Here is a 72,089-nt window from a genome sequence, read left to right on the forward strand (position 1 = left end):
CCTGCTCTGTGGGCACGGCACTTACACACATCCTGCAGTTTGCACTTGGGCCCTGCTCACCAACTAGGGCGCCACCTGTGGCCTCACTGTCCCCGTGAGTCAACGGCGAGGTCACCACTTACAGAGCGGCACACATGGGAGTCCAGAGACGCTGCTTCCCTGCAGCAAGCCAGCCATCCAGTCTCCCCTGCATAGCCTGCAGGACGCTGCTCCTCCATGCTGGGCTCCTGAGATCCCACAAATATGGTGGCTCCTTGCCATCCAAACACCTGCCTGTTCCCATCTTACTGCCTGTTTTACAATAATAATAGTAATCTTACAAAGCAGGATCCTTTGATATGTCAGCCTTCCTCATGGCACAGGGCCCTGGGCATCCCCGCACCTGCCCTGGACAGCGTACCCCCGAGCCCTGACATGTGCACACACCTTGTCCCACCCTGGGCCTCTCTCTCTCAGGGGAGGTGAACAGGAGAGGCTGCTGAGTGGCACGAGTCCTGGGGCTCCGTTCCGTTCTGCCCATGCTCAGCCCCAGCTTTCCAGCAGGCAGGTGAATGTGTGTGCACCCAGGAAATCAGCCACCTTCCCAATCCTCTGCCCCCGTGAAGCTGGCTGCACGCTGGCTCTGACCACACGACATGCCCCCGGGGGACAGGGGAGCCAGTTTAGCAGGATAACCATGACTGGCACCTATTACAAATCCTGAGACCTTGGGCAAAACACCCACTGTGAGGGATGTGGCCTGCCTGGGAGTCCTCGACTGTCCAGTGCTCTTCCCACCAGGCCCCTCCTAGCATCTCTAGAGACACCTCTTCCCTTACGGCACCTTCTATCCCTCCACACTGATGTGTCAGGACCCCAGGCTCTAACCTGGTCCTACACACAGTGAGGAAGGGCCTGCATAGGGGCAGAGAGGCCAGCAGTCTGAGTGCAGCGATAGAGGCCAGCAGACCTTTGGGGCACTGGTGGATCTGCCCCTGGAGGAAGAGGGGGAGGGAAGAGGAGGAGGGAGAAGAGGAGGGGGAGGAGGAGAGGGAGGACAAGTGAGACGTGGAGGGGAGGAGGAGGAGGGGGAAGGCAGAGGAGCCCGGGGGCTCCAGCACACAGCTGGGCGCACAGTCCTGGGGCTGCTTGGGAGGCAGTTGTCAGGGCCGCAGCCCCAGGGGTGTGGGATCCAGGCTGCTCCCTTCTGCTCCTCTCCACTGGCGCTGGCTCTACCTTCTGCAACACTGGGTCTCCAGCCTCCTGCCCCTACAGCCCTGCTGCTCTTGTTCACTCTCCCAGAGGCCCACCCACTGTTGGTTGCAGTCCCTGCGGTCTCTCTCCAGCTCCTGCCTTCTGGGTCTCTCCTGTCATTCCCAGGTGCCTGACTTCTTCCATATTCCCCAATTCAAATCCCCAAGAATCCTGATCTCTGGAATCTGAGCCACACAACCTCTCCTGGTGCTGAGCTCATCCCACTGGGCTGTGGGCAGCCGCTATTCTGTCTACGGCCCAGACTGTCCTTTAACTTCCTTTGGTGGAGGCCCGTGGAGGAAGGATGTGGAATCATTAACTCCTTGGGTACACTGTTACCAACTAAGTTCACAAAGCTGGTATGATCGTGTGTGAAAGAGACCAGAGTAAAATCACCCAGGTGGCCCCCTGAAAACCAGAAGAACAGGACAAAAAGGAGGACTCTGGCAGTGGCATCAGGAACAGGAACAGGCTTTCCTGTGTGTGGTGACCTGCCACGCTGCGCTGGATGACCCATCATCTGACCTGGAGCATGTCCCCTGCAGGGCCATGCACCCAGCCCACAGGAGCCCACGATCGATCCATTATCGTTCACCGACTACAGCACCTGCAGCCCATGCAGTGTCACGTAGCCATGGGGACCTCACTTTAAGGCTACTTAGTAATGTAGAAAAGGCTCAAGAAATAATGCCAAGTGAAGAGGAAAACAAAACCAGAGGAAAAATTCTTTGCACATGATTACTTCTTCTCCAGTGGGTATTTTTCCAAAGGGTATTTGTTACTTTTGGGGAAAAGCAAGTCTTTAGACACAATGTCTGTTGAATGAATGAGATGACAGAAAGTCAAGGGCAGCACAATTTTGCAAAAAGTTAAATGCACAAACAGAGTCAATAAAATGCCGAGGGTCGCCCCACCGCTCCTTGGCCTGGAGGGGACACTGCAGAGTCCTCCCTGCCCTCCTGCCAAGCTACGATGAGGAAGCGGGCTGCCCAGCAGGTCTGCCAACCCTTCTGGGTGGACGAGGCTGCACTGAACGAGCCGTGTGTGTCAGGGCAGCAGAGGTGGTCAGACTGCAGAGGAAGTTCAAGATGTAACAGGGACACCTGGGGACATTTTACATAAATGCATGACCACTTTAAACCTTCCAGGAGTAAATACAGTAACCCCTCAGTATCCATGGAAGGTTGGTTCCAGGACTCCTGAGGATACCAAAATCCACAGATGCTCAAGTCCCTTATATAAAATGGTGTCATATTTGCAAATAACTCACTGAACAGCCTCCCCTATTCTTTAAATCATCCTTAGATTACTTATAATACCTAATACAACGTAAATGCTACGTAAATAGCTGCCAGAGTACAATTAGTTCAAGTTTCACTCTTTGGAACTTTCTGGAATATTTCTTAGAACATAATTGATTGTGGTTGGTTACATGCGTGAATGCCAAACCTGAGGATACAGAGGGCCTACTGTACAGGCGATCGGAGACTTGGGCTCCCGAGACAGGGCTGCCTCGTTCCCAACGCACAGTAGGACAGTGTCCAGAGCAGGACGGTGGCACACACTTGCCCACCACTGAGCATACGATGGAAATGAATGAAGGGTGCAGGAACATGTCAGAGCATGACGGGTGCTCTCCTCCACTGAGTACAACAAATGATGGTCCCACCCTTTACGACCAGGAGAAGAAGGCTACTTGTGAAGGCCCCAGGTCACAGTGACATGGTAATGAGTGCTACACTCCAAGGAAGCAACAAAATGACCTCAGGCTCCCAAATCTGCTATGTGTTTGTGTGTGGGGGGAGGTACTGCAAGGCTTTATGGGGGCACTAACGGTGCAAGGGCTTGCAACACAGCTAAGTCCCTTCTTCTGGAAATCTAAAGAGCACTTCAAATGTCATGGCCATGAAAAGCACGGTCACCATGAGGAGGCGTCCCGTGGGTGAGATACACCAACACCCGAAGACTCGCAGCCCGCCTTTTGGGAGCTCCTGGGAGAGCACACACTCTGTGATGTAGGGCACAGTTCACAGGTGCCGTGAGTGAGGAAACCGTAAAAGGCATCATAGGAGAGGCAGGGGTTGGCACTGGAAGGGAGGGCTCTGCATCCAGGGAAGGGCAGGGGAGCCAGCAACCAAGATATGGCAAGAGAACCATGTGGTGTACCTGGGACAAGGGGGCGGGGGTGGGCCAGTCTGCTTGGGGGAAGTGTCTAACCCTGAACTTCAAGTAATGGTTCCCCAGCTCTAGGCAATACTCTAAAATGCTTTGTGATTTTTTTCTTAAGTTTTCTACAGTTAAAACCTCAGATAACATCCACATAACAGGCTCAAGAATACTCCAGCCATCAGTGTATGGTCTGCCTTCCTCCTTTCTCTGCGCTGACTCAGCACTGATTCCTGAGGTATCTTGTGCTCTTCTACACCCAATGCTTTGCATTTGATCACGTTGATATGATAAAAAGAAGCAAACAAAGAAGCTTTCAGAAAATGCAGCAGACTCAGTTGGGAAAGGCCTGCCAGTCCTTTGCCTCTGTACAGCCGACAGAGCCCGCTGATGGGGCCAACATTGCTCTAGCCACCACAGGGCACTGTCAGGAAACCACTCACCAGGCATTCCCAGGCCTCGGCACACAAATGTACTGGCCATTGCCCTGTCCTTTAGTGGCTCCACTCTCCAAGCTGGTCCCAACTTCAGAGTGAGCCACCCATTCAATAGGTGAACAGGATCTGTGTCTTGTGACCAGTCCTTCCTGACGCCCCACCCACTGCATCCCCGCCACATACAAGGCACTTCCACAGCCCTCACTGTAGGTTGCATGACAAACCACTGAAGGGCAAAGGCTCAGAGGGCACTCAGTTCAGACAGCCACCATCTCCAAAACCACCAACCCGAGGAGTTGACACGCAAGGTGACCCTGGACTCACAGCCCCCTGGAGACCTGACAGAAGCAAATACAATCTCACTGGCCAGATGCACACACCCTAATGCCAAGCAAAGACAAGGCTGCAATCAAGTGAGGAAACACAAGAAGAAGCGACTCCCCAAGAAAAGGGCCAGCAGACCCAGCAAACAGTAACATCAGACAAAAACCCCCAACTCACCACCACCGAGAAGTTCAGGTAACAAATTATGAATCAGAGACCATAACATACTGTTTTAAATGATGGATTCAAGCACTTCTTAAAGTGATCAAAACCCTAAGTAAACAATATGATACCTTTTAAAAAGACCAAGGATATGGGAAATTAAGAGAATTTATGGAAATGAGCAACATAATCACAGAAACCAAAATCCAAGTGGCTGGTCTTTACAGTGGGTTTGATGCGGGTTGGGCAGAGGGCAGATTAGCCAAGTGGAAGGCAGCACTGAGGGAAGCCCTTAGATGAAGGCATAATGCAAGAGAATCGCTGAAAAATCAGAACGATGGAACAAAAAGGACCAATAAATGACAAACTGAGAGAGGAAGGAAGAGAGGCAAGTGGTGATAGGCAATCTTTGGAGAGCTAAAAGCTAATGTCATGGAACTGATCCCAGCATGAATCATCCCTGGGGGAGGCCCAGAGGAGCAGGCAAGAGGATAGCTCATTCTCTCATCTTCCCAGATGTCCAAAGAAGCTTCAGGAAGACTACAAGGCTACGTTCCCCGAGGTCTCACACATTCTGGTTGTACAGGTGACCCCGGGATGTGGTCTCTCTCAAATACCAGGTACATTCTGTCCCTCCTCCACACTGGCGACAGCACAGTGATCATTTCACCTGATTCTTGAGTGCTGCTGACCTTCCGTCTACAGGGATGCAGAGCTTGGCCCTGCTGGCCTCTCTGAAGCCATGGTCCACCAGTTACTCATCCCCACGACCGACACCCCTGTGGACCCTACAAACCGGAAGGCAGGCAGAGAAAAAGAAAAATATTTAAAGACTCCAGTTTACTATCTTTTTAGTGCATGGTGGATTTCTCTCCCAGCAATTGAAGACGTGAGCAGGGGCATTCCTCTCCTTGTACACTGCTTGGCTGGCAGGCAGCCCAGAGGCAACAAGCTGGAGGGGCTCCGTGCGCATAGGACAGCCCAAAGTAGGTCTGGCTGGGGCAAAATCCTCACAAACTCTCATTCCTCAGGATTTAGGGCTTCCTACTTTTAAGTTGCCATGGCTTTTAAAAGACAGAAAAACACTGCAAAACTAAGGGCTATTAACATACAACTATTTAAAATTGAATATTTAAAACAAACATATCTTAGATTACTGCCAAGTAAGCTGTTCCAAACATAGTTGGAGCCAACAGATTTGCGCACACAAAGAGCCTGTAAAAGAATGCAAAAAGTTCATAAGCTTCAACTCAGCCCAACAAAGTAAGTGCACACCTCCTGGCTGTAAAGGAACAGGTCAACTGTGAAGGCAGCTTGTGCTTCATAAGACAGACAAATGGCATTCCAGGTGCCCCCAGACCGGCTCAGCGGGCAAGTGGGGACGAAAGGTGACACCCGTCTCACAGGATGTCTGTGAAATTTAAACCAGATAATGTCGGAAAAACACATGGCAATCACTGGAGGCTATTCTACTGTTTAGGGATTACAGCATTAATGTAATATTCATTAGTGATTAAAGCAGCAAGTGTTCATTCAAGGCTTTATTGATTAACGTCTAAAAAGCCACATAGATTTCTGAGATACAGGCAGTGGGTCCAAGGCTGCTGGGGTGTGGCAGGGGCAGGATCAGGCCTCAGAGGTAAGGGAGGCTTGGGTCAGATATCCAGTGTGGCACTTGTCTGCCTCCTTCCCCCAGGCTGCTAGCAGGGGAGGCCTGGGGGCCCTCGGAAAGGCCAGATCTTTGTACAATAGCTTGTCTAATCTAAACGAAGGGCTTTTATGGAAACATGTTCTGGAGTAAAACAAAAGCTCTTCTTAGAAAAGGAACCACAAAGTCACAAGTGCTAAACAATGCCCAGCCCCCAAGAGAAACGGTGACCCCATTTCTCTCTCTCAAAGCACAAAGAGCTCCCCAAAGATTATAAGCAAGATCCCTAGGCATCTACACCACCATCCACCAGACAGCAGTTTCCAGGGAATGGCTTACTCCTCCACACTTTCTTTGAAAGCCCCCAAAACAATGAAAACGGAGAGAGAGAACTAGAAAGAGAAATATATTCCACTTTCAACAAATCAGGAAAACAGACACTAGCAGAGAGCACAAATCCCTGGGTGGACCGGACCAATGGAACCAGGAACGCACAGAGCAAGCCAGAGCCCCCATCCTGACCCCTGGGGAGATACAGACCTTGAGATGGCTGCTTGCGAAGGATCACATAGACATGGGAGCAGAGCCACTGAGTAGACCGTGGCCTGTGGACTTGGCCTCATACACAGAGAGAAACAGGCAGCAAATATGGGATAGAAGCACAAAGACCTGCTAGGAGCAACGCCCAATTTATACATGAAGATCTGGGGAATGCAGCCCTCCGGCTGGGCAAAGGAAATGTATTCGGAGAGAGCGTATTCCAGACCACAAACTTGAAATGAAGTGCACCCCCATCCTATTCTTCAACAAAGAACTGACTAAAGTCACCAAGTAACCAGCTCTGGGATCAGGCACAGAAATAGGGTGGGGGAGGAGGGTAAGCACGTGCAGACCCAGAGGAAAGCCCCATCAGGAAATAGGAGAAGAGCTTTTTTAGTAACATACCCCTCACAGTCTCTGTAAGCTTCCTATTATTACTGCAACAAATCACAACAAACCTGGTGGCTTAAAACAAGAGAAATGTATCATCCTACAGTTCTAGAGGTTAGACCTCTGAAATGGGTCTCACTGGGCTAAAACCAAAGTATTGCAGGATGGTGTTCCTTCTGGAGGCTCCGGGGGGAATGTGCCCCTGCCTTTTACAGTTTCTAGGGGCTGCTCTGGTTCCTCGGCCGGTGGTCCCCTTCCAGGAACCGCATCCCCCGACCTCTGCTTCCAGCGTCAGGTCTGCTCTGACTTTGCCCCTCCTGCCTCCCTTGGGGTTACATCAGGCCCACAATGGATAATTCAGGCCAATCTCCCCATCTCAAGATTCTTAACTTAATTACATCTGCAAAGTCTCCTTTTCCATATAAAATAACATATTCCCAGGTTCTGGGGATTGGGACATGAACGTCTTTGGGAGTCATGATTCCAGCCACCGCAGGAAGCCCCTTTTTCCTTGCCATGTCCAGCCTGGAGGGCACACACATGCATTGGCTCATGGCTTCCTGCTGCCAACAACATCAGTACCAGTCTGATGCCTCTCTGGTCCTCCCTCTTCCACTTTCATGGACCCTCTGATTACACTGGGTCCACTCAGGATAACCCAGGATAATCCCTCTACTTTGAGGTCAGCTGGTTAGCAACCTTCACTCCATATTCAATTTTACTTTCTTCAATTCCAATTCTCCCAACATATTCACAGGTTCTGGACATCGGGATATTGATATCTTTGAGGGGCCTTTACTCTGCCTACCACACTCTCCTAAAAAGATTTTTAAAAATCAAAGAAGAGAACCAACAGAAGGAGAAGAAGAGCTTGGGAAAGAAATGGAGAAAAAGAAAATAAATGAGCTAGGGATGATGACCACATTATAAGCCATTAAAAAATAGAATAGGGCTTCCCTGGTGGCGCAGTGGTTGAGAGTCCGCCTGCCGATGCAGGGGACACGGGTTCGTGCCCCGGTCCGGGAAGATCCCACATGCCGCAGAGCAGCTGGGTCCGTGAGCCATGGCCGCTGAGCCTGCGCGTCCGGAGCCTGTGCTCCGCAACGGGAGAGGCCACAGCAGTGAGAGCCCCGCGTACCGCAAAAAAACAAAAAACTAGAATAAACACAATCAATCAAACAAAGACACAAGCAAATGAAATGGCAAAGGATGTGAAATATCAAGTTTATCAAAGAGATGACAGATATAAGACCCAGAGGAAATGCTACATAGATAAAGTGACTTGTCTTTGTCAGATGATAGGGTATATTGTGTTCGGTTTAAAAGAAAGTGATACAGAAGATGAGCATACAGACACAGCCTGGAGAAGTTACTGAATCAAAAGAATCATATGAACATCCAGGCAGAAGACAGGCTGAGCTCAAATATCTTCACAATAATGCTCAATGCTAAAAGACAGAAATATTTCTATAAAGTTTTAAAGGAAAGAGTGTGACTCAAGAGTTTTATACTCAGGCAAGAGATATTTTGAAGCTTGCAAAAATTCTCCACTGGGAGTCATGAGCCATTCGAGAGGAGAGCGGGGGATCATGACCAAGAAACTCTATCATGAACTCCAACAACTGAAAGAGGAATTGAAAGAAAGGCCTTGAGAATTCCTCTAAAATTACAGATAAAGGACCAGTACTGTGTGATCCATCTAAATGTAGCACGAAGACCATGTAACTGTGGAAAATGAGGTTTCCTACGAGGGGGCAAATAGTATGTGTCTAGAACATGTAAGCAATGGTGACATAAAAAGCAAGACAGGAGGAATGGAAGGGTGGGGGAAAGAAGGGTGGGCACGCACTTTAGTCATCTCTCAAAGCAGAACTGAACTGATATCAGTCAAGGCAGCTGGCAAACATTTTTCATAGTCTCTCCCTAACTTTACAGGGATTGAATGGAGACTATAGCTTCTCCCCAGTCAATTCTTCCCCCTGAGCACCTGCCTAACCCACATGGCAGGGAGTGGACAGAGGGACACTACTTCCTTCTCATGGGCCAGCCCTACTGCAGGAACTGCCACCTGGGAGGGGCCGGCCACTACATACTCTGGGACTATGGTTATCACTGGCTGGCCCACCCAGCCCAGGGAAGGAACATGCTGGGAACTCCAAGATAGAAGACACTAAGCTTAAATTCAGCAAATCCTTCGTTATTAAATTAAATTAAATTTAAACGAGTATATTTTATTTTTTTAACATCTTTATTGGAGTATAATTGCTTTAATTTTATTTTAAATAGCACATACGACAGTCTAAAAAATGTAATAATCTCCAACATGATTAAGTGAGAATAAAGGAAACTGGAGAACAATGGACACTGTATGCTCCTATGTGTTTAAACATGAAAAAAGGAAAGATACATTCTTGGGCATCCACAGAATATTTCTAGAAAGGTACAGAGGAGCAATTAACAGCAGGGCCTCTTGAGAGAGGGACTGGGCCTGGCATAAGAAAATGACTCACATTTTACTATATATTCTTGTTTTACTTGAATTCTGTTAGCCTGTGCACATACTGGCTGTCTCATTTTTTAAGAAAATTGAATAAGCAAAGGAGAAAGGGCAAAAACTCGTATGCCCCTATTTCTATGGAGTAATACCTGCCCTCCCGCCTTTCTGTAGGGTTGGGGACAGGATGTGGCAAATTCTGTATTAGCTTTGTCTTTCTAGATTTCAGTATTTCTTATGGATCGTGTTTTACAAAAAGTATCCCCAAAACAAATGGTTTATGCTCAAAACACCAAGAGCAAAGTGCAGACAAACAGGTTCTCCTACCTCCCCTCCCCCTCCCCCCCACATCAATTAAACTCATCAGTAGTCTATTAAAAAATGAACATCGATGACACACACTGGACAAAGGTTTGAAGGATCCTCCGGTTTGCTCCCTAAAAAGGAAAATGCACAGTGAATTCTGATGAATGTCCAAAGGGTCCAGACTGCCCTCTCCTGCTCCAGGCTGTTCTGTATCCCAGAACATCCCACAAACTCAGGAAGACTGTGCTGGTGTGACTCGCTCTGGAGCTCTCAGAGGGTCTCCTCTGTTTCCACGGTGACCTCTCTCTGATCTCAACACAAGCACCTGTCCACCAGCCTCTGTGGTCCTCACATCAACCCCGCGAATGGAATGAGGCTCCCCCTCATTCCAGACGTGGGAACGGAGGCTCAGGGCAGTGAGACACCTCCCCGAGGTCCCCAGTGTTGGGGCAGGTCTCTTCCCAACCCTGCTGAAAAGAAATGAACGCCCAGTTGGTTAGGGCTCCGTCCTGAGGCGAGAGGAGCCTGGAGAGAAGCTGTAGAGAGCCGACAGGTACCCCTGGACCTGCTGTCACCTGCAGGGACGCAGTGGCTGGGAGATGACCTGACCCAGCCAGGGACTCACAGCAGGAGGCAGCACCATGGAAACAGAACACAGTGTGTCTGACTCCAAAGCACAGCCTTTCCCACACCCATGCCCCCAGGGGGCCCAGGGATGGCAGTGTCCCACCCCCCACTGGCCTGGGCACTCAGGGGCTCCTCTGCAGGCACTTGGGTGCCTACAACCTCCCCTGTGGACTCTCTGGAAAGCAGAACATGTTGGGGATGCAGGACCCCATGGGAGTGGCTGGGCAGAGCAAGTGAAAGGCCAGCAGGTGGTCAGAGCAGGGGCCTGACCTGGACCCGCTCCACTCAGTGCCCTGAATGTGGGGGTCCATCCAGCAGACACTCATGGGCTAACCTGGGCCAAGTGCCTGGAAACACACTGGGGAGGATATGGCACAGCCCCAGGGAATGGGCACGCAGCCTCAGGCCTGCTGGGTCCCTCCGAAAAGTCCCACAGCCTGACCATGGCTGAGCCCTGCCTGCATACAGCCCATGAGTCTAGCTCTAGCCTCCTGGGCTAGCAGCAAACGTCTGGGGGCCATTCTCCTCTGTGAACCACTGGGAACCACCTAATAGCTTCATGCAAATTCTACATGTCTCCAAATGACTTAGGCTCTTTCTACATTTCCTCCAGGTTTTTATTCTTGCTTCTGAAAAGTAACCACAATAACAACAACAGAAACCTCAAAACAGTTTCTTACATTTGTATAGTCTTAATTTACAAAGTACAGCCTCATATCTAGATGAAGAAACCCCACCTGGACTTGTGAAGGGCTCTGCCTCCCTGGAGAATGTGCCTGGGCAGTAGAGGCCCCCACCCCACCTGTCCACCATGGAGGAAGCGTGGCTGTGCTCCGCCGATGTGATGCCTCACGTGCAGACTCCCCTCCAGCCTGGTAGCCGCCCAAAGATCATGCAGCGCCCCAGTTTTCCTTATGTCACTCATGCTCAGCCTGGGCCAGCACCCGGGACCCTCGGGGAAGGTCTGCTGCTGGGGCGACCAAACACCCATGCAAGAGGTGCTTTCTCATGCCTTTGCCCACTGGTCCACAAATACCAACAGGAATTCGGGGCAAAATGTCACTGCCCATCTCTTGGGCAACACAACGAACTGATGGGAAGAACATGAGGAACCTGGTCTTCTGTGCTGCAGGCTTGGCAGCTCTGTGAATTTAGACAGGTTGTTCCATCACGCTGGGGAGTAGATGGCCAACACACCCTCCTGCTTGGAAAATGTCTCTGCTTCTCTCTTCCTCCCTGTCAGGAAGAGTGTGACAGGAAGAATGCACACTTTGGGGTTGGGGAAGAGGGGTCTGGGTCTCCAGACTGCTCCAAACACACCCTCAAACACTAGACTCTCCCTCTCTCTGGTGCCCTGGGCATCGCCTCACCCAGAGGGTAAATACTGATTGCAAGCCTGTTCTCAGTAATGCCCACCCTCAGCTCCCTCTAGGGACCCACACCTGGTCTCATCCAGAGCTGGGGGGGGGGCGGGGAGGGGAAGGACCACAGACCTTCCACGCTCATAAAGGGCTGTTTTGCTGAGGCAGCAGTGTTGAATCATGAACCCCTACTTTTATCATCACGGGTACAGTGGTTCGGTTCCTTCTTGGGCAACTTTTGCAGCAGAGATAACACCGAGAGAGGACATTGACAGAGAAGGTTAATTAATTTCTTAAAAGAAAAAATATTTCCTAGCAGTACTTTATCCAGAAAGCATCGTTTTCCCACTCAATACCTGTCCATCACGGCGTCATGGTTCTGCTCTGTTAGGCGAAGTCTGGTAGATCTTATCCTCTTGCCAAACTGAAATAACAGGAAGGCAGGTGGGAAGGGATCTTGCTCAGGGGTGAGGTTGGAGGGGTCCAGCAGCCCCCTGAGGACTCTCCAGAGCAGGAGGACGAGCCCAGGAGAGAGGTGTGTCAGGCAGAAGGAGGGCAGTGCTGGTCAGGGGGTCAGAGTGGGCCGCACAGTCATCAGGGTGCGGAGGGAGGCCTAGAGGAAGCATTAGCCCCAGGGGTCCCACGTCCCGGCTGAGCGTCGATGATGAAGACTGCTTCTTTCTTCAAGGCCCCTCCACAACCCCAGACAGGGAAAGGGGAGGTGGGGGAGGAGGGTTTTTAAAAATCCGGAATAGGGGCTTCCCTGGTGGCGCAGCGGTTGAGGGTCCGCCTGCCGATGCAGGGGACGCGGGTTCGTGCCCCGGTCCGGGAGGATCCCACGTGCCGCGGAGCGGCTGGACCCGTGAGCCGTGGCCGCTGGGCCTGTGCGTCCGGAGCCTGTGCTCCGTGGCGGGAGAAGCCGCAGCGGTGAGAGGCCCGCGTACCACACACACACACACACAAAATCCGGAGTACAGTCATTTGCCTCATCCAGTAGATGTAGCTAATATTGCCTAAGACTGCATACAGTGTCTGCGACACATATACGGAGAAGGTGAAACTACCCCTCCCCAGAGAACGGACACTCTGTGGTGTGTCACATCACGGTGAATCGGTAAATAATCCAGGCTTTTTTTATTTTGCACGGTGCCAAACTGGGGGCTCAAGTTTGAAAATATGTCAGATCTGACATGAGCCACATTCTCAACTATAACACTTTTGAACTCATGGGAGCTAAACAATTCTAGAAAGAATAATTAAATTTCTAATTTTAATTCCCACAGGACTAGTAACTGCATTTCACAAACACGCGTGGAGAGCCTGTTCTGAACACAGGGCCACAGCACAGCCTTCTCCTCGCAGCCTCATGGTCAGAAGGAGGGATGCTGACCACACAATCCATTTCTAATTATAAATCCTTCTTAAAATGCTCTGTATTCTCCTCAGCTTGAGAAATGGATACACATATTTTTAAGAGACGCCTGATTTTCCCTAGCTGCTCTCCCCCAGCAATGAATGGGGCTTTCTTTCCCCTGATTAGTCAGCACTTGGAGAGAAGGAGGGAATTACTGGGCACAGAATCATGGACTTGAATGAGACATCAGAGGTCAGGCAGCTATCTGTCTCCACCTCATCTGTGAAACAGAGGACTAGAAAGGTGCCAAAGATGGGGACCTGGGCCAGAGGCTGGGAGTCTCCTCCAGCAGGCCCAGCCCGGCCTTCAGCCCACAGGGGCCACACACAGATGCTCCTCCATGGCCACGGCCACGTTTCCTGCCTGGACCTCCGGTCACCCCATGGACCAGTACAGACAGACCTCATTTCATTGCACTTTGCTTCACTGCGTTTCGCAGATGCTGCATTTTTTATAACCTGAAGGTTTGTGGCAACCCTGCATTGTCAGACGATGGTTAGCATTTTTTAGCCACAAAGTATTTTTAAATTAAGGTATATGTATTTTTTAGACATAATGCTATTGCACACTTAATAGACTACAGGATGGTGTAAACATAACTTTTATATGCACTGGGGAACCAAAAAAATTCATGTGACTCGCTTTATTGTGGTGTCTGCAACCTCCACAGTAGCTCCTAATTTAAATGCAGCAACACAGCATCTTCTAACAAACCCCTAACATGAAGCAGTGGAATTTCTTGCCTGTATCACCCCTCCCGAGCCCCAGAAGCCTTACACGATAATGTGATAATGCATTTCTGAACACAGTGCCATCCAGACTGTTCATGGGGTAAGTGAACTTGGGTGGAAGAAACCTTAGGAAACGCTGTCAGCCTCGGCCAGTTAGGGCAGATGACCCTGGGGAGATGGAGGCTGACCGCACATGGCAGGCCTGACAACCGGAGTCCGCCAGCCACTTCGAACTAGGGGGCCCTTAGGGCCCAGTTCACAGCACCTCAGACCAGACAGACTGTACAAACAGAATAATCAAGAGACATGGATACGAAGTGCAACCCATCCCTGCAAGTCCAGGCCACAGGCTTCCAAGAGATCCAGTGCGACCTTTCAATTTGCCTACCAGAAACTGCGTAGCCACGGTACCATATGAAACAGTCAGCCACAGAGCTTTCACATGACCTAATAAGTGATGGGGCTTGCAAAAGAGCCACTTCCTCCCGTGGGGCCTGCGACGTCCCTCAGGAGGCACAGAGACTTCTCTGCCCTGCACCACATTTAACACTGATGACAAGGGATGCCCCTTGGTCTCACCTGCTCCAAGAACAGCAGCAGGCCCTGCCAGGGGGCTCGTTCAGGGTAGGGAGAGTGGTGCGGACACCAGGCCGGCCAACACCTCCCCCAAGGGTAAATGCCAAGACTGCCCATGCTGGCGGGGCCTCAAGCCACAGTCACTGACCTTCACTGACATGGGACTGGCAAGACCCCACCTCTGGAATCCTTTTCTCTTTCCTCTCCTTCACTCCCCTAGTTTTCCATGTAAAAGACTAATCTTTCATCAACTCCAAGAGTAAGAAAGTGTGTTCTGTAAGGATCCATCCAATGAGCCCTGGGTGGCCTGCTATTCACATGCCCAGCAGTACCCAAGAGGTAGGAGATGCAGCCCAATTCTCAGGGGGTCTGGCGTCTACTCTGACTTGGAGGAACTTCCTTTAGCCTGTTTTAACAGAACTGGCTGACAATTCCAGATAAACAACAAGAATCACTAGGCCAAAGAAGGCCCTCCATCCTTCTTACCTCCTTCTTCCTCAACAAAAAAAGTTAAAGCAAGTTCACTGAAGCTAGGACTTGAATCAAATGCAAACTGTAAATCCATCAACTGAGAAAACTAAGGGAGAGAAACGGGCTCGTGGTAAGTGAGGTGGGCACACTCTGCCTCCAGTTCCTTTTATTGGAACGACTGATCTCTTTAGAATTGAAGGACTCACTGCACACTCTCTCACCTGCTCCTCCCCCCAAACCTACGCGAAGCCAGAGCAGAGATTCTCCTCTTGGGAGGCCACCTGGGACTGCGCCCAGGGTCACACAGCTGTTCACCCCGTCCAAGTTGGCTGGCAACTTGTCCATTTTTTTTTTTTTTTTTCTGTTCAGGGATGATTCTTTCAAGAGACAGCATGATATTATTTAAAAGACTGGTAAAACATACTCCAATGAATACATTTTAAAAAGAAAAAGTGTGCCACTAGTGATTATCATACTAAGTGAAGTAAGTCAGAAAGAGAAAGACAAATACCATATGATTACCCCTTATACATGGAATCTAAGATATGACACAAATGAACCTATCTATGAAACAGAAATGGAATCACGTACATAGAGAACAGGCTGGTGGTTGCCAAGGGGGAGGGTTGGGGGAGGGATGGAGTGGAAGGTTGGGTTAGCAGATGCAAACTATTATATATAGAATGGATAAACAACAAGGTTCTACTGTATAGCACAGGGAACTATATTCAATATCCTATGATAAACCATAATGGAAAAGAATATTAAAAAAGAATGTATATATATACATATATATATAATTGAATCACTTTGCTGTACAGCAGTAATTAACACAACATTATAAATCAATTATACTTCAATTAAAAAAATAAAAAGTGAACGATACATACCTTGGATGTTCAACAATTTTTTTTAAAGGCAGGAAAAACTACACATGCAAATGTGTTGCCCCATATTTCAATAATACACATATTCTCCAAGCTTCAAATAATCATTACAGGAACTGTGGGGAAATGGAACGGAACGTGATCTTTGGACACCCAATATGAATAGGTACTGACTCAGTCTTGGGATGTGGGGTGGCCTTCGGGGCAGGAGGCACATCACATCCCAGGACACAGTCCATCATGTGGTCTCTTCCACAGTCCAGACATGCCAGGCCGGCTCCAAGCTTCCTATAATATCCAGGGGAGGGGACTTCCTTGGTGGTCCAGTGGGTAAAACACTGTGCTCCCAATGCAGGGGGCCCGGGTTCGATCCCCGGTCGGGGATCCTGCAGGCATGCCGCAACTGAGTCCATATGCCACAACTAAGAAGACCGCGTGCCACTACTAAAAAAGAGCCTGCATGCCACAACAAAGATCCTGCGTGCCGCAACTAAGACCCAGCATACAATAAATAAATAAATAAATATTTTAAAAAATATCCAGGGGAGCCCCATGTCATAGACAATTTTAAAATGGAACCACAGAGATAATCTGGGTAAATCACGGGTGTGTCAGCCCCAGTGGCAGCAAAGCTGGAGTCTTCACAGCGGTAGCAAGGCTCAAGGTGGCAGGGGCAGCACCAGGACATCCACTCCTAAACTCACCTCAGTAACTGAGAAACTGAATCTCACAGAGGGATGGGTTGGTGGTCTGTTCACACCCAACCCTAGCATCATGTGAAACTCTGCTGATCTAATAAAACAATTGAATGAAACACTGAGCAGAAAAGAAAATGAATTTCAGCGTTCTCCTTTTAAATTTCCTTAAAGTTAATACTGCATCTTATGCATGCATATTCACTCAGATATCAAATATCCATCACACTTATAAGAAAACTATGGAAGAATAAACTAAGCTCAAACAGAAAATAGCTCCTTGCAAGGAGAAACTCAAGATCCTTCCAACCCAGAAAATGAGTTTACTTTAGACTTATCTACTTAAAGCAAGAGAGATGTACTTAGAACTTGCATTAGCATGAATGTACATTTGACTTCTCAGAATGTGAGATGGTGGATAGCAGAAATCTAATAGCAAGCACTAGGGGTTTGTGGGATCCTGCAATTTTACTAGATAAGGCCTTGGAGACATGGGAGGTTAACTTTCTCCTTTTCTCACGAGTGGCCTAGAGCATGACGGTGCCATGCCTCGTCCAGGGTGGCTGGCTGTGGCCGATGCAGGAGGAAATGCAGGGTCTACTCCCTCTTAAACCCAGTCTTTACCAGAGCCCTCCCTCCCACCATGAGATACTGTGTGTAAACCAGCCAGCTAAACACACCTCGACAACATGGGCAGGTAATACAGCAGCATCAGCCTGTGTCTCATTTTCAGAATTTGAAAGACTTGTTTTCAACCCATATACCCATTCTGTTACTATGAATGGTAAGGAACTCCATCCCCAAAGAGTAGAGAAGGCAGTTCCTTCCTGGCCTGCTCTGTCACACCTGTCACATCTGTGTTAATGTCATCTTTTTCTTGGTCTGACACACAGACTGCTTGGGGGATGCAGCAGTCTGCCAAGGGCAAATGAAACTCTGCTTCCAAGTTTCAAGGGTAAAATATTTTCAAATTAGATATACCATAAAAAGGAACCAGCATGTTTTGTTTCCTTTCAAATGCCTATGGATCTCAGGATTCCCTCTGAGTAGGATATTCTGTGCTCCTCCTCAGGAATGGACAGCTTCCAAAAGGATCAGGTACCACCTGTCTTTTAATTGAGTGGCACTTCCCCTGTAGCCATTTAAAGTGCTCCAAGAGAGGCACAAAGCTGGAAAACAATTTCCATTTGCCCCTTTGAAATCAATAGTCTGATTTACATGCATTTTCAACAGAACAAGAAATACAAAGAAATATCCAGTCATAGCATTTGGACAGTTGTCTAGTAGAAGACTTATTCCCTTCAAGGTGTGATCTCTCCCTTCAGCATCTGGGCTCCACAAGGAACCTGGGGAGGACACCATAACTAGACCCCTTGATGGTCATCCAAGTCCTGGGACACACACACCTCCCCCTCACCTTGGCAAGACAACCCTCCCCACATGAGCTCGCCTCTCTAGACTCACTAGGAACTTTCTGATGAATAACATGGCACACACTTAAAATCAGATTAAGCACATTTAAGTGAAAAGCACAGTTGCCTCTTTTCTCTCGTTTTCATTTTCTTCAGGTAAAGACACAAAGAGGGATTAAACATTTGCATTTCTCCATCAGAGAAACCCTGAGGCCAATAACCCTTGCAAGGCAGGCAAATAAATCCCCTGGGAGGTGCCACTGACAGAGTCCTGGGGTTTAAGTCAGTAGCCGTCAAACCCCAAAGAAAGCATTATTGGGGGATGGTGGGCATTTCCACTGGCTATCCTGGCCGGCACTATCACGCCCTCACCAGGACCAAGATGTAGGCAGGAGTTCCATGAGGCCAAGTCGCTCCTCCCCAAGCCAACACTCCCTTCTGTGGTCTGAGAAGGCATTGAATCTTCCGACTAGGACCAACCATCACTCTCCAAAGATGTGGAGCCATTAAAGCAATCTCTCTGCCCCACGGAGGGAGACCCATTCTGGAAGCCATAACCTCTGGCTATTCAAAGCATGTGCTTCCTTCAGTGGCCATTCCTTGGGCGATGGGCACATGGAGACGCGGGGCACACACGCACAGACCCCCAGTTTAGGGATCCTCCATCCTTTCCCAAGGTGGCTCAGGTAGAGGACCGCCAAGATGCATTTAGCACGCCCCCTGCTGGCCCCTCGGGAGCTGACTCAGCCTTTATTCTCTGGGCCTAAAACAGGAATTAAATGACCTTAACACCCAAAGGGAACAAAAAGAAAAGCCAAGGCAATTACGGCTTTCCAGAATCAGAAAATGTGATGTTCTAACCATAAAAAGGGGATGAAGAGGCTTTAAAGTAAGGGTTTTTGAAATGTTTTAGGAAATCAGTGATTACTATCTCAAGATTTAGTGAGAACACTTGAATTTGCATTTTCACGAGTACTACAGTGAGTTAAATCAGAAACAATATAATGAATATTTTCATAGGTCTACAAGTGAAAAGGATATGTGGCCACAGTTCATAGCTCAGAGCCTTAATAACCAATTTTCGTAGGATTGACGCTACTTCAATTACAGAAAAAATCTCGGCAATGACTTAAGAGGTCAAGTAGCAACTGTTATGCAGCAGGGGCAAAGTCGTGGAAAAGACGAAAAGATGCACATTTGGAGACAATTCCGCTACAGGGCTTCCTGTCTCATGCAGCCTTGCCACTGTGAGTAAATCTGGCACCTTCAGGAGGTGACAGGCCATGCACACATGGCTGCTTCAGAGGGACATGCCCCTCCCCTTCTCCACAAGGGGAGAACAGACAGTTCAGCTTTTTGGTGACTTTTGCGCTGTCCTCCACCAGGGCTGAGGGCCTCCACACAGGACTCAGGCTGAGACCCACACAAGGCAAGACTCCATAATGCAATGGTTTCCATCTACTGCCAGCCTGAATGCCAAGGCCTAAGGTGAAGCTCTGCTTCCCCGTTTTCTTCCCACCAATCCAGGGTTTTTGAAAGCTTATCTTCCTGACCAGACTCAAACTTTTTCATGGCCTGTGGTATTTAATTCCTTACAGACCCAATATGACCACACTAATAATTTAAGGCATGCTTCTTTGAACCAATGAGGAAGAGTTATTAATTATTAAATACACGAATGTCAATATTTTTGTCCCTTACTGAATATCCTTTTAACATGATAGGCTTAAGTAGATATACAGACTGTCTTGGGAACTTGCTTACTTCTGTTCTCATTACAGTCAGTACTAATGGAATACTCACACACACAATAAGGCTGACACGCTGCTCGAATTTAGGAGAAATTTCCCCAGAACTTTGTGTGCCATACAGGTAGGTCCCAGCCTCTGCACTCTCAACCCTCTTCAGATGTTAAGCTGGCCTTCAACCTGGTGGGCCGCACAGCTGCTACGGTAAGGAAAGGAAAGGCCGGCAGGGCCCCAGAGAAGCTGTCACCCCTTTCTCCAGAGCAAGCTGCTCCCAGGCCCATCCTAGTTGGGGGGAGGGGGACAGGGAGAGGAGGTGATGGAGAGGAAGAAGACCCGCAGATTTTCCTGAAGCAATCAAGGCCCTTCAAGATCTAGGCCACACTGTCTACCTTTTCCTGAACACATCATCTGTCACCTGGAATATAATGTCTTTTAAAATTTTTCATCTCACGGCTCACTTTCAATCATAAAGATAAAGCCAGTCAATAACCACTTAAGTGTCATGCATGACTTTCCCCTGGATCCTTGTGATGTGAAGTGATTCCCAGATCCGTGGGGATCTAACAAGTTTCCCTCTAGGCACTCTCGAATCTATTCATTCTCAAGTCAAGAAATAAAAATAAAAACCGTTTTCACCTGTGTAAGGCTGGCGAGTTCACAGAGCAGAGGGAAATCTATTTTGTGGCAGAGTCTCAAAAGGCTGCAAGAGCTGCACGGGAGGAGGGTGCACTTGGGTGGTTGTGTCCAATGAAGGAAAGTTTTTGTTAATGATGACATCACTGACATCTCCCGAATTTAAAGGAGCACTTAGAGCACAGCAGATGCGATCTCCCCCCCTCCAGTGAGAAGATACCAGGGAAGGGCTCCGGGTTCACAGCCAAATTGCATTAACGGTTCGCCCGCTGTCCAGACAGACCCAGTGGAACGAGCGAGCAGCGTACCGGGCCGCGGTGGCCCACGCAGCCGGGGCAACCGGCCGGCGGCCTCACGCGCTGCTGCCGGGCCGTGCCCGGGCGTCCGCTGGCGCCCCGGGACTCCAGCGCGCCCACACGGACAGAGGGGCCGGTGTCCCCGCGCCCGTCATCACGTTCCAGTGCATATGGCTCAGGATGAGCGCGCGTGCTCGCGGCAACCACTCGAGCAGAGACCCGGACTCCGGGGAGAGTGCGGGGCACCCCTCGCCCGCGTCCCCTCGCCCGCGCTAGCTCTTCCAGGTGCCCCTGCTTAACCTTCCTTTGCCCGTCTGCCTGCCTCGCACTGTCTGCGCCCACCTTCATTTCTTGCTTTCTGCTCACGCTTTCTTCCTCAGCCTCCCAAACTTTCTCCCACCCATCCTGTCTCGGCTCCATTGCCGAGACCTGCTTCGGGGCCAGTGCATCACATCTCATCTGAAGCTGCTCCCTTTGCCTCTTAAACCGGTTCTCTGACCTTTCCCCATTTCTTGCCTTCCTCTTAAAAGTATTTTCACACCACAACTTCGGACGGCTCCTCTCTTTGATGCCAAGGCCGGCCCACTGCCTTCTGCCCACTCTCACATCACCCTCTCGGTGTAACCACGCCCCCCCTTCCAAATGATGTTATATTACAAGTTACTAATGCCATCCTCATGCATTTCTTGACAATCGTTTCACTCTTAGTTTAGGACTTCTTACTTGGTTTTTAACATTATGCACACATATCTGTAAATTACTAAATATATATCATTTTTAGTAATTTATTTGACTTCTTAAATTAATATACAGTAAAATTGACTTATTTTTTTGGATATACAGCCCTGTGAGTTTTCAAACACCAGTTTGGATGCGTGTAACCACTAGCACAATTAGGATACATCATCCCAAGAACTCTCCCTTTTTGCCCTTCTATAGCCACACCCTCCCCAAACCCTAATATGTTCTGACATATGGCAACCACTGATATATTCTCCATTGCTGTAGTTTTGTCTTTTCGAGAATGTTATACACATAGAATTATGCAATATGCAGCATTTTGAAACTGACTTTATTCATTCACCATTATGCCTTTGAGATTCACCCATGTTTATTGATGGTTCTTTTTATTATTGGATGCTATCCCATTATTTGTACCGCGTTTTGTTTATTCATCCATTGAAGGTTTCTTGTTAGGGTAGTTGTGAATAGGTATTCTACAAACAGTTGCATGCAGAGCTTTGTATGGACAAGTTTTCACATCAGGTGAGTAAATACCTTGGAGTACCAATGCTAGGTCTTTTGGTAAACTTGTTTATCGTTATAGGAACCCTAAAAACAGTTTTCCAGAGTGTTTACACATTTTCATAGCCACCAGCAATGTATGAGAGTCCCACTTTCCTGAATCCTTGTCAGCACTTGGTATTTGCTCTATATTAGGCGTTCTCATAGGTGTGGAGAGATTTAATTGTTGCTTTAATTTTCAGTTCCCTAATGGAAAATAATGTGGGGCATTGTTTCACTTGCTTATTTGCTACCTGTTTATCTTCTTTGGTGACATGTTTGTTCACATCTTTTGCCCATTTTTTTTTTTTTTTTGGCCGTACGCGGGCCTCTCACTGTTGTGGTCTCTCCCGTTGCGGAGCACAGGCTCCGGACGCGCAGGCTCAGCGGCCATGGCTCATCGGCCCAGCCGCTCCGCGGCATGTGGGATCTTCCCGGACCGGGGCACGAAACCGTGTCCCCTGCATCGGCAGACGGACTCTCAACCACTGCGCCACCAGGGAAGCCCTTTTGCCCATTTTTAAATTGATTCTTTTCTTATTGTTGAGTTTTAAGAGTTCTTTGTATATTTTGGACAGAAGTACTTTATATATGTTTTGCAAATATTTACTGTCAGTGTGAGGCTTGTCTTTTCATTCTCATGTCAGTGTCTTTTGCAGAGAAGAATTTTTTAACTTTAATGAAGTCTAACTTGGCATTTGTTTTTCTTTTAGAGATCATACATTTGGTATTATATCTAAATGCATCACCAAACTGTAGGTCACATAGATTGAAGTCTATGTTTTCTTCTTGAAGTTTTATAGTTTTACATTTTATATTTAGGTCCATGATCCATCTTTATTTAATGTTGGTGTACAGTCTGTGTGTGTCAATTTTTTTTTTTGGATGTGAATGTTCAGTTGTTCCAGTATCATTTGTTGAAAAAAAATCATTTTCCTGTTGAATTGCCTTTGCTCCTTTGTCAAAGATCAGTTGACTATATTTGTGTTGGTCTGTTGTATTGCACTGATCCATGTATCCTTTCTTTGACCAATAATGTCACACTGTGTTGATTACTATAGCTTTGTAGTAAGTCTTGAAGTTCAGTAGTGTCATTCTTCTGACTTTTTTTTTTAGTATCATGTTTGCTATTCTGATTCTTCTGCCTTTTCATATAAACTTTAGAATCAATTTGTAGGTAGCTACAAAATAGCTTGTTTGGATTTTGATTGGGATTCCACTGAATCTGTAGATCAAGTTTGGAAAAATTGACATGTTAACAATATTGAGTCATCCAGTCCATGAATATGAAATAACTATTTATTTAGATCTTCTTTGAATTTTTCAGCAATGTTTTATAGTTTTCTATATAAAAGTCCCATACATATTTTGTTAGAGTTACTTTTAAGTATTTTATTTTATGGAGCTATTGTAAATGATATTGTTTTTTAATTTCTAATTTCAGTAGTTCATTGCTGGAATATAGGAAAGCAGTTGGCTTTTGTATATTAACCTTATATCTTGCAACCTTGCTGTACTTGCTTCAGGAATATTTTTGAGCATTCTTTGGAATTTTCTGCTAGAATATTGTCACTCACTAATAGAGACAGTTTTATTTCTTCCTTTCCTATCTGTATACGTTTTCTTATCTTACTGAACTAGCTAGGACTTCCAGTATTATGTGGACTAGGAGTGATAAAAGAGGACATGCTTACCTTGTTCCTGATTTTAGGAGGAAGCATCCATTTTCTCACCATTAAGTATGATGTTAGCTGTAGGATTTGCTGCATATTCTTTTCTAAAAAAATTAATTAATTGATTGATTGATTGATTTTTGGCTGCATTGGGTCTTCGTTGCTGCACCCAGGCTTTCTCTAGTTGCGGCAAGCAGGGGCTACTCATCGTTGTGTTGCATGGGCTTCTCATTGCAGTGGCTTCTCTTGTTGCAGAACACAGGCTCTAGGAGCTCGGGCTTCAGTAGTTGTGGCGTGTGGGCTCTCGAGCACAGGCTCAGTAGTTATGGCACACGGGCTTAGTTGCTCTGTGGCATGTGGGATCTTCCCAGACCAGGGCTTGAACCTATGTCCCTTGCATGGGCAGGTGGATTCTTAACCACTGCGCCACCAGGGAAGCCCCACATTCTTTATTAAATTGAGAAAGTTTCTCTCTATTCCTAGTTTACTGACGGTTTTTTAAAATGAATGGGTGAGAATTTTGTCAGATGCTTTTTCTGCATCTAATGATAGGGTTGTGTGATTTTTTATCTTCAGCCTGTTGATGTGATGGATTACTTGTCTGACTTTAGAATGTTGAGCATTCTTGCATACCTGGGATAAATCCCACTTGGTCATGGTTTATATTTGCTTTTATACATGGTTGGATTCAGTCTTCTTGTTTTGATATTGGGGTAATACTGGCTTCATAGAATAAGTTTATTTTTATTGATATAGGCCTATTTACCTATTTGTTACCTGTTTGATACCTGTTTGTTCTTGCATACATTTTGATAGTTGTGTCTTTCAAAGAATTGATCCATTTCTTCTAAATATTCAAATTTGTAAGTATAGGGTTGTTTATTGTAATTCTTTATTTTTTTTCATGTTCATGAAATGGAGAGGAATTAACCTTCCTTCATTTCTGATATTGATAAACTGTGTCCAATATCTTTCTTTCTTAGTTAGCTTGGTACAGTTTTATAAATTTTAATGATCTTTTCAAAGAATCAGCTTTAAGTTTTGTTAATTTTCTCTATTGTTTTTCTGTTTTTAATTTCATTTATTTCTTCTCTCATTTTTATTATTTCTTTTATTTTCCTGCTTGCTTTAGGCTTAAATTGTTCTTCTCTCTCTAGTATACTAAGGTATACTAGAGCTTGTTGATTTTTTCTTTCTTCTTTTCCATTTAATGCCATAAATTTTGCTCTAAGCACTGCTTTTCACTGCATACAACAAATTTTGATAAGCTGTGTTTCCATTTTTGTTTCATTCAATATATTTTAATTACACTTGAGAGTTCCTCTTTGACCCAAATATTTTTAGAAATATATCGTTTAGTTTCCAAATAATTGGAGATTTTCAGCTACCTTTCTGTTTTTGATTTCTAGGTTAATTCATTTGTGGTCTAAGAACATACTGTGTATGATTTCTACTTTTCTGTAATTTGTTAATGTATGTTTTATGGCCCAGAATGTGGTCTTTGTGGATGAATATTCCATGCGAGCTTGGGGAGAATGCATATTATGCTGTCTTGGATAGAGTATTTGTAAATGTCAGTTAGATAAAGGTGATTGGTTGTGCTGTTCAGGCCAACTGCGTCCTTATTGATTTGCTGCCTATTTGAGCTATCAATTTTGGAAAGAGGACCTGTTTTTTTTTGGTTTTTTAAAATAAATTTATTTATTTTATTTATTTATTTTTGGCTGTGTGGGGTCCCCGTTGCTGCACGCGGGCCCTCTCCAGCCGCAGTGAGCAGGGGCTACCCCCCGCTGCGGTGCGCGGGCCTCTTATTGCAGTGGCCCCTCCTGCCGCGGAGCACGGGCTCTAGGCGCACGGACTTTAGCAGTTGTGGCACGTGGGCTCAGCAGTTGTGGCCCGTGGGCTCCAGAGAGTAGGCCCATCAGCTGAGGCACATGGGCTCAGCCGCTCCGCGGCATGTGGGATCCTCCCAGACCAGAGCCCGAACCCCTGTTCCCTGCATTGGCAGGCAGACTCCCAACCACTGAGCCACCAGGGAAGCCTGGAAAGAGGACCTTTGAAGTCTCTAATTATAACAGTAGATGGGTCCATTTCCTTTTTCAGGTTTAACAGTTTTTGCCTCACATATTTTGATGCTCTGTTGTTAGGTGCAAACACATATAGGATTATTTTATCTTCCTGGAGAATTGGCCTTTTTGTGATTATGTAGTTTCCTCCTCCTTTATTCCTAATAATGTCCCTTGTCCTCAAGTCTGTTCTGTCTGAAATTAATTTAGCTACTCCAGTTTTCTTTTGATTAGGGCTAGCATGGTATATCTTTCTTCACACTTTTACTTTATTTTAAATATTTATTTATTTGGCTGCGTAGGGTCTTAGTTGCGGCAGGCGGGCTTCTTAGTTGCAGCTCACCAGCTCCTTAGTTGTGGCATGCAAACCCTTAGTTGTGGCATGCATGTAGGATCTAGTTCCCCAACCAGGGATCGAACCCGGGTTGCCTGCATTGGGAGTGCAGAGTCCTATCCAATGCTTCATCAGGGAAGTCCCACCTTTACTTTTAACCAAACAGACTTTGGTTTAATGTGGCCTTCTTGTAGACACAATGTAGTTGGGTCTTGTTTTGTTACCATTTTGGCAACATCTGTCTTCTAATTGATGTGCTTAAACCATTCATATTTACATGATTATTGATACATTTGGATTAATATCAACCATGTTTGTAACGATTTTCTACTGGTTGCCTGTGGCTTATTTTTCTGCCCTCTCCAGTTTTAATTGAGCATTTTATATGATTCCACTTTATCTGTTCTCTTAGAGTATCAATTATACCTCTTTTAAGAATTTTTAGTTGTCGTTCTAGAATTTACAATATACCCTTTCACTAATTTATGTACACCTTCCAATAACAGTATTCTCTTCACATGTAGTACTGACATCTTATAACAATGTGTTTCCAATCCCCACTCTCATTCCTTGTGATGTTGCTGTCATTCACTCACTTATCCATATGTGTAATTTCCTAATACTTTGTTACTAGTATTGCTTTAAACGGTTATCTTTTAGATCAATCAAGAATAAGACAAATTAAAGATTTTATTATACTTTCATTAATTCCTTCAACAATACTCTTCCGTTCTTTTTGTAGATCCATGTTTCTGACCTATGTAATCTTCCTTCAGTCTGAAAAAAATCTTTTAACCTTTCCTGAAGGATAGGTCTGATGGTGAATTGCCTCAGCTTTTGTTTACCTGAGAAAGTCTTTAATTTCTTCTTCCCTTTTTTATTGAAGTATAGTTGACTTACAATATTATATTAGGTTCAGGTGTAAAACATAGAGATTCAATATTTTTATAGGTTACATAACATACAAAGTTATTACAAAATGTTGACTATATTCCCTGTTCTGTACATTACATCTTTGTAACTTATTTGTTTTATAACTGGTAGTTTGTACCTCTTAATCCCCTTCATTTATTTTGCCCCCTCCCCACTCATCTCTTTTCTGGTAGCTACTAGTTGTTCTCTGTATCTGTGAGTCTGTTTCTGGTTATATTTGCTCATTTATTTTGTTTTTTAGATTCCATATATGAGTAAAAACATACAGTATTTGTCTTTCTCTGTCTGACTTATTTCACTAAGTATAATACATTCTAGGTCCATACATGTTGTTGTAAGTGGCAAGATTCCTTTCTTTTTTATGGCAGAGTAATATTCCATTGTGTGTGTGTGTGTGTGTGTGTGTGTGTGTGTGTGTGTGTGTGTATCACATCTTCTTTATCCATTCACCTGTTGATGGGCACTTAGGTTCCTTCCATATCTTGGTTATTATAAATAATGCTGCTATGAACATTGAGATGCATGTATCTTTTTGAATTAGTGTTTTTGTTTTCTTCAGATAAACACCCAGGAGTGGGATTGCTGGATAGTATTGTAGCTCTATTCTTAATTTTTTAAGGAGCCTCCATATTGTTCTCCACAGTGGCTGCACCAATTTACATTCTCACCAACAGTGTACTGGGATTCCCTTTTCTCCACATCCTTGTCAACACTTGTTATTTCTTGTCTTTTCAATGATAGCCATTCTGAGGTGTGAGAGCCATTCTGAAGTGTGAGGTGATCTCCTTTACTCTTGAATGATAATTTTTCTGGGTACAGAATTCTAGATTGGTTGTTTTTGTCTTTCAATCCAAAAAGCATTTCACTCCACTCTCTTCTTGCCTGCATGATTTATGAGAAGTCTGCTGTAATTCTTATCCTTTATCCTTTTTCCTCTAAGGGTAACCATTACCCTTCAACCCCCCTGGTATGGCTTCTTTCAAGATTTTCTCTTTTTTTGTATTTCAAATTTTGACTATGATATGTTTAGGTATAGGTTTTGTGTTGTGTTGTGTTGTTTTATCCTGTTTGTTTTTCTTTGAGCTACTTGGATCTATGGTTTGGTGTCTGTCATTAATTTTGTAAAGTGGTCAGGTGTTATTACTTCAACTATTTATTTTGCCCTTTCCTCTCTTTTTTCTACTGCTGGTATTCCAGTTACACATATGTTATGATTTTACAGTTATCTCACAGTTCTTAGATGTTCTGTACTTATTTTTTCATTTATTTATCTTTTTGCTTTTAGTTTGGGAAGTTTCTGTTGATTTATACTCAAGCTCACTGATTTTTTTTCTCAGCCATGTCAAATCTACTGATGAACCCATCAAAGATATTCTTCATTTCTGTTATAGTGTATTTTTAATTTCTGGCAGGTCCTTTTGTTTTTTTCTTAGAATGTCCATCTCATTGCTTACAGTATCCATGTATTCTTGCAGATTATCTATGTTTATTACAGCCTGTATCAGTCAGGATTCTTAAAAGAAATATATACAGCTGGGAGAGAGAGAGAGAAAGATATCAACAAATTGGCTAATGCAATTGTGGGGGCTGGCAAGTATGAAATCTGTAGTGCAGTAGTGTAGACTGGTAGGCTGGAACACTTGATTAGGAGCTGATGCTGCAGTCTTGAGACATAATTTCTTCTTCCTAAGGGAAACCTCAGTTTTGCTCTTAAGTCTTTTTAATAGATTGGAGGAGGCCCATCCACATTTTCAAGGAAAATGTCCTTGACTTAAAGTCAATTGATTATAAAAGCTGCATCTACAAAATACTTTCACAGCAACACCTATATTAGTGTTTAATTGAATAACTGACTGCTATAGCCTAGCCAAATTGATGTATAAAACTAACCATACAGAGCTCTTAAAATATTAATCATAATTATTTAAAATTATTTGATACTTCCAAAATCTTTGCTATATTTGAGTCTGGTTCTACTGCTTGATTTACCTCTTCAGACTGTATTTTTCTCATCTTTTATCATGCCTTGTAAATTTGTATGTGTGTGTGTAATCTTTTTTTTTAACATCTTTATTGCAGTATAATTGCTTTACAATGGTGTGTTAGTTTCTGCTTTATAACAAAGTGAATCAGCTATACATATACATATATCCCCATATCTCCTCCCTCTTGTGTCTCCCTCCCACCCTCCCTATCCCACCCCTCTAGGTGGTCACAAAGCACTGAGCTGATCTCCCTGTGCTATGCGGCTGCTTCCCACTAGCTATCTATTTTACATTTGGTAGTGTATATATGTCAATGCCAATCTCTCACTTCGTCTCACCTTACCCTTCGCCTTCCCCGTGATCTCAAATCCATTCTCTACATCTGCGTCTTTATCCCTGTCCAGCCCCTAGGTTCTTCAAAACCGTTTGGTTTTTTTAGAGTCCATATATGTGTGTTAGAATACGGTATTTGTTTTTCTCTTTCTGACTTACTTCACTCTGTGTGACAGACTCTAGGTCCATTTACCTCACAACAAAAACTCAGTTTTGTTTCTTTTTATGGCTGAGTAATACTCCATTGTATATATGTGCCACACATTCTTTATCCATTCACCTGTTGATGGACACTTAGGTTGCTTCCATGTCCTAGCTATTGTAAATAGAGCTGCAATGAACATTGTGGTATGTGACTCTTTTTGAATTATTATGCCTTGTAAATTTTTGCTGAAATCTAGACATATTGTATTGGGTAATGGGAACTGGGGTAAACAGCCCTCTAGAGTGAGGACTGATGTTAATGTGGCTAGGATTGGGGCATTGTTTTATGTTTGTTGTAGGTACCAGAGGCTTCAACTTCCTCTATTAGCTTTATTTTATCTCCTGTCTTAACTTTGGGCCCCCCTAAGTATCCCTCCTCAGAGAGAGTCTGTGTTGTACAGCTCTTTTGTCTGTAATCCACTGTTGGTATCCTGAAATCCTGTCAGTGTGGTGGTAAGGTGTGGGTGAGGGTCAGTGTTCTACAGTCTTCAAATTATATCAATTCTTTTAGTAGACCCACGTCTCTTCCCTGTGACCTTGAGAAGCGTTGCTTCTTGTATAGGTTCCCCTCCCCCCCACCCCTTCCCTTGAGTGAAACAGGCAGGCTAGAGGGGGCTGCATTGAGAGGACTATCATTTTCCATGGTTTGGGATAAGGCTGTGATAAAATATTTCCCCCTTGAAAAGTAGGTCTTTTTTATGGAGAAAGTTCTGTGTATGTTTCACAAAGATTATTCTTTTTCTCCAAAAGTGAATCTTCCTTGGATCTTTACTGTGAGAACCTGGCGAGTTTTCTTGAGGTAATGTCCATTATGTGTGGATGTCCACCTAAGATTCAGCCCCCAGGAGTTCCTCACTTTCTAGCTGGTCCCCACTCATCCTCTAGCAATTTGTCAAAATTACCACCTAAGTGTTCCTACCAGTGTATGGCTCCAGCAGCTTCTCCAGATGAACACATCTCAGGTGTGACTCTCTAGCTTCACCTGTCTTCCTATTTCTAGGTGACAGCTTGTCCTGCAACATGAGTTTTCTGATGAGTCCAATAAAAGTCAGTGCTTTTCCGTTTGTCCAATTCTTCTTGTTGTGAAGACAACAATACTTGCCATCTTTTTGCATGTCAGAGCTCAAACCAGAAGTCTCCCTCTCATTGTGCTTGTAACACGCATTTCCCTAATGGTTAATGATGTTGAGCCACTTTTCATGGGCTTACTTCACATCCATACATTCTTTTGGTGAATTTTCTGTTCAAGTCTTAAACTCATTTTTATGCGATTATTTATTTTCTTACTGTTGAGTTGTGGGGGTTCTTTATAGATTCTGGATGCAAGTCCTTTATCAGATATATGATTTGAAAATATTTTCTCCCATTCTGCACCTTGTCTATTCATTGTATTAAGTTTTTTTTTTCATAAAGCAAACACTCAATTTTGATGAAGTCCAATTTAGAATTTTAAATTTAATTTTATGGCTCATGCTCTTGGTGACATATCTAAGTACTCTTTTCCTAACTCCACATCACAAATATCTTCTTCTATGTTTTCTTCAAAAAGTGTTAGAGATTTACGTTTTACATTTAGAGCTCTAATCCATTTTGAGTTAATTTTTTTGTAACAGGTGTGAGGATTAGGTGCTTTTTTTTTTTTGTCACGTAGGTACCTAATTTTTTTTTTTTATCACATCACCATTTGTTGAAAAGTCTATCCTTTCTCCATTGAATTACCTTTGCACCTTTGTCAAACATCAATCTTGTGGGTTTATTTATGGATTTTTACTTTCTGTTACATTGATCTATGTATCTATCCCTTAACCGTGTTTACTGTATTTATGTATTAATTTAAAAAATCAGATAGTGTGAGTCCAACTTTGTCCTTCTTTTTCAAAACATTATTGGCTATACTCATTCTTCTGCCTTTCTATATAACTTTTAGAATCAAGCTTAGCTGTATTTTAAAAAGCTCTTGCCAGGCTTTTGACGGGAATGGAGTTAAATCTGTAGATCAGTTTGGGGAGAATTGATACCTTAAATTCATAGTTTCCCAATCAGTGTACAGAATAAGTCTCTCAGTCTCTCAGGTTTTTTGGCTGCAACATGCGGCATGCGGGATCTTAGTTCCCCGACCAGGGATTGAACCCGTTCCCCCTGCAGTGGAAGTGTGGAGTCTTAACCACTGGACCACCAAGGAAGTCATGTCTCTCAATTTATTTATATCTTCTTTGATTGCTTTCACCAGTGTTTTGTAATTTTCAGTATTCAATCCTGCATATGGTTTGGTAGACTTCTTTGTAAGTATTTCATCTTTTAAAGGTATTGTGAATTTTTAGAACTTTCCATTTTCATTGTTTATTGCTAGTATATATAGAAATATGATTGACAGTATAATTAAAAATGAAAAAGGAGAAGTTACAACAGACACCGCAGAAATACAAAGCATCCTAAGAGACTACTACAAGCAACTCTATGCAAATAAAATGGACAACCTGGAAGAAATGGACAAATTCTTGGAAAGGTATAACCTTCCAAGACTGAACCAGGAAGAACTAGAAAATATGAACAGATGAGTCACAAGTAATGAAATTGAAACTGTGATTAAAATTCTTCCAACAAACAAAAGTCCAGGACCAGATGGCTTCACCGGTGAATTCTTTCAAACACTTTGAGAAGAGCTAACACCCATCCTTCTCAAACTCTTCCAAAAAATTGCAGAGGAAGGAACATTCCCAAATTCATTCTACGAGGCCACCATCACCCTCATACCAAAACCAAGGATACTACAAAAAAAGAAAATGACAGACCAATATCACTCATGAACATAGATGCAAAAATCCTCAAGAAAATATTAGCAAACAGAATCCAACAACACATTAAAAGGATCCTACACCATGATCAAGTGGGATTTACCCCAGGGATGCAAGGATTCTTCAGTACACACAAATCAATGTGATACATCATATTAACAATTTGAACAATAAAAACCATATGATCGGGCTTCCCTGGTGGCGCAGTGGTTGAGAGTTCGCCTGCCGATGCAGGGGACACGGCTTTGTGCCCCCGTCTGGGAAGATCCCACATGCTGTGGAGTGGCTGGGCCCGTGAGCAATGGCCGCTGAGCCTGCGCGTCCAGAGGCTGTGCTCCGCAATGGGAGAGGCCACAACAGTGAGAGGCCCGCGTACCACAAGAAAACCCACAAAAAAACAAAAAAACAAAAACCAAAAACCATATGATCATCTCAATAGATGTAGAAAAAGGTTTTGACATAATTTCAACACCTGTATACAAAAACTCTCAAGAAAGTGGGCATAGAGGGAACCTACCTCAATATAATAAAGCCCATGTATGAAAAACCCACAGCAAACATCATTCTCAATGGTGCAAAACTGAAAGAATTTCAGCTAAGATCAGCAATAAGACGAGGATATCCACTCTCACCACTCTTATTCAACATAATTTTGAAAGTCTTAGCCATGGCAATCAGAGAAGAAAAATTAATAAAAGGAATACATATTGGAAACGAAGAAGTAAAACTGTCATTGTTTTCAGATGACATGATACATAGATATACATAGATAATCCTAAAGATGCCACCAGAAAACTACTAGAGCTAATCAATGAATTTGGTAAAGTTGCAGGATACAAAATTAATGCACAGAAATCTCTTGTGTTCCTATACACTAACAATGAAAGATCAGAAAGAGAAACTAAGGAAACAATCAGAGTCACCATTGCCACAAAAAGAATAAAATACCTAGGAATAAACCTATCTACAGAGGGAAAAGACCTGTACTCAGAAAACTATCAGACACTGATGAAAGAAATCAAAGGTGACCCAGACAGATGGAGAGGTATACCATGTTCTTGGATTGGAAGAATCAATATTGTGAAAATGACTACACTACCCAAAGCAATCTACAAATTCAGTGCAATCGCTATCAAATTACCAATGGCATTTTTAACAGAATTGTAACAAAAAAATCTTAAAATTTGTATGGAGACACAAAAGACCCTGCAGAAACAAAGCAGTCTTGAGGGAAAAAAATCGGAGCTGGAGGAATCAGACTCCTTGACTTTAGACTTTACTACAAAGCTACAGTAATCAAGACAATATGGTACTAGCACAAAAAGAAAAATATAGATCAATGGAACAGGATAGAAAGCCCAGAGATAAACCTATGCACCTATGGTCAACTAATCTATGACAAAGGAGGCAAGGATATACAATGGAGAAAAGACAGTCTCTTCAATAAGTGGTGCTGCGAAAACTGGATAGATACATGTTACAGAATGAAATTAGAACACTCCCTAAAACCATACACAAAAATAAATTCAAAATGGATTAGAGACCTAAATGTAAGACTGGACACTGTAAAATTCTTAGAGGAAAACATAGGTAGAACACTCTTTGACATAAATCACAACAAGGTCTTTTTTACCCACCTCCTAGAGTAATGGAAATAAAAAGAAAAGTAAACAAATGGGACCTAATTAAACTTAAAAGCTTTTGCACAGCAAAGGAAACTATAAACAAGAAGAAAAGACAACCCTCAGAATGGGAGAAGATATTTGCAAATGGATCAACAAAGGATTAATCTCCAAAATATATAAACAGCCCATGCAGCTCAATATTAAAAAAACAAACAATGCAATCAAAGAATAAGCAGAAGACCTAAACAGACATTTCTCCAAAGAAGATATGCAGGTGGCTAAGAGGCACAACATCACTAATTATTAGAGAAATGCAAATCAAAACTACAATGAATTATCACCTCACACTGGTCAGAATGGCCATTATCAGAAAATCTACAAACAATAAATGCTGGAGAGGGTGTGGAGAAAAGGAAACCCTCTTGCACTGTTGGTGGGAATGTAAATTGATACGACGATTATGGAGAACAGTATGGAGGTTCCTTAAAAAACTAAAAATAGAATTACCATATGACCCAGCAATCCCACTACTGGGCATATACCCTGAGAAAACCATAACTCAGAAAGAGTCATGCTCCCCAATGTTCTTTGCAGCACTGTTTACAATTGCCAGGTCATGGAAACAACCTAAATGTCCATCGACAGATGAATTGATAAAGAAGATGTGGTACATATATACAATGGAATATTACTCAGCCATAAAAAAGAATGAAACTGGGTCATTTGTAGAGACGTGGATGGACCTAGAGACTGTCATACAGAGTGAAGTATGTCAGAAAGAGAAAAACAAGTACCGCATGCTAATGCATATATGTGGAATCTAGAAAAATGGTACAGATGAATTGGTTTGCAAGGCAGAAATAGAGACACAGATGTAGAGAACAAACGTATGGACACCAAAGGGGGAAAGTGGGGGGGGGAGGGGTGGTGGTGGTGGGATGAATTGGGAGATTCATTTTAGACTCATCTGTCTAGAATGAAGTCACAACAAAGTTAAAATGAATGATAACAAAAGCACAATATATCCAAATGTGGGGATTGCAGCTAAGGATGTGCTTAGAAGAATTCTTCCCACATGTCACAGAACAACTAAGCCCGTGCACCACAACCACTGAGCCTGTGCTGTAGAACCTACGAGCCATGACTACTGAGCCCATGTGCCACAACTACAGAAGCCTGCATGCCTGGAGTCCATGCTCTGCAACAAGAGAAGCCACTGCAATGAGAAGGCCATGCACTGCACTGAAGAGGAGCCCCCACTCGCCACAACTAGAGAAAGCCCATACACAGCAACAAAGACCCAACACAGCCATAAATAAATAAATAAATAATTTTATTTTGAATAAATAAATAAAATTTTAGGAAAATGTCAAATTGTTTTCCAAAGGGGTTACATCATTTTATATTCCCACAGTATGACATGAGTGTTCCAATATATTCGTATTCTCATAACACTTGGTAAGGTCAGTGTTTTGTTTTGTCTTTAATTTTAATTTTAGTGATTCTAGTGGTCATGGAGTGGTATCTCATTGTGGGGTTTTTTTGTGGTCCGTGGGCCTCTCACCACTGTGGCCTCTCCCGTTGTGGAGCACAGGCTCCGGATGTGCAGGCTCAGTGGCCATGGCCCACAGGCCCAGCTACTCCACGGTATGTGGAATCCTCCCAGACCGGGGCACGAACCCGCGTCCCCTGCATCAGCAGGCGGACTCTCAACCACTGCGCCACCAGGGAAGCCCCTCATTGTGGTTTTAATTTGCATCTCCCTGAAGACTAATACTGTTAGGCATATTTTCATGTGCTTATTGGCTATTTGTATTTCTTTATTTGTGAAGTGTCTGTTCAAATATTTTCCTTTATTAATAGTTTGTCTTTTGTTATTGTTTTGTAAGAACTCTTTCAATCTTCTGAATACAAGTCCTTTTTCTGATACGTTCATGGCAAAGATTTTCTCTTAGGATGTGGCTTGCCTTTTTGTTTTCTTAATTGTTACCTGTGAAGAGCAAAATTTTTAAATTTTGGTGAAATTCAATTTATTTATTTATATTTTATAATTTGGCATTTTGTGTTCCTACCTCAAGGTCACAACCATTTTCTGTTTTCTTCTAGAAGTTTTATAGCTTTAGGTTTTCAGTTTAGGTGTCTAATCCATGTGTTGTTAATTTTGTTTATGGTGGGGGTAATGGTTAATGCTCATTTTATTGCTACTGGCTCTCCAATTGTTCCGGCATGCTTTATTGAAAGATTTTTTTTCCCACATTGAATTGCTTTGCACCCATAGTCAAAAGTCAAATCTAGACTCTGTTTTGTCATATTTATCTATTTGTTTCTCTTAATGCCAATACCAATATCTTGATTAATGTTGTATCACATGAAGTCTCAAAATCAGGAAGAATAAGTCTTCCAAATTTGTTTTATTTTCTTTTTTTGATTATTTTTATAAAAGCCTCTGCATTTTTATACAAATTTTAACATTAACCTGTAAATTTCTTTTTAAAAGTTTTCTAGAATTTTACTTGGAATTGTGTTGAATCTATAGAACAATTTGGGCACATTTAACATCTTTTTTTTTTTTTTTTTTTTTGGGAGGGAAGCCCTTTAACATCTTTTTAAAATAACTTTTATTTATTCAAGTATAGTTGATTTGCAATATTATATTAGTTTCAGGTGTACAGAATAGTGATTCAGTATTTTTGCAGATTATACTCCATTTTAGGTTATTACAAGATAATGGCTATAATCCCCTGTGCTACACGGTATATCCTTGTTGCTTATCTATTTTATATGTAGTAGTTTGTATCTATTAATCCCATACCCATAATTTGTTCCTCCCCCTTTCCCTATCCCCTTTGGTAACCACAAGTTTGCTTTCTATATCTGTGAGTCTGTTTCTGTTTTGCATATACATTCATTTGTATTCTTTTTTTAGAATCCATATATAAGCGATATCATACAGTATTTGGAGGATATTTAACATCTTAATATTAAGTCTGAACAATATTGCATCTCCTTTCTCATGAGAGGGGCTTGTTAATATCTAGATTCTAGATCATTTAGGTTTCTTTGCATTCTTAGCTCTCTGATGGGTTTTAGAAACTAGAATTTTGCGGGTTATTTGGTTTCCTCTCTTGTGCCATATCCTTAGTGACTTTCTGTATCCTAAGTGGAAGTAGAAGCCACTTTTTTCTATGAGTAGCTTTTAAACTTCTGATTGAAATACTTCATTTCTCCTTTTTAAAGTTATTATTTTCTTTATAAAATAGCTTCATTCAAGGTATAATAGACATTTAATAATGTGGACACAAAGTTTACAATTAGATATGTATACCAGATGAATACACCTTTTAATCAAGATAAATATATCTGACATCCCCTGAAATCCTTCATGTCCCTTTGTAATCACTCCTCACACACCTCCCCAATCTGCCCCCATCCAGACAACCACTGGTCTGCTGTCACTATATATTAGTTTGTATATTGTAGAATTTAAATAAAACTCTCCTTTCCCTTGGCATAATTATTTTGAGATTCATTCATGTTATTGCATGTATCATGAATTCATCCCTTTTTGCTGCTGAGTAGTATTCCATTGTATCAATATACTCCAGTCTCTCTATTCAATTATTGGTGAAGATGTGGGATGTTTACAAGGTTTTGGCTATTTTAAATATAGTTCCTATAAACATTCCTGTACAGGTTTTTATATGGATTTATGCTTCGATTACTCTTGGGTAAATAAATGCCCAGCTGTGGAATGACTGGAATCAATGGTATATTAACTAATTGGTCATCCATCTGATCTCTTTTATACACTGCTAAGTTCAGTTTGCTTGTATGTCAAAGGTTTGTATTCATGTTCAAAAGACATTAATCTGTAGTTTTCTTGTAATGTCTTCACCTACTTTTGGTATCAGAGTAATTCTGGTGTCATAGAATGAATTGGGAAGTATTCCTTCCTCTTCAAATTTATGTAAGAGTTCGTTTGTAGTTTGTGAAGAATTGGTATTCTTTCTTGCTTAAACTCCTCAATGAAGATATTTGGGTCTAGAAGGTATTTTTTATTTTCTAAGGATTTCAAATATATTTTAATTTATTTGATAGAGGACAATTCATGTTATCTATTTCTTCTCAAGTGATCTTTCTAGTTTGTGTATTTCAAAAAAAAAATTATCCATTTCATCTAACTTGTCAAATTTATTTATATAAAATTGCTCATAATAATCCATAATTTAAAAAATATATATAGAATCTGTAGTATTGTCACATGTCTCATTCTTGATACTGGTAGTTTGTATCTTCTTTTTTCCTGCTCAGTCTGGCTAGAAGGTTATCAGTTTTATTGACCTTCTAAAAGAATGACTTTTGATTTCATTGATTTATTTTATGTTAGTTTGGGTCTAAGCTCTTAAATTTTATTCTCTGTATGTATACATTTCATTTTGTTCCCTCTTTTTTTTTTTCTGGTTTCCTAAGGTGGGCTGAAGTCATTGATTTGACATCTTTTCCTTTTGTAACAGAGTTGAAATAGAAGCCCACAAATTTGACAAGTTGCATTTTCATTTTCATTCAGTTCCTAATACTTTCTAATTTCCCTTTCCACTTTTTCTTTGACCCATATGTTATTTAGAAATGTATGAATTCATTTCCAAATGTTGAGAGATTTTTTTCCCTTGAGATATTTCTGTTATTGATTTTTAGTTTAATTGCTTTATGATTGGCGAACATAGTTTGTTTGACTTAAATCTTTTAAAATTTATTGAGGCTTGTTTGGGGGCCCAGAATATGATCTATCTTGGTTAATGTTCTGTTGCACATGAAAAAAATATATATTCTGAAATTGGTTGTTGGAGCGTTGTATATGTCAGTTAGGAAAAGTTACTTGACAGTATTGCTAAAGTCTTCTGTACCCTTATCAACTTCCTGTTTGCTTGTTCTATTGGTTTTTAAGAGAGGCTTATTGAAACCTCTGACTATAATTGTGGATCTCTCTATTTCTCCCTCCAGTTCTATTGGTGTTTACTTCAAGTATTTTGAAGCTGCATTAGTGGTTGCATAGATTTTTAGGATTGTTAAGTCCTCTTAATGAATTGACCTCTTTATCATTGTGAATTAACCTTATTTTTGGTAGTAACATTCTGTTGTCTAAAATTTACTAATTCTGATATTAATCTAGCAAATATAGCATTATTTAGATTAATTTTAGTATGGTATATCATCTTCTATTCTTTTTCTTTTAAATGAAGTGTGTCTTTATATTTAAAATGCTCTTTTTTTGTAGACAGCATATAGCTGGGTCTTGAATTTTTATCTAATCTGACAATCCCTGACTTTTAATTAGAATGTTTAGACTCTTTAAATTACTATGATAATTGAAATGGTTAGTTTTAAATCCTGCTATTTTTTTCTGTTTGTTGCTTTTTCACTTTGTTCCTTTTTTCATTCCCATTTTTCTCATGGGTAAAATGAGTATTATTTATGATTCCACTTTAACACCTCTTTGCTTATTAGTTGTAACTCTGTTTTGTTGTTTTGATAGTCACTTAAGATTTATAGAATATATCTTTAACCTACCATTGTCTGTTATCAAATGAAGTTACACCACTTCAAGTACAACATAAGAACCTTACAACAGGTAAGGTATTTTTAGGTATCCTGACCTTTGTGCTATTATTGTAACCTGTATGATTTTATATATTTTATAAGCCCCACAATACATTGCTATTACTATTGTTTAAACAATTTTCTTTAAAAAGATTTAAATACTTAGAAATAATCTTGTATATTTACCCAATGTAGTTACCACTTCTGACCCCTTCATTCGTTTGTGCAGATCCTTATTTCTATCTTTCTTCTGCCTGTTGGGCTTCCATGAGCATTTCTTGTTGTGTGGTAATGAATTATTTTGCCTTTGTGTGTCCAAAAATGTCTTAATTTATCTTCATTTTTGAAATGTATTTCCTCTGGGTATAGAATTCTAGGTTAACAATTTTTTCAGTCAGTGCTTTGAAGATGTTATTCCACTCTCTTTCCTGTCTTCTTCTTTTTTTTTTAAATGAGAAATTTGCTGTCATTCTTATTCTTGCTCTTGTGTGTATGAGTGTTTTTCTTGGCTATTTAAAAGATTTTCTCTTCATCAGGGGTTTTGAGCAATCTGATTGTAGTATACCTTGGTGTAATTTTTTCATGTGTCTTGTGCTCAGAGTTTTCTGAATCACTTTGGTCTTTGGGTTTATAATTTTCAGCAAATTTGGAATGTTCTAGGTTATTATTTCTTCAGATACATTTTCTGCCTTGCCTCTTTTATGAATACCAATTACACGTGTATTAGATCACTTCAAGTTTCTTCCGCCCCTCATGGATGATCTTTTCATTCATTTATTGCATCTTTTTTCCTCTCTATGTGTTTGTTCTTGGATAGTTTCTTTTGCTATGTCTTCAAATTCGCAAATCTGTTTCTTCTGCAATGTCTAGCATGCCCTTACTTCCATCCAGTGTATTGCATTTTTCATGTCAGACTTGTAATTTTTATTTCTAAAAGTTTTATTTAGGTCATATTTCTATTTAACTTTTTTTAAGATCTGTAATAGAGTTGAAACCACAACTGTAATATTCTTTTCTGCTAATTCTAACACCTCTATCAGTTCTGGGTTGTTTTTTTTTTCCTAATTCCAGATTGTATTTTCCTGCTTCTTTGCATGTCTGTTAGTTTTTGATTGGTTGTCTGGTACTGTGAATTTATCTTGTTGAATGATGGACTTTTTGTATTATTAAAAATATTCTTGAGCTCTCTTTGTAACTGAGAGGACCCTATGGGGCCTTCCCAGAACAGATCCCCCCCAACCATGTTCTCCGCCTACCTCTTATAAAATTGTAGCCTCCTAGGCCTTCTCTGATTTCCAAAGAGTAAATTTAATCAGGGAAGTGAGAAAATGCAGAAAGGAAAACGGGCAAGCAAGATAAAGTAATAATAGTTTAGCCATCAAACAAAGTCAAGGACCTTTAGTTCCTCCTCAAGGGCTATAGATAATATTCTGAGCCATGTCCTTTGAGCTGTTTGGCAGATCTTGAAACCCCCGCTAGGTGGGAGATGTTAACTGTATGCTGCCCACAAGCATGTAGACCCCAGACCAGTTGGAACAAGAAGGTTGATGAGGTTGACTCCCAATTACCTCACCACCAACCAATCAGAAGAATGTCTACAAGCTGGTGACACATTCCACAACCCCCCTCCCTCACCCTGTCTTTAAAAACCTTTCCCTGAAAGCCTTTGGGGAGTTTAGGTCTTTAAGCACTAGATGCCTAGACTCCTTGTTTGGTGCCTGCGATAAATGCTGCACTTTCCTTCACCAAAACCTGGTGTCAGTATATTGGTTTGGTAACATGTTTGCTATAGGTTATGTGGAAACAGTTTGCTCCTTAAGGTCCTGCTTTTACAATTTGCTAGATAGGACCTAATATTTAGTATGGAGTTAATTATTACCCACCAGACAAGCAATGCCCCATAAATTATGCACCAACCTGGTGATGGGAATGGTTCTGATTTTTGCCCCATGTGAGTGCCAAGCACTGTTCCCTCTGATCCTTTCAGGAAGCTCTTACCTCAGCATCCAGTAATGTCTTCACATGCATGCTTCAGTCATCACCTGCTGACCACTCTGTGCTCCCTCATTGGTAAAATGCTCTTTCTGCCTTGTTCTCCTGGGATCTCAGTTCTGTCTCCTCCATTCAAAGACTCTTCTGGGCTCTGCCTTTAGTTCCACCTCATCTTGTTGTAGTCTGGAAACTCAAAACAATTGTAGGCCTTGCTTCTTTTGTTTCCAGCCCTCAGGGTTCACTGTCCTTTGCTGCCTAACGTCCAGTGGCATAAAACCATTGTTTCATTTATTTTGTCTTTTAAAGAAATTAGTTCTTTCCAGCATGAGAGTAAATTTAAATCCTGTTACTCCATTTTTGTCAGGAAACTAACTGTCTTTATTTTCAGAGATAGTTCTCCCTGCCCCACTGTGTGGCCTTCCTTGACATTGTGATCAGTCACCCCAGCCTCCCCATTGCTGCTTGACCCCTCCTTCCCCAGCCCTTTCTTTGACTCCAGATCCTGGTAGAGCATCTTCCCAATGATAAGAATTTCAGAGTAGCTCCATAAAATCCACTTTCTAGTTTGCAACTTGAGTAAGTCCCTCATATCACCCTGTTCATTATCATGGAAGATATCTATCTAATTATCACCTATTATCTATCTATCCATCTATCTATTCATCTATTTTTAATTGAAATTTTTTTCAGGTTGTAAGGTACAGAAATATCTTATTCTGGAGACTTCAAATGAAGAAGTCTATGTAAGAATATGGACAGATGTAGTGAAGCACAGGGTGTGCTCTCAACACCAGATCCAGTCCTCAAGGGAAGTCAGATGTTCATTCAGGATCCCACAAAAAAGTTCCCATAATGTTCCCCCAGGACAGGTAGCATGTGTCAGGCCCTGTGTGAGTCTGGCCCGTGGCCCAGGTGTCAAGCCTGGTGTCATATCCAGGGTTGACTGGTCTCATAGCATAATGTGCAGCAACTTTTCAGATAAATGCTTCTCAGAGTGGGCCAAGGGCTTCACTGGACCTTGGGACCCCATGGAGTGTCCAGAATGATGCCAGTGGTTCACAGGGATAGCCACCCTTTATTAAGTACTCATCTTGCAAACATTATTTCCAACACGCCTATCCATACAGCATATATGTCACTTTTCCTGTTTTCCAAGAAGAAATAGAGACTAAGAGAGGTGAAATATTTTTCACTGCACTGTCTAACCCATTCCATTCATACCCTTGATTATTTTGGAGCCAGCAGATAGTATAATACTTTCTTGTTCCATGCTATGCAGAAGCAGAATGCGTTGTTGTTATGAACTGCATTGTGTCCCCTAGATTCCTGTGTTGAAGCCTTAACCCCAATCTGGTTATATTTGGATATAGGGCCCTTATAGGTGTAACTAAAGTTAAATGAGGTCATGGGGTGGGACCATAATCCAATGTGACTGGTGTCCTTATAAGAAGAGGAAGAAACAGCAGTGATGGACACACAGAGAACATGAGGACACAGCGAGGAGGCCAAAGAGAGTCCAGCCAAGGAGAGAGGCCTCAGGAGAAGCCAGATCTGCTGACATCTTGACTTTGAACTCTCTACCTCCAGACAGTGAGGTAATAAATGTCTGTCGTTTAAGCCACTAGTCTGTGGTACTTTGTTATGAATTCCTGAGCTGATGGATACAGTCCTCAACACAAAGAAAGAGTCAGAATCACAGATTTCTGTAGTCCTTCCCAAATCTAGCATTCTGTGGATTGATCCCTTGACTACACATAACTAATGCCAACATCTTGTTAAAACCTAGCAATTCAACCATCCCTCCAGACTCCAAGCACATTTTGGGAACTGTGTCTGAAGACCTTTTTTATTACCTTCCTCCAGGGTCCTTACTGAACAGTGATGGCCTGGGGTTCTCCAGGATAGGTGGGTACAGAGTAGGGCTTCTGAGAGTAGTGTTTCCTGCCATAGGAACCAGTGTGGATACCGTCCCTAAGGGTGTCCTTGAGCCCAAGTCAAGAGCCCTGGATCCACACAACCTGGGGAAACCCTGTAGGACAGACATGGCAGCTTGGTGCTTTGTGAGAACCAGATCAATGGGTGGCATAGATCGCCAAGCATAGTGCCCCAGTGAAGGGAGGATGCTCTGTCCCTGAAAACTCACATTTCATGAACCAGGTTTTTGTTTGTTTGTCTTCAATTTCTAAATGCTTGTAATATATTCCAAATTCCATAACTTCACCCCCACTTCTCTTTTTCCTATACACACCTTCCAAACATCAGACTCTGAACGCAGATAACTTTCAGCCCAGCTCATCAGCACCCACTTTCCGTATTTCTGCCTTCCTCCCGTAGAGAGAACATGGTGATTCTGGCTGTTCAGGACCAGCCCGAAAGAGCACAGAGTAGCTGTGGTATGTGATCTGAGGATAGAGCCCGGTACATGCCCACTCTCAGCTTCAGTAGAAATTCATCCCTTAGTTGAAGTGAGGGAAGTCCACACCCTCCACGATAGAGGTGCAACACCAGCCTGGAGCAGAAGCAGTTAAACTAGACATGCTTCTGCTTGACTGATGTATCAGCCTAGCTTTGAAGGAATAAGGAGAGAGAGAGAGAGAGATTCCATCTTGACGCCCTCGTTTGAAGGGAGTTAGAGGGCTGGGGGCTGTGTACACGGGCCAAGTGAGGAGGTTGAGAAGACCTGGGTCCAGGTACACCAGCCTTTGTCCCCACTGCTGTCCACACCAGTCTCTGGGAGCCCTGTGTGGAGAGTGTCTATGGAAAGGGAGCCCTGGGAAATGCCCTTCACCCTCCTCTGTGCCTGTTTGCTTCCTCCTCTGTGTTGTGGCGGGTTAAGGAGGGAGACCATATGAGGAGTACACTCATGCTGTGTGAATAAGCCCCCAAACCAAATTTTCCCAGTCCCCTCCATTTCCCTCCATGCAGACTCCCACACCCCCTGCTCCCAGGGGAGCTCTCACGTCACAGCACTGAGCCATGGGGACGGACCATGTCATCACCCAGAGGGCACATCACAGGCTGCTCCGATGGCCTCTGATGAAGCCCAATCTCCCAAAGTACCCCAACCTCTGATTTTCAACAATTCAAAGTTCAGTCATCATTAGTGCCCCCAAAGAATCTGATGGATGCAAAAGGCCCTTTCCAGGTTACATTCAAATATTTACGTCTGCAGTGGGGTACTATTTTTACAGAGAAACTACAGATTCTTTGTCCACAGTACTTCCAGACATCCTTCTATCTTACCCTCCTTGGGGCATCATCCAGTGTATGTTGTATGTACCACACACAGCAGAATGGAGAGTCTGCATTTCACAATCTACCTTTAATGTCTCAAAACTGGACTTTTGGAAATTCAAAACAAGAGTCTGAGATGAAAACATTTTGAGTTTTGAAAGTCGGGCCCTGAGAGACAACACGTGCTCATTTTGAGTCAGTTTCTCTCACTCTGAAGAGTAGATTGAGCTTTCCTGGGCTGGCGGGAGGGATGAGAGTATGTCAGAGAAGAAAAGGGGAAATGAGTTGTGGGGCTCTGAGCCAGAGGCCCAGGGTACTCCCCCTGGAGAGCCCTGGCAGGGAGGGCAGGTGCAGACAGCCAGAGGGCAGGTGACTCAGGGAAGCAGGAGCACAGGGGCCTGCCAGCTTGCAAGGTCTCTGAGTGCTGCACCCCCATCCCAGCGCAGACGTGGCCCTGGCTATAAGGACATGGCTGAAGGACTCATACAGATCACAGAGCTCCCTTGCACTCCAGTGTTGTCTGCAAAGCAGTAAAATAATTTCCCAGGAGTCAAGAGTAGTACAGAAGGCCACCTCTGTCCCACCAAGTTTCTTGTGGCCCCAGAGTGGCACAGACTGCAGTGGGCTACTCCTAGGTCCCTAAGAACAGCCCAAAGCAGCTGGGAGAGGGGTGGACTGAAGGGGCCCTGGGGTAGAAGTACAGGGAGATTGAGCAGCAGCTTGCACACAGCAGTGACAGGAACCCCCGTGCAGACGCACCCTTCAGGGGATGGCAGACAGAGGATGACACGATGGGGACAGACACCCATCCCCATCCACCCCTGAGGCCATGGCATCAAGAAACCATCCAAAACACAGCCACACTGGCAGGAAGAAGGGAAAAGGTGGTGTGTGCCTCTGTGTGTGTGTGTGTGTGTGTGTGTGGTGGGGGGGAGGCCTGAACTGTCTGAAATTTCATTTCTCCCATGGAAGGAGACTTAAAAAAATGAAATTATGTTATATAAACATAAAGGTCCATTTTTTGAAAACTTAAGAGATTCATGCCCTGCTACTCTATTTTATTTAGCCTTTAGAGCAAATTTTTAAGCATGTAAAAAGCAGAGTATTGTTGGGTGAAAGCTTTATTGCCAAGGCTTTAAAGTACAAATAGGTATAATCCTACCTGTAGTTGAAAAATTATAAATGTCATTATTGAGTGAATCTTTTACTGCTATGGAAACTCCAAAAAAACAAAGGCACATGGGCTTCCCTGGTGGCGCAGTGGTTAAGAATCCACCAGCCAATGCAGGGGACACGGGTTCGAGCCCTGGTCCAGGAAGATCCACATGCCACGGAGCAACTAAGCCCGTGCACCACAACTACTGAGCCCGCGTGCTGCAACTACTGAAGCTCACATGCCTAGAGCCCGTGCTCCACAACAAGAGAAGCCACTGCAATGAGAAGCCCACACACTGCAATGAAGAGTAGCCCCCACTCGCCGCAACTAGAGAAAGCCTGTGCACAGCAATGAAGGCCCAACACAGCCAGACAAGACAAAACAAAACAAAACAAAAACAAAAACAAAAAACAAAGGCACATAAAATTGTCCAAATTTTTTGTTCCTAGGACAAAAACATAAATGAAAATAATAGGTAAATAGATTCTCAAATCACAATAATAATATTGAGAACAATTTTCTTCTTCTGTACCAGTAAAACTCCAGATAAGGAATGATCTCATCTAAAGGAATTGATGACAGCAGTTCACCCCCTTGGGTGTGCAGCTTGGCATGAATATGGAGGCCCAGAAAGAAAGTTCTGTGAAAGCAAATCTTTAATTAAGAAGAACTGGGTTACACCCTATATGAGAAGGGATCCCTTTTAAGAAGCCCACAAAACACTAACAAAGACTGAAGAAAACAACACTGGGCATGAATTGAACGAAAATGGTGTACCAGCCCCTTTGCATGTCTTAAACACAATTCCTGCACACCCCCCCATGAGAGGCCTGAACTAGGCATCCCTTTATTACCTGACCCCCCAAGGTGTCCCCTCTCTAGTAGGGGGGCCATGATGATGTTTCAGGTCCCCAGGTGTCAGTGTCACCTCCAAACTCTCCCTGCAGAGAACCCTTTACGTTCTCTGCAGACCCACACCCCATGGGCCTTCCCCAGGCCACAGCCTGAGCTCTAGCTTCTGGGTGTTGGAGAACAGGACTATCAGAACCTTCGTGGCTTCTGTGATTGAAAGTAAGTCCCTGCCTCTCCAAGCAGAGTCTCTGTCTTGGTCAGCTCAGGCTGACATAACAAAATATGATACACTGGGTGCCTTAAATAACAGACATTTATTTCTCACACTCTGGAGGCTGGAGTGCCAGGGTGCCAGCGTGATCAGGTCCTGGTGAGGACCCAATTCCTGGCTTGCAGACACCACCTTCTCACTCTGTCCTAACAATCTCTCTGGTGTCTCTTCCTATAAGGGCACTAATACCATCATGGAAACCCCACCCTCAGCACCTCATCTAAACGTAATCACTTCCCAAAGACCACATCTCCTAACACCATCCCATTGGGGGTTAGGGGTTCAATACATGAATTTTTCTGGGATGCAAATATCCAGTCTATAACAACCTCCAAATGTAGGCAAGGGTTTCTGTTGCCCGGCAGTTACAGAAGCAAACAGGAAAGACCCTAATCCTCATTCATCCCAGCAGGGCCTGGCCCCTGGTGTATTCACCTTCAGAGGCCAGGATCTCATCTGGCACATGATGCTTCCTGGGAGGGTTCAGATAGTTAGGAAAGTTGGGAGTGTCTATTGGGAATTTGGGGACAATGGGGAATGCTGGGAAGTTTGGGAGTGTCAGGAATATAGTCTCTAATCTTCAAAGAAGGTTCAGGTTGCTAGCTAGTGGTTGCACTTCTGCCACCAGGAAATCCCTCCACAGCTAAAGCAGCCTCACTTTCAGGTGTATCCTCTCTTGCTGGCTCCCCCATGGCTGAGACCCAAGGTACAAGTGGGCATTTCCCATCCCCTGACATACAGTGAATGCTCACTCATCCACGACTTTGCATAGGCTGTTCCCTCCTCCTAGCACACTGCCCCCCCACACCCCGCCGTTTGTCTTCCTGGCATATTCTCAATCCCTCTGCAGTGCTGGTTCATATGTCACCTCCTTGTGAAGCCTTTCACAATGCTCCTAGGCAGTGAGAGCATTCATAGCTCTAGCAACTTACTTTTATTATTTTCCTCTAATATTTCATTATAATTATGGTTCTTTTTTTTTTTTAAACTAGCATCTGAGCTCCTTGTCAGCCTCAACCAGAGAGGCTGGTGGGGAGTGGGGAGTCTCGGTTGGGACAACTCTGGGCATGCTCATAGCTCATCTAAGAGTTGGTCTCTGGGACTCAGACATGTCCCAGAGCCCAGCTCAATGCTGGACTAAAATGAGGCTCTTAATAAATGTGTGACAAATAAAATCAGCCCCAAAGTTGATCAGAAATCCATTGATTCACTAATGGATGCAATGAACATTTCTGGAAGACCTATCTGGCTTGAGACATTGTCCCAGATACAATGTGATAAATAGGAATCATCATTTTAAGGAATCTAAAATCTAATACAGGAGATAATACATGTAAATACATAATCTTAATAGTTGTCTATTTCTGTGTAACAAATTACCCCACATTTAGCAGCTTAAGACAACAAACATTTATCACCTTACACAGTTTCTCTGGGTCGGGATCTAGGTTGGCTTGGCTGGGTGCCTCCAGCTCAGGAACCCCATAGGGTCGCAGTCAGATTGTCAGCTGGGAATGCCTCATCCAAAGGCTTGACTGGGGCTGGGGCACCCACTTCCGTGGTGGCCACTCCCACGGCTGGAAGTTGGTGCTGGCTGTTAGAAGGAGGCTTCGTCTCTTAGTTCCAAGGAGAGAAATGGGCTCTATTGGCTCTCCGTTTGGCTGAGTCTCCCTTTGGGGACCTTGAGTTCAGCAAGCAGCATTTCACATCTTTCCTAGGCTGACCGCTAACTGGGAGGTTAAAAATTCCCTGCAAACATACAAGAGAAGGTTAGAGGCACAGACCCCCCCTCGGCCCCTCACTTCCTGGGGAAGTTAGAGAGCCGGGGAGGAGCCCTCTTGGCACTCTTTCCTCTGTCCTGGCCGTGCCAGCTCTGAGCCTGGAACACAGCTGATCACCAGGTAGGAAACAGCACCAAGTGGCCAAGAATACGGGTGCTGGCTTGACTTCGGAGAAATTATTTAGCCTCTCCACACCTCAGTTTATTCACACACAAACTGGAGATGGTGTTAGTAGCTCCCCCAAGGCGTTGGCTGGAGATGAAATGGTGACTCCCGTGGAGCAGAGTGCATGAAACAGAAGACAGCAGACAGCAGACACAGACAACCTGACCTTTACTGTTTCCCCACAGGCCCTTTTATTTCCAGGCAGAATTTTGCCGCTCTTGTGATGGGTCACTCAGACAGACATCCCTTGAAAAACAAATCAAGAACTGAATCACCAAATATTGATAGAACACAAACATAGTAATCTGTGTTATTGGCCTTCCTTCCAAGGCACTTGTAATTGGGAAGGCAACATTTATTTGCATAAATCGAAAGCAGTAAAAGGGATATGTGAGTAGGAGCAAGGCAACCTGTGGTGCCTTGGACCACCAGGGCCTCATCCTCGGGTCACAGGGCAGGTGGGGACTGACCCATAGTTTGGGTTGGGAACCCATTTCATCTTGACTTCAAATAGAGCACTGGAGGGAGGGGCTGCATTTCCTAGGAATTCCTGCAGAGAATTCCTGCACCTTGCTTCTCCTTGGACACACATCCAATGGGTCATGACTCAACTAGGTAAACATTCACTCAGGTCCAAGGTACCTGCTGAGGTATTTTACTCCACGTTGAAGGACACATAAAGGTGGGGACAGTGTGTGCCAAGATGGTTGTGCTTTCAGGTAGAAGAAGCAGGGTGTACACGCACATACATACACAGCAGTGTGGCAGGCTGTCACGTTCAGTAGAAGTGGTCAAGTGGGGGAGAAAAGGACATTCCTTGGGATCAGAAGCTGGGTCCCTGGGTGAGGCACTTACTTGGTGTTGCCACAGTAATGAAGGGGCAGAGGGCCACAGGAACAGCAGGGACAGAGGTGCGGAGGGAGAAGAGTTAGCCAGCCCTGCTGGATTCCCTTTCTCATGATAACTGCCCCTGGATGAGAGGCTCCTCCAAGGCTCAGAGGGATTCTGGTGCTCACATGTGTCTCCTTGAGGCAGGGGAGATGCCACAATCAAAGATGCTCTTGGATTAGATTACCAGCACCTCCGCGCCTAGAGCTGGGACTCGGGGGATAAAAGAACAGCAAGGTGAGCTGGGCTGAGTGCTGGTGGCCTGAGGAAGTCAGGTGTCTAGAAGGCTGGGGGTGGGTAGGCAATGGGAAGGACAGCGGGAAGCTAGCTGTCCAAGAGCGGAAGCCAGGGTACCACGTTGGTGTCTCCAGAAACAGACCTCTTGTCTTGGCTCACTGCTGTGTGAGGTGGCAGGCTATGAGGGACCCATGGGGCCAGGAGAGTGCTAGGTGCAGCTAGACAGATGGATTGGAACAGGTGAGGGGGCTACTTGAGACCACAGGAGCCACTGGGAGTTGGGGTGGCTTTGGTGTGATCAGAGGGGACCTTGGTGCCATCACTCCAACGTTGCCCTGTGGGGAAGTCACCTAGAGTAAAATAGGACTGTGGCCAAGAGGGTGACAGAGGAGGGGAGTCGGGAGCAGCATCCTGAGGAGTGGTGCCCAGGGCACCCTCTTCTGAGCCAAACTTGCCCCCTGCAGCAAGAAGTTCCTGCTCCAGGCCATCCCTGGTGGCAGCCCTGGCCCTGCGTCCTGCCTTTCCTCCTTCCTCTGGACAGTGTGGTCCCCGGCCTGTGGAGGTAGGGAGATGCAGGCATCACTCTGGGTATACTCATGGACCCTCTGCATGGATGCTGGCCTCCGCCCTGGGCCATTTACTCCAGACCTGTGCACTATCTGGAGGCACTGGCTCTGCAAACCCACGTTCTTTGGCTGAAGCCAATGAAACACAGGAGTCGGATTTAATTCCCACTGACGTGGGGGTCTTAGATATGTCATAACAGTGGCTGGACTGCTCCCATCTCTTTTCCATCCAATCTTCCTGTGAGCAAACAGAGGGCGAGGGAGGTACAACTGTATCCCGACCCCAGGCCTCCAGCTCACAAAGCTCCGGTGGGTTTTGTCTTCCTTAAGGCCAAACCCCAGCAATTGTGGGTGTTACCTGCTTTCTATCAAATCTTGGGGAAGTCTCCTTTTTAATTTGGTGTTTTCTGAGAAATGGGGATTTGCTGATTTTATCTTTAGGTGTGTTCATGAGGGGACTCTCCCCATTTGCAGGGGAGGCCCAGCTCGGCCAGGCTGTCCTGCTCCTTTCTCTGACCTGTGTCCAGGGGTCCTAGACTGGGCTGGGGGACCCGTGGGGTGAGGACAAGCAGCCTGGGGTGGTCCCCAAAACTTTAAGCTCATCTACTGGCCCAAAACTATTTGTTTTTCTTGACTTGTTATTTCCCTCTCTCTTGCATTGTCTATTTTCTTCTATTGGAATTCTCTTTTGAATACTTTCTTCAGGTAGAGCATATGGTTATATGCTTGTGGTGTACTAGTCAGTAATTCCCTTCCTGATTTGACTGTGTTTCATCTCATGAAAGAATCAGACTGTCACTACACACACACACACACACGCGCGCGCACACACACACATACACACATACATACACAGATTATCCTGCTAATTCATTAAGTCCACATTAGTCAGACTTCTAGTATGTTTATAGAAACAGTGCTAGATACAGGAGGAGATGGAAACTAATATAAGATCCATCCATTCTTCTCCAAGAAAGTATGTTTTTGTGGGTGAGGCGAGACAATACAAGATTCAAATAACAGATAATCCAGAAGAGGTGCTAGGTGCCAGAACATGAATCTTCAGGAAGTGGTCTTTTCTCTTTGGGTTTTAGGATAATAACCATGGCTAGTTCCAGAAAATAGAGTTGAAAGTCATTTTCCCCTTAGAGTTCTTATCTAGAACCACAGCATATCCAGAGGTAGGAGAAACTTCAACACCCTCAGTTTTCTGCAGAGGAAACTGAGGTTCAGGGTAGAAAATGACCCAGGCAAAGTCCAGTGTAAATTGTTAGCTGATCTGGGACTCAACCCTCACATTCTTATGTCAAGGAGGGTGTGGTGACAACTCTGATTTGCTTTAGGCTATTTTAGTTGTTTGGATATAATCCAAGTACCCTGATGTAGGTATCCAGCTATATACATTATCAAAACATGGCTGAACTTTTACACTTGGGATTGACATCATCATCATCATCAAATAATTGTTAAATTATTAAGTGCTAAATTAATAATTTAGAGTCTAATCTCTACATTACAGATTTGCAGGAACATTAAATTGATTTTTGTCATTGGATTAGTCTGCTAGCGTTGCCATAACAAAGTACCACACACCGGGGGGCTTAAACACCAGAAATTAATTTTTTCACAGTCTGAAGGCTGGAAGTCTGAGATCAAGGTGTCTGCATGGTTGGTTTCTGCTGAGTCCTCTCTCCTTGGCTTGTAGACGGCCGCTTTCTCCATGTCCTCACATGGTCTTTCTTCTGTGTGAGTCTGTGTCCCCAATCTCTTCTTATAAGGACCCCAGTCATAATGGGTTATGGCTCATCTAATGACCTGATTTTAACTTAATTGCCTCATTTAAAGACCCTCTCCAAAATACAGTCACATTCTGAAGTACTGGGTGTTAGGACTTCAACATATGGATTTTAGGGAGTGGCACAGTTCAGCTCATAACACTCAGTTAAAACTCTCAAAATAACATAAAAAAGGAAAAAAGAATATTAAACATCATGAGAATAAAAGATTCCAAATTAAAGGGAAAAAGTAAAGGAGACCTCATCTTGGACCCATGTATGGCAATACCTCACACACTGAGATTTCACCTCTGCACACAGAAATCACCCTCTTCCACCCGACGTAAACACTTCAACCTGAACCTGATACTCCTTTCCTGTCAGCCCTCAGCACAGAAGAACTCAGCATCACCCACTCACAGGTGCCCAGGAGCCTGGGAAAGCCATGAGGCAACACAGGGCTGAAACCATGACAGCTCATGAAGCAGGTGAGGCTCCTTACCTCCCCTCATGTCATTCTGTTGTTGTTAAGGGAATGGCAATGTATATATTAATTAGCATTTGTATTATATCAATAGAGTATGTACTCGCATAATTAATAATTAATACATAATATGGTACATTATAATTACACAAATTATAATTAATATTAATTGGAATGCATTAATATATAATATATTGTGATAACTATTAATTAATATAATTATAATCGTTATCGTATTATATTGTATTAGTATATTATATTACATATGCCATTACATTAATAATAATTGATAATTTTATTAGTATATAGTAATCATATTATATATAGTATACTTAGTATATTTTTATACATAATAGATAACTATATATTAATGTATAGTATTTAGTACTTTTACATTATTTCATATTATATTCTATATGCTTTTATATATTATATATAGTAATATATAATAATCTGGTATAATATACTATACTTATTTATTAACATGTATTAGTACCTAGTACCTATAATATATGTCAATATAGTATGTATTAACAATATATTAATCAATAAAGTATATATTAATATATTTAATTTTAAATATATTAATATATAATATAATACTTATATAAACATATTTTAACATATATTTAATAGCCTATATATATTTAATATATTAATATATCACTATATATTTATATATTATATGTGTTAAAATATTAATATACTAATATTTTTTAAAATTGACCTATTAGCATATTTTGGTGTATAATATATAATACACAAGTTTTATATCACGTACTATATAATACTATATATTAATTATGTATTTGGGCCTTTAAACACTGACTCTGTGTCCTTGAATGTCACTGTGACTGCAATGAACATACACATTTGGCCCTGGGCGAGGTACTTACCTTTACTGTCTCAACTTGCATATTTTTAAACTGGGGACAACATCTGCCTGCCTGTGAAGAAGTACACTTGAGGCAATGTCAGATGGGACTGACACAGGATTGTAATCTATAAAATGCAAATCACATAATAAAGATGATTTCCTACCCAGCAGTGACTGATGTAGAGTAGTACCGTGGCAACACAAGGGCTATCTCACTGCAGAATCACAGCTTCATTTCTTATAATGGGATCACAACGGTTGAGGCTTGCAGATAGCATAGAAATGCTAAAAAAAAAAAAAAAAAGCCTACAGTTTGATTTAACTTGGGCTTACAAACTCTTAAGTCATGTTAATTATCTAATGTTTTGTTTGGCTCTTCATAGGGAGGACTGCTGTCAACACTCATGACCCAACGAGGCCAGGGACCCCAGGTAATTTTGTTTGTGAAATTAGAAGCTTGAGATTTGTAAAGGAAAACAAACAAACAAACAAAAAACAAACCAAAAATAAACAGAGCAAGAGGGACCGGGTTAGCAGACAATCTCAGTGAGAATTGGCAATTTCCTTGGCTGCTTCAACGGGCAAGTGCTTACAAGCCTGACCCTCCTCTTCCCTGAGGAAGTTTCAACAGAAGATACCAGATGTCCACTTGCCATCAGTGAGATCAATTAATTTATAACACAGAATAGAAATGGAGAAAATAGGACTTAGCTCAGAAGGCTGTCAAAATGGAGATCTCTGAAAAAATAAAATCATGATTTTTATTGAATTAATTCTATTAGTAATAAAATCAAGAGTTACTGAGCTTTGGTTGCAGTCTGCATTGAGCAGGCACAGACGGGGCTGATTCACGTGCTGCTTCCGGTAATGACATTGCAGTTCCCACACTGGAACCAGACATTTGCAGTCCTACAGATTTACACATCTTCCAAGATGCCTCTGCTTCCCTGGCAGCCACTTCAAGTGCTAGCTTGAAGAAAGGGCCAGACAATTCCTTGGGTCTACCCAGGAAAAAACCAGAACTTTTCATTGGTGTTAGAATTATGTAATTGAATGTAGCTGGTTTGTTAACTATTTTGTGTTGAAATAAAAAAGTAATAACATTTAAAGTAAATACTATTTAATATATACATATATATTTGTAGGCATTCAAAATAGATTTTTATATTTGGCTCATAAAATATTTTATAATGCAGTCAGAAAGCAAAAGAGGAAAAAAATAATATTCATCAGTTACCTCTTAACCATATTCCCCTATTGTGTTCTCCTTATTGGTGGAGGTGATTGCAAAGTCCACAGTTAACCATGTTTTGCAGAGAGGTGAGAAGGAAGACAAGCCCCTCTTTTGGCTGCGTGGTATCACACATTAACGAAGCACTAAATTTTTATGACTTTTCTGTCGCTTTCCTCTCTCAGAGTTTTCTGGAGGATTGCAGAACCTGAGCACAGAGAGGCCAGAGTCAGAGCAACTCTACCTGCTGGATGTGGTCAGGTGTCCAGAGTGGGGCAAATCAAGAGTGTGACATGCCACAAGCCTGCTGGACCCTCCAGGACATTTGATGGCCTCTCTTGTCATTGAGCCACGGAGAAAGGCTTAATCCTATATCCTCAAAACACTAATAACCAAGGCTGAGTGTAAGTCTGGTTTACATTTCCATTTAAAATGGAATTTAAATTTTGACACCTGCATATTGGGACTCTGCTGTATGACCCACCCGTGCTGACCTGGTCCAGTAGACCAGTCATCTGGCTGCAACATAGTGCATGGCAGGCAACGCTGCTATTTCCCTGTACAAAAAGGAGGGCTTTTTGGTGGTAAGCGCAGTGGGAGCTGTCAACAGTTCTCAACGAAGATAAGGTTACTGATGTGTATTTCCATAACGACGCATTGCTGCTTAAAATTTATCTCCCAGGGGAGAACTTCAAAAGTAGATTTATTTAGAGAGATCTTTTCTGTATGAATATATTTCTTCTGCTGTAGAGGAATAATTATCCAATGCAGCCTAATGGAACTGCAGTGGGGAAACAAACCAGCAGGAAACCCAGAACAGAGAATAGATTTGGGGTTTGGGTTTCTCAGATGGGAAGTGAGAGCCAGTTCCCTGCCCTGAGTGGGATCTTCTTGGCACCTGCTTTATCTCATCCTCACAGTGAGATGCAGAGGAACAGAAGAGAGATTTCATGCTAATGGGATGGGACAAGACAGCACAGTCTAGAGTGGCATTTTCCTCGGGTTGGGCTGGAAAGAGGGTATTCTTCACTGTAGTCAGTTCATTTAGATTTTAAACATCTTCTAGACTCCAGAGAAATGAAATCCCTCTTAATCATCACTATCGAGAAGGAATAAATACATGCATTTCTCTTTCGCACAATAATTGGCTATGAAGCATTCTGGTAATCCTTTCATTAGGGTGATGAGATCCAAAAATAGAGGCCAAGTATGTTTATTGGAAACTAATAGACCCACCTGAAATGTAAAAATTCATGTAAGAGTTGTGTGTGTGTGTGTGTGTGTGTGTGTGTGTGTGCGCGCGCGCACATGCCCGCACATATGCTTTGGAGGGAGCAGGTGAGGGCGGCGGGGAAGCAGGTAGCAATTCATTTTTTCACCACCTCAAGCCCTCCTTTGTTTGTTTTTAAATCCTTCTTTCTTTCCTTCCTTCCTTCCTTCCTTCCTTCCTTCCTTCCTTCCTTCCTTCCTTCCTTCCTTCCTTTTTCTGCATTGGGTCTTACTTGTGGCACACGGGATCTTCTGTTGCAGCCCATGGGCTTTTCCTTGAGGCGTGCACGTTGTTCCTAGTTGTGGCACGTGTCCCTAGAGCACGCAGGCTTAGTCGCCCTGCAGCATGTGAGATCTTACTTCCCTGACCAGGCATTGAACCCGCGTCCCCTGCATTGAAAGGTGAAGTCTCAACCACTGGACCACCAGGGAAGTCCTCTCAAGCCCTTCTTTGGAATGAAGACACATAGCCTGTGTAACTCACCCCTTCTGGAATAATTGTTGAAAGGGTTTCTCCACCTTTCCTCTAAGGTTCCAGTTTGAGATCCAATAAGTCAAGTCCAGTCCAGACTCTGCCTCTGTGAGCTCCTCCAGGACTGGGAGATGTCAGTGGGTTTCTCTTTCCTGCCAGATAGGAAGGGTTGCACCGCTTTCTCCTTGCCCTGTAGTCTGAGATTAGATTTTGATTAATTATAACCAGGCACGCAGAACTCTGACTTGGGTCTCAGTAGGAGTGACAGTGTGGTCGGCAGGATTTTGGGTCCCATGATCCCCACCCCCACCCCACCCCTGACACACACCTGTTGGTACACCTGTGGCAACATGCTGGCAACAGAAAAAACAAATTCAGATTTCAGTCTGTGGAAGTGGGGTGCTGCTGTAACAAATACCTATAAATGTGACGGTGGCTTTGGAATTAGGCAGTGGCCCAAAGCTTGAAGAGCCTTGCCCAGCATGATAGTAAAAGCCTAGACTGCTTTGAACAGACTGTTATCGGAGATACAAGTGTAAAGGACTCTGGTCGTGAGGACTCAAAGGAAGTGAGGAGCGTTGTGGAAAAATCCTACATTCCCTTGTATAATGCCTAAGTCACCAGAAACAGACTATAGACACAGGGACTTTAAGACCACTGCTGTTTCAGCTCCCAGACTGGACTTGGAGAATGTTGCCCTAGAAGGCTCAGAAGAAGGTGAAGAAATGCTACTGGAAGCTGGAGGAAGAGGATCTATTCTACATATTGGCAGAAAGTTTAGTGAAGCTGTGCCCTGCTGGTGTGTAGGGAGCAGAACTTGTAACCATAAACTTGGTTGTTCAGCTGAGGAAATGTCCAAGTCAAGGGTGGAGAGTGCAGCCTGTTTTTATCCTGCTTCTCAGAGTAAAATATGAGTCAGGAGAGAGATGCTGAGAGAAGAGCGGTTAGCAAAGAGGAGCCTGGACTGGATGATTTAGGAAACTGGCAGCCTATCCAGAGAGCAAAGCCACCAGAAAGGAGAACTCACCATCATGTCTGTGTGGCACATGACCCCATAGCCTTTCCCAGTGCCTTGGGAGTGTCAAAGTCTTGACTTTATTCATCAAAAGGGGATGATTCATTTGTTGATGGACACTTAGGTTGTTTCCATGTCTTGGCTATTGTAAACAGTGCTTCTAAGAACATAGGGGTGCAGCTATCTTTTTGACAGATGAATGGATAAAGAAGAGGTGGTGTATACACACACACACACACACACACACACACACAATGGAATACTACTCAGCTATGAAGAAGAGTGAAATAATTCCATTTGCAGCTACATGGGGGAGGGGCATTGAGGAGGGATGGATTGAGAAATTGGAATTAGCAGATGCAAACTATTATATACATGTATAACTGAATCACTTTGCTGTACACGGGAAACTAACACAACATTGTAAATCAAATATTCTTCAATAAAATAAATTTTTAAAATAATAATAAAAAGAAAGGGGCTGATTCACTCACTGACACAAAAAGCTTTTGGAAGAGATTGAGAATGAATATGTGAAGTGAGTAATTTCAACAAATTAAAGAGAGGAAAGTGCAAAAAGGTAACATCGTTGTGCCCATACAAGTGAAGTGAGTGAAACCCGCCGGGTGTTGGGGTGGGGCAGCTTTCGTTAGTTGGAACACGGTCTGCTGGGGACTGAGTCCTGCCTCTTCCTCTCAGCTGCCCTTCCTTGTGCTCTTAACACATGAAAAACATGAAAGACTAGGTGCAGATGAGAAACTCAAATAGAAGCAGAGCTAACCAGAACCAGGAAACTCCACCCCCGGAAAGAATTTGAGAGGGGGCTGTGATGCAAAAAAAGGGATGATTTGAGATGTGTGTAAAAGTGCCGGCTCCCGAGAGCACCTGGGCACCGCTACTCTCTTGCCTTGCTTATGACTTGAGTCAGATGAGTGTAAGAAATAATCAGGTCATTGCATATCTACATCTTTTTGCTTCTTCGTTTGTCAGCAATGGGTGATGCTGGAAAGGACCTCAGGTTTGCAAGAGGACAAAGGCTCAATCTACTGGTGCTCTGTGTAAGTCCTCCTAGAATTGATGCTATCTGGATAGGAGGGGCTTAGAATTGTGTTCTGCACCAGAGAATCATATGGTTTCTTCTTTGTATTCTGTTAATATGGCAAATTATATTGACTGATTTTTGAATGTTGAACCAAGCTTACATTCCTGGGATGAGCCTCACTTCGTGGTGATGTCTTGTATCTTTTTATTCCCTAATAGCTTTGATTTGCAAATATTTTGTTGAGGATTTTGTGTCTGTGATCATGAAAAATATTAGGGTAATGCTGGCCTCTTGGTAAGAGTGGGCAAGTGTTTCCTCCTCTTTTATTTTCTGAAAGGTATTGTGTAGCATAAACATTTCTGACTTTAAATGTTCAGTAAAATTCACCCGTGGGAACTTTTGGGATTAGAATTTTTTCATTGGAGAAAAAAAAATTCTTTTACAACGGTTAGCTAAGAATTCAGTTCCTTTAATAGCTGTGGGATTATCTGGTTTATCTATATCTTGGGTGAGTTTTGGTAGTTTGTGTCTTTCAGTAATTGGTCCACTTCATCTCAGTTGTCAAATGTGTGGGTATCAAGTTATTTGTAGTGTTCTCAGATCAGCCTTCTAATGTCTAGGGGATCAGTGTTAAAGTCTTTCATTCCTGATATTGTAATTTGTTTTTTCTCCCTTTTCTCCCTTGGTCAATTTGTCTAGAATATTATCAACTTTATTGATCTTTCAAAGAGCCAGCTTTGGGTTTCACTGATTTTTTTTTTTTTTTTGCAGTACGCGGGCCTTTCACTGTTATGGCCTCTCCCGTTGCGGAGCACAGGCCCCAGAGGTGCAGGCTCAGCAGCCACGGCTCACGGGCCCAGCCGCTCCATGGCATGTGGGATCTTCCCGGACCGGGGCACGAACCCGTGTTCCCTGCATCGGCAGGCGGACTCTCAACCACTGCGCCACCAGGGAAGCCCTGGCCTATGCATTTTGCAGCTGTGTTGATAGTGCATAAACATTTAAGATTTTTATGCCTTCTTACACAATTGACCCTTTTATCATTATCTAATAGCCCTCTTTATCCCTGATAATATTTCCTGTTCTGAAAGTTACTTTTTCGGAAATTAATACAGATACTCTGGTTTTCTTTTGATTCATGATTACATGTGTATGCATGCATTCTCCATCTTTTGACTTCAACCGATATCTCTTTATTTGTAAAGTAGGTTTCTTGTAGACAGCCTATGGTTGAACCTTAATTTTTATTTTATTAAAAATTTTTTAATTGAAACATTGGCTTATAACATTATATAAGTTTCATGTGTACAACATTATATTTCTACTTCTGTGTATAGAGAACAGCGTCGTGGTTACCAGAGGCAGGGAGAGTGAAACAGGTAAAGGGGGTCCACTGCATGGTGACAGATGAATGGGTCTTACTTTTTTTAATCCATTCTGGCAATCTCCATCATTTTATTGATTTCTTTAGACCGTTCTCATTTAAAGTGATTATTCATAGGGTTGGATTAAACTGTACCATCTTGCGAGCTGTTTTGTATTTGTTTTCATTTTTGTTTACTTCATATTTTTCTGCCTTCTATTGGTTTAAATGAGCATTTGTCTGTGATTCTGTTTCATCTTCTGTGTTGACTGATTATTTAAACATTTCTTTAAACATTAATGTGATTTACCACATACATTTGAAAATAATATTTGTCTTCCTTTGAATAACACTATACTGCTTCACCGCTTATACTGTTATAAGCGTAAAGAACCTTATAACAGCACATTCCCAATTCTTACCTCTGATGCTATAATCACACAATATATTTTTATTATTTTTGCTTTAAAAGCCAGTTATAGCACATTTGAAAGAAGAAAAAATATTCTATTGTGCCTTCATTTATTTCATTTCTGATCTCTTCATTGCTTTGTGTAAATCCATGTTTTTGGCCTATATCTAATTTCTTCTGCCTGAAATACTTCCTTTAACATTTCTTGTAGAGTAGGTCTAGTCTGATAGCAATGTTTTTGCTTTTGTTTTTCTGAGAAAGTCTCTATTTCTCTTTAATTTTTGAAGAATATTTTCACTGAGTAAGAATTTGAGGTCGACAGTTCTTTTTCTTTCATCACTTTAATGATAGAACTCAAGTCTTCTCACTTGCATGATTTCTGATGATAAATTTGCTACAATCCTTACCCTTTTCCCTCTATAGATAACATATATTTTGCCCTCTTTGGTTGCCTCCATGATTTTCTCTTTGGTTTTCAGTGCTTTGAATATGGTATGCTTCACTTTTTCCTCCTTCCCTCCCTCCCTCGCTTCCTTCTTCCCTTCTTTCCTTCCTTCCTTCCCTCCTCTTTTCTTTCATATTTATCCTGCTTGGTATTTTCTAAGCTTTGTAGGCCACTGGTTTGGACTCTATCACTATGTTTGTAAAACCCTAGTGGTTATTTCTCCTTTCCTTTTCTGTCCTTTGTCTCCTTCTGGGATTCCAATGATATGTGGATTGACATTGTCCCACAGCTCTTTAAAACTCTTTTCTGGTTTTTTGGTTGGTTGGTTGGTTTTCACTTTTTAAATTTTTTCAGTTAGGGTAATATCTATTGCCCTATCCTCAGTTTTAGGCAGGCGCTGTGAACCTGGGTCTTGGGAATGTTCCTCTGCTTTCAAATCTGTGTCTAACAAGTTTCTGCCACTCCCTCAGGGTAGAACTTCATTTGTTTTCCTGTTTTCATCCATCTGCAGTGGGTTTTCACTAGTGCCTCCTTTTTCCCCTTCAGATTCTGGCTTCTGTATCCTCTAGGAGATGGAGGAGATATGTTCTGGGTGGAGTTTTATCAGTGGCTGTGCTCCATCCCCTGGCTGGTACTAGGAAAAAGCTTTCTCAAGATCCTCCCCAGTCTTTCCCATGAATACCTGGTAGGGCTCCTACAGGGAGAATGTGAAGGAGGGTGTCAATTGGTCTATGTCTGCCACCCTCAGAGACTCCACACTCTTACAGTCAGCTCTTACTAGCTTTTATGGTGTCTGCTCTTGTCTGCTCCAATAAACAACTGCTTGAGTCTTGCTTTTCTCTATAGTAGCCTATGTCTATGTAGATTTCAGTTTGGTTACTTGGCCTAAGACCTCAGTTCTCTGATGAGTTAAGGAAAATCATTATAGGCATACCTTGGAGATATTGTGGATTCAGTTCGAGACCATTGCAATAAAGAGAGTCACACAAATTTTTGGTTTCCTGGTACATATAAAAGTTCTGCTTAGTTTTGTTTTTATTTCCATTATTCTAGGAGGCAAATCAAAAAAGATATTGCTGCGATTTATATCAAAGAGTGTTCTGCCTGTTTTCCCCTAAGAGTTTTATAATATCTGGTCTTACATTTAGGTCTTTAATCCATTTTGAGTTTATTTTTGTGTATGGTGTTAAAGAATGTTCTAATTTCACTTTTTACGTGTAACTGTCCAGTTTCCCTAGCACCATTTATTGAAGGACTGTCTTCCCTCCATTGTATAGTCTTGCCTCCTTTGTCATAGATTAATTGACCATAGGTGCATGGGTTTATTTCTGGGCTTTCTATCCTGTTCCGTTGATCTATATTTCTGTTTTTGTGCCAGCACCATACTATTTTGATGACTGCAGCTTTGTAGTATAGCCTGAAGTCAGGAAGTCTGCTTCCTTCAGCTCTGTTTTTCTTTCTCAATATTGCCTTGCTATTTGGGGTCTTTTGTGTCTCCATACAAATTTTAAGATTTTTTTGTTCTAGTTCTGTGAAAAATGCCATTGGTAATTTGATAGGGATTGCACTGAATCTGTAGATTGCCTTGGGTAGTATAGTCATTTTGACAATATTGATTCTTCTAAATCCAAGAACATGGTATATCTTTCCATCTGTTTGTGTCATCTTTGATTTCTTCATCAGCATCTTATAGTTTTAGGAGTACAGGTCTTTTCTCTCCTTTGGTAGGTTTATTCCTAGGTATTTTATTCTTTTGGATGTGATGGTAAGTGGGATTGTTTCTTTAATTTCTCTTTCTGATCTTTTGTTGTTGATGTATAGAAATGCAACAGATGTCTGTTAAACTCAAAAGCTTTTGCACAGCAAAGGAAACAAAACAAAAGGCCACCCACAGAATGGGAGAAAATATTTGCAAACAATGCGACTGACAAGGGATTAGTCTTCAGTATTGACAAACAACTCATGTGGCTCAATATCAAAAAAAACCAAACAAACAACCCAATCAGTAAATGGGCAGAAGACCTAAATTTCTCCAAAGAAGACATACAGATGGTCAAGCAGCACATGAATAAATGCTCAACACTGCTAATTATTAGAGAAATGTAAATCAAAACTACAATGAGATATCACCTCACACCAGTCAGAATGACCATCATCAAAAAAATCTACAAAGAGTAAATGCTGGAGAGGGTGTGGAGAAAAGGGAACCCTCCTACACTGTTGGCGGGGATGTAAAGTGGTACAGCCACTATGGAGAATGGTATGGAAGTTCCTTAAAAAACTAAAAATAGAACTACTATAAGATGCAGCAATCCTAACTCCTAGGCATATACCTGGAGAAAACCATACTTCGAAAAGATATATGCACCCCAATATTCATTGCAGTGCTGTTTACAATAGCCAGGACATGGAAGCAACCTAAATGTCCATTGACAGATGAATGGACAAAGAAGATGTGATACATATATACAATGGAATATTACTCAGCTATTAAAAAGAAAGAAATAATGCCATTTGCAGCAACATGGATGGACCTGGAGATTATCATACCAAATGAAATAAGTCAGACAGAGAAAGACAAATATCCTATGATATTGCTTGTATGCAGAATCTAAAAAAAATGATACAAATGAACTTATTTACAAAACAGAAATAGACTCACAGACTTAGAGAATGAATTTATGATTACCAAAGGGGGAAGTGTGGGGAAGGGATAAATTAGGAATTTAGGATTAACATGTACACACTACTATCTATAAAACAGAAAACCAACAAGGACCTACTGTGTAGCACAGGGAACTCTGATCAATATTCTATAATAACCTAAGTGTGAAAAGAATTTGAAAAAGAACAGATACATGCATATGTATAACTGAATCCCTTTGCTGTATACCTGAAACTAACACAACATTGTTAATCAACTATATGCCCAATATAAAATTAAAAAAATTTTTAAAGTTGTGTTTACACTATCTTTTCTCTATTAAGTGTGCAATAACATTATGTATAAAAAATGTAGATACCTTAATTAAAAAATACTTTATTGCTAAAAATGCTAACATCATCTGAGCCTTCATCTAGTTGTAGTCTTTTTGCTGGTGAAGGGTCTTGCCTCAATGTTGATGGCTGCTGACTGATCAGGATGGCAGTGTCTGAAGTCTGGGGAGGCTGTGGTAATTACTTAAAACAAGACAACACTGAAGTTTGCCACATTGATTGACTCTTATTTTCATGAATGATCTCTCTGTAATATGAAATGCTGTTTGATAGCATTTTACCCACAGCAGGATTTTGAAAATTGGAGTCAATCCTCTCAAACTCAGCCACTGCTTTATCAACTAAGGGTATGCAATATTCTAAATCCTTTGTGTCATTTCATCAATCTTCTTCACCAGGAGTAGATTCCATCTCAAGAAACCATTTTCTCTCCTAAACCATAAGAAGCAACTCCTCATCTGTTAAAATTTTGTCACGAGATTGCAGCAATTCAGTCACATCTTCAGGTTCCACTTAATTAATTTATTTATTTGTTAGTTTATTTATTTTTGGCTGTGTTGTGTCTTCTCAGTGCAGTGACTTCTCTTGTTGTGGAGCACAGGCTCTAGGTGTGCGGGCTTCAGTAGTTGTGGCACGTGAGCTCAGTAGTTGTGGCTTGTGGGCTCTAGAGCACAGGCTCAGTAGTTGTGGCACACGGGCTTAGATGCTCCGTGGCATGTGAGATCTTCCTGGACCAGGGCTCGAACCTGTGTCCCCTGCATTGACAGGTAGATTCTTACCCTCTGTGCCAACAGGGAAGTCCCCAGGCTCCACTTCTAATTCTAGTTCTCTTGTCGTTTCCACCACATCTGCAGTTACTTCCTCCACTGAAGTCTTGAACACCCAGCGTCATCCATGAGGGTTGGAATCAACTTCTTCCAAACTTCTGTTAATGTTAATATTTTGCCCTCTTCTAATGAATCACAAGTGTTCTTAATGGCATTTAGGATGGGGGAATCCTTTCCAGAAGGTTTTCAATTGACTTGGCAGATCTAAATAAGGAATCATTTTATATGGCAGCTATAGCCTTAAGAAATGTATTTCTTAAGTAATAAGGCTTGAAATAAAAATTACTCCTTGATCTATGTGCTGCAGAATGGATGTTGTGCTAGCAGGCACGAAAACATTAATCTCTTATATCTTCATCAGCACCCTTGGGTGCATTCTCAATGAGCAGTAATATTTTGAAAGGAGTCTTTTTTTTTTTTAAGCAGTAGGTCTCAATAGTGCATTTAAAATATTCAGTAAACCATGTTCTAAACAGATGTGTTGTCACCCAGGCTTTGTTGTTCCATTGGGAGCACAGGCAGAGTAGATTTAGCATGATTGTTAAGGGCCCCATGATTTTCAGCATTGAGCATTGGCTTTAACTTCAGGTCACCAGCTGCATTATTACTCCCTAACAAGACAGTCAGCCTGTCCTTTGAAGCTTGGAATCCAGGCATGGAGTTCTCCTCTCTATCTATGAAAGTCGTAGATGGCATCTTCTTTCAGTAGAAGGTTGTTTCATCTACACTGAAAATCTATTGTTTAGTGTAGCCACCTTCATTGATTGTCTTAGCAAGACCTTCTGGATAACTGGCTGCAGCTTCTACACCAGCACTTGCTGCTTCACCTTGTACTTTTATGATATGCAGATGGCTTCTTTCCATAAACCTCATGAGCTAACTTCTGCTAGCTTCAAATTTTCTTCTGCAGCTTCCTCACCTCTCTCGGCCTTCATAGAATTGAAGAGAGTTAGGGTCTTGCTCTGGATTAGGTGTTGACTTAAGGGAATGTTGTAGCTAGTTTGATCTTCTATCCAGACCACTAATACTTTCTCCATATCAGTGATAAGGCGGTTTTGCTTTCTTATCATTCATGTGTTCACTGGAGCAGCACTTTTTAACTTCAAGAACTTTTCCTTTGCATTCACAACTTGGCTGTTTGGCACAAGAGGCCTAACTCTCCGCCTATCTTAGCTTTCAACATGCCTTCATCACTAAGCTTGATTATTTCTAGGTTTTGATTTAAAATGAGATGGGCAACTCTTCCTTTCCTTGAACACTTTGAGGCCATTATAGGGTTATTAATTGACCTAATTTTAAAATTGTGTGTCAAGGAATAAGGAGGCCCAAAAAGAGAGAAGAGGAGTGGCCAGTTGGTGGAGCAGACAGAACTCACACAACATTACATTCACAGTCTTACATGGGTGTGGCTTGTGGTGTCCCAAACAATTACAATAGTAAGGGTCACTGACTGCAGATCCCCATAACAAATATAATAATGAAAAAGTTTAAAATATTGTTAGAATTACCAAAATGTGACACAGAGACACCAGGTGAACAAATACTGTTGACAAAATGGTGCTAATAGTCTTGCTCTGAGGAGGATTGCCACAAACCTTCAATCTGGGAAAAACAATATTTGAGAAGCCAACAAAGTGAAGTGCAATAAAACAAGGTCTGCCTGTATAACCTCTTATGTGTTCTCAAAGGGTAAGATTAGTGTCATTTTTTCCCATAAGTGTTTGGTAACACTTCTGGGCAAAGCCATTCAGACCTATACAGTTTTTATTTGGAATAATAATAAATGTAGACATAAATTTTTGTAGTGCTATTCATATTTCTCTCTTATGTCAGTTGTGGTAAAGTACACTTTTCTAGGGAGTCGTCCATTTTGTTTAGTTTCCCTATTTGAAGGGAAAGTGAGTTGTTTACTACTTTTTTTTTTAAGTTCTGATTATTTTTGGCTATTCTTTGTGTTTTTATGATTAGTTTTATGAGGATTTATCAATTTTATTAGTCTTTTCAAAGGACAAGTTAATTTTCTATATGTTTGCTTTTTATTTTATTAATTTCTGCTCTTTTATTTATATTTTCTCTGTCCATTTTATTAAAAAACATTGAAGTCTGTACCATGCACAGAGCCTGGAAGATTTAATATTCCAATGCAATGGCAATAAAAATTCCAACAAGTTTCTTTGTTTTGTGAATCTTGACAAGATAATTCTGGACTTTGTGCTATGTGTATGACTAAACCAAAAGAGAAATGACAAACTGGGGAAAATACTTGCATCTTATATGATAGACAAATGCTTAGTTTTCTTAATCACTTTTACAGATCAATAAGAAAAAGACCAAGAAACCAATATTAAAACATGCAAAGGACATGAATAGTTAGGTTAGAGATGAGGAAAAATAAAAGAGTCTTAAACATAGGAATACTATTCAACCCCACCTATGGTATTCAAACTAAAAATTTTAAAAAGAAAATGGGGACTTCCCTGGTGACACAGTGGCCTGCCAATGCAGGGGACATGGGTTTGAGGCTTGGTCTGGGAAGGTCCCACATGCCGTGGAGCAACTAAGCAAGCCCTGTGCACCACAACTACTGAACCTGCGCTCTAGAGCCTGTGAACCGCAATTACTGAGCCCATGAGCCACAACTATTGAGCCTGCATGCCACAACTACTGAAGCCCACACGCCTAGAGCCCGTGCTCTGCAACAAGAGAAGCTGCAATGAGAAGCCTGTGCACTGCAATGAAGAGTAGCCGCCGCTTGCTGTAACTAGAGAAAGTCCACGTGCAGCAAAAATAAATAAATTAATTAATTTTTTAAAAAGTGAAAATGTACAAAATTACAACAAAAATTGACATACCCACATATATGAAAGGAATTTCAATAATGAATAAGCCAATCAGGCCAAATTTTAATAAGAGTGAAGAATATTTGAACAGCATAAATAGCAATCTTGAATGAATGAGCATATCTAGAACCCTGCACTCAAAGACTATGTGAAATTTTAGCAAATTTGGGAGGTACTAGGCCACGAAGCAAACCTCAGTGAATACCAAAGAGTCTATTTCATATACATGATAGTATCTAATAGCTATTCAAAGATAAAAATCAATAATAAAATATAGCAAAAAAGCCATATTCCTCTGGAAATGAAAGAAATGCATTGCTGAATAATTCAAGGCATAGGAAAATCACAATGGAAGATGTGAACTATTCATGAATGAATCATAAAGAATGACTATGTATCAATACCTGCGTGATGCTGCTAAAATGCTAATTAGAGGAAAATTTAACTTAAGTGCATCCATTAGAAAAGAAGGAATAGTGACCATTATTGAAATAAGTTTTCAAAACCAAGACTATAAAAAGAAGAGAGTAATCCCAAGGAAATCAGAGTAAAGTGTATAAAGCACAAATAGCAGTGAAAGAGGAAGCAAAGGAGCCAGGATGACAGCCAATCAAGCCAAGAGCTAGTTCCTCAGGAAGGATAAACTAGACAAATGGAGGGATTAATCATTTTTTTTCCTCTAGGAAGATTTTAAATTACAAATACATTTTTTAATTTGTTATAGATCTAGTCACATTTTCTACTCTTTTTGAGTCTGTTTTGTTAATTTTTGCCTTCGTAGAAATGTATTCACTTCATCTGAATTGTCATAAAGTTCTTGACAGTATTCCTTTACAATAATTTACAATAATAATAATTCCCTTTTCATTTCTGTAAATTCACCAATGATGTCTCCTTTCTCTTTCATGGTTTTCTTAATTTTCCTTTGTTTCTTGGTCAGTCTACCTAGAGGCTTAGCAAATATTGTCGATCTTTTCAAAGAACTCACTTTCAGTCCATTGATATTCTCTTCTTTTCTTTGCTCTGTTTAATTGATTTTCTCTCTAATTTTTATTATTTCCTTTCTTTGACTTGTTTTAATTTTAGTTTTCTCTTTTTCTCTAGTTTTTAAAAGTTGGAGCTTACAAAATTAACTTAGATTTTTATTTTCTAGTGCAGTCATTCAAAGCTATACATTTCCTTGTAAGCACTGCATTAGATATTTCCCATAAATTTTGATATGCCATAGTTCCATTTTGTCTGATATTAGTGCAGCCACTCCAGCACCCTTGTGGTTATTATTTACATGGTAAATCTTTCTCTATCCTTTAACCTATGTATGTCTTTGAATCAAAATTGTGTATCTTAGATTTTACTTTTTTAATTGAATCTGAAAATATTTTAGCTGATTGGAGTGTTCAGTCCATTTACAGTTAATGTAATTATTGATATGATTGTATTTACATCTGCCATTTTGCTATTTAACTTTTACATCTCATAATTTTTCATTTTCTCTGCTCTTTCTTTACTGTTTTTTTTTTCTTTTTGGCATTAAGTAGATACTTCCTATTTCACCATTTTAATTCATTTGCTATCATTGTTATTTTTACTATATTTTGGATGTCATTTTCTTAGTGGTTCTCTGGAGATTACAATATGTATCTTAATTTAGCAAAACTAATTTCAGATCAATACTAATGTACTTCCAATAAAACATAGATATTTTCTTCCAATAAATCTCTATTTCTTCCCCTCTCCTTTGTGCTATTATTACCGATTACATTACACACACATATGTTAAAATTCCACAATAAATACAGGATTATCGTCATTTTCATGCAAATGTGTTTAAATGAGTTAAGTCAAGAAAAAAGGAAATGACATATTTATGATGTCATCTATGTCTGAGGTGAGGGAACACACTGAATGTTCAGAAAGTCCACAAGTCTGCCTGGCCTCTGTTTTCTTATTCTGAGTTCTTATTTCCCCTTTGAGCATCACACTCAAAGACAGGAAGCTAATCAGGGCCCCTCCAGTTTCATCTGATATCAATAAATATTCCTCAAAAATGTAGCTACATAATCTTTCATAACACACTGTTTATCAAATTTCTCTCCTAACCTCAATTTTCAGTATTTTTAAAAAAAACTTTATTGGCGTATAGCTGATTTACAATGTTGTGTTCGTTTCAGGTGTACAGCAAAGTGAATCAGTTATACATATACATATATCCACTCTCTAATAATGTTCAAACAGGCTTTCTTTTCCGTAAAACTTGATTTGTATTTCCCTTTTCATAATTCCTGGATTCTTTTTTTTTTTTTTTTTTTTTTTTTTTTGTGGTACGCGGGCCTCTCACTGTTGTGGCCTCTCCCGTTGCAGAGCACAGGCTCTGGATGCGCAGGCTCAGCGGCCATGGCTCACGGGCCCAGCCACTCCACGGCATGTGGGATCTTCCCGGACCGGGGCACGATCCCATGTACCCTGCATCGGCAGGTGGACTCTCAACCACCACGCCACCAGGGAAGACCCCTGGATTCTTATAAATATACAGTCAGCCCTCCATTTCTGCAGGGTCTCCATTTGCAGATTCAACCAACCATGGGTTGAAATTTCGGGGTGCATCCATGGATGCAAAACCTGTTGATAGGGAGGGCGAACTGTATACATTGTCCTGCACCATTTCATAAAAGTAACTTGAGCATTCACAGATTTTGGTATCTGTGGGGCTCCTGGGGCCAACGCCCCATGGATACCTAAGGACAACCAATACTGATTTGTTCAATCTCAGAAACCCACAACACACTTGAAACCCTTTCAGACTATCCTCTTCTCCCTTTTTTCCTGCCTCCACATCCCCCTCCCCATCAAAGTAGAGAAATCAATCCTTCAGTCTCCAGGAGTCCAGGTTTGTGTCTCTTTTAGTATTTCTTACCAGTCTGCCCAGTTCTGTATTTGCTTGTGTCTTAATCTCCTAAATGTACTACAATGCCCATGCAACAGGGGCCCATCCCTTACTTATATCTCCAAGCCTGCCTTATTCCCAGCGAAGACTCACACATAGTGGGTACTCACTATGTGTTCAGATAAGTGGAATTTTGGTTTGTTGGCAAAGCTGGACTTGCTCTGGGTCCACCCCTTCTTCATATGGGCCACAAGCCCCCTGTGTCACTGGGCCTTTTGTGTGTCTGACATTCTCCAGCTTATGCTTCTTGGGAACATTTGTGGGCTATTAGTCATCTTATGTAGAACAGGATATATCTGTCACTTCTCTGTGAAATCTTCCCTTCAGCAAGATTTATTTTAAGAACTGTGTGAAAAGAGAAAATTTCACAGGCAACCCTGTGAAAATCTGGTCCTTTGCCAACATGTGAGATCAAGTGCCCTGAGTACCTGTCTGACTGCAGCTGACCCTGCCCACCCCGGGGCCTCCTTCTCAGTTCAGTTCTCATAGGCTGGCCTCCTGGCTGTGAGTTCTGAGTCTTCCAGGAAGCTGCTCATCAGTGAGGACACCTCCGCTTCCCCACTCTCCAGGGCTCCTGGCCTGGGTGAGGTGTAAGTTCTCTTGAACAACATGGCTGATGACCATGTATATCATCTCCCTGAATCCTCAGGGCCACCTTGGACATCACTATGACCCCATAGCAGATGGGAAAACTGAGGGGACAGCTGGAATGTGGTGGAGCTGGGCTTTGATCTCAGGCTAGCGGTCTACACGTCCAAAGCTCTCTCTGGTAGACTGAGCTGGCTGGTGATATGCCACTGGCTGCAGCAAACCTTCATTGAGTTTGGAGCGGGTGGAACCAAATAGCTGTTAGGCAAGAACCAGAGGTCTTTGAGGGGATGCAGGATGCTGAAGGTTACCATCCAAAACTCATCTGGGGGTAGGCTGCTCCCCACTACACACCATCCTGCCAAGCGAGTGAGCGCGGCTGTCAGCACTCCATGGGGGAGTTAGCACTCTGTCCCATCTTTGGCTATTGGTATAATCTCTGCCACCTGGACAGCTGGCATCCAGGGCTGCGGTTTCACTAGCTCTGACCCGAGGTTGGTTGGGCTCCGTGAGCTCTCCGCTTCCCCCAAGCCCAAAGGAGAGGATTCTCTTCTCTCTTCAAGGCTGGAGTTAAACAGAAAAGGAGCAGGGTGGCGGCTTCCTCCACATTCTGGGACGCACATGTCGGGTGAGAAACGCTGGGGCTTGGTGGGAGCTGCCAGCGCCCTGCTCCAGGCTTCCTGCATCAGCCAGGAGGCTTCCCACTGCATCCTACCCAACACCCCCACAGCGAGTTTCCATAGCAACTTTCAGGAGGAATTTCCAGGGCTCACAGATTCTGTCACAGTAACCCAGTGAGGGGAGAAGGAGGCCAAGGACCCTACACGCAGGTAGAGGCTGAGGCCCTGGAGGCCCCAGTGAGGCCAGGAGAGCAGAGCGAGGTGGGCTCTGCGGAGAGCGGTAGAGAGGTCGGGGCTCTGGTTGGTCATCGTCAGCTCCAAACAACAGGTCACACATTGTTCCTGGGCATCTTTCTTTAGACAAT

The 72,089-nt window shown here is 42.6% G+C and overlaps 1 protein-coding gene across 1 annotated transcript in view; it reads left to right on the forward strand.

Annotated features, from left to right (window-relative positions):
• Positions 1-71,725: 71,725 nt before the first annotated feature.
• The window catches only part of CHRNA7 (cholinergic receptor nicotinic alpha 7 subunit), a 223,545-nt gene continuing 223,181 nt past the window's right edge, over positions 71,726-72,089 (forward strand). Inside the window, exon 1 of the mRNA XM_024754293.1 lies at positions 71,726-71,898. Within this exon, the coding sequence (XP_024610061.1) occupies positions 71,726-71,898 (173 nt within the window). The remainder of the gene's footprint in view (positions 71,899-72,089) is intronic.

This window comes from Neophocaena asiaeorientalis, unplaced genomic scaffold (genome assembly GCF_003031525.2).
Source record: "Neophocaena asiaeorientalis asiaeorientalis breed wild unplaced genomic scaffold, Neophocaena_asiaeorientalis_V1.1 scaffold743, whole genome shotgun sequence".
NCBI classification, from domain to species: Eukaryota; Metazoa; Chordata; class Mammalia; order Artiodactyla; family Phocoenidae; genus Neophocaena; species Neophocaena asiaeorientalis.